Source organism: Apis laboriosa, unplaced genomic scaffold (genome assembly GCF_014066325.1).
Source record: "Apis laboriosa isolate Shangri-la unplaced genomic scaffold, ASM1406632v1 scaffold64_cov150, whole genome shotgun sequence".
Lineage (NCBI taxonomy): Eukaryota > Metazoa > Arthropoda > Insecta > Hymenoptera > Apidae > Apis > Apis laboriosa.
The window spans coordinates 1,661,576-1,733,664 of NW_025224011.1; the positions used below are offsets into that span (position 1 = coordinate 1,661,576).

Here is a 72,089-nt window from a genome sequence, read left to right on the forward strand (position 1 = left end):
TCTGTTATATCAGAGCATTAGTTGTTAATGAATGAGAATCAACATGCTGTAATGCTTTCTCCTTTCCGAATGCATTTGGATAAACTCGATAAACTGATTGCCGATATTTTATTTTCTTAGACTAACCTTTCTTCTCATTTCTATCTATTTTATTTTAGCTTATTCACAGCTTCCTATATAAAAGATAGCAAATACACTGAATTCTTCAATTTATTGACAGAGGAAAAAATATTAAATATTTCTGATAACTTTATTTAAATAATACAACTATCGTAGAATTATGGTACTAATATTACTATTTTGGGTTTTTGCAATCTCAATTTCTAAAAATTTCAATTCCCCCTTACCTTTAATTTTCTATTGGAAAACACTTATGGATTTACGTATAACAAAACAATTCATTTTAATTATCAAAATTTCGAATTCGAGATGCATGATTTGTATGCATCCGACGATCGAATCTCGACTTAACAATAATATTCGAGTAGGTATACAGTCGTCGAATCGTATCCTTATCGTTTTTATCCAACGAACAGAGAGGCACGGAAGAAATGGACGGATGTGGCCGACGATAATTCACTTCTCACGGTTAGAAGACACGTTGCACGTGGCAAGGGAGTTTAAAGACCCGGTGGAAAAGCCGGCAGTTTATGCAGGGAAACAAGCGTGGGTGAGTCATTCGAGTAAATGATGGCAAGGTGTAACGCTTGCCTGCTCACCCGCGCACGAAACGATAGCCGAAACGATTGTTCTATAGATTGTGCGCGGGGAATATTTAATTTTGCCTTTTGTTTTGAATGGATTTCGGGCACACCTGTAGCGAAGATTAAAAGCGAAGATGTAAATAAACTGAGTTCATATCCATCTTATTGTTGAAGAAAAAATCAATGAAAATATAGATAAGAGATTCGAAAGGAAACTACTGTTAGTTGTTATTATTTTTTGTCGTAGAATATTGTATTAGGATTAGAAAATAATATGAATCTGTAAATCTAATTTTCGTATAAAATGAACAAACTAAGGAACATTCATGCAATAAGCTATAAATACGTAGAAAAGAAAGTGAAGATGAAATTATATTAGTAAATTTATCCTGAATTTTTATACGATATTTATATTAATAAACTGTCATTAGCTATATATCGAGAAAAAAACTCGCTGGGAAGAATCTTACCAATTAATTTTTCAAAAATATATATTTAAAAGAAGAAAATTAGTATTCGTTTCTCCAAATCTCGGACTATTCATCGCATATCTTCTAACTTGTCCAGAAATAACCATACTTACTCATGCGTGCCGATAATACGAAATACAATAGCGCACAATAGTTTCTAATTACGTATTACCCAAGGGCCCTGTTCGAACTTCATTCAGCCCTAAGTACACGGTACGTGCGCCGAGTGGTTGTGTGTGCGCGACAGGATCTTGCGCAGAACGTGCGTAATGGACTTCCTGCGTGAATCGAACCTGAACAGACCAAGCCTCCACAGTATTCTGACATTGGACACGGGTTTTTCACTTTCCTGGAAATGGGCTCCTCTCTCACGAGAAACAATCGACTTTTTTTTTTCGTCGAATCAATTTCGCATCATGCTTTATTATCCATTTTTCTTATTGTTATTTCGTTATATAAAATAATAAATGATTATCGATTTTCCAAGTTCGAATTTCTTTTCGGCAAGAAAAATTTAATAAAATCTCGATCTGTTTTACTCGATACTGTTGATACTCGATTACAGATTCGTGATTTGCTTAATCCATCGTCTGTAGTAAGAGACTTTTGTGTACACTCCTGACACTATGGCGCAATTTTGACCGAAAGAGACGATACCGTAAAGGGTGTTTTTACTTGCCAACGGACCTCCGGAATCCCCGTAACAAGAATCCTTTCCACTCGCTCCGTAACAAAGATGGTAATCCTTCTTAACGAGCATTCTATATTCTGGAGTTTCCTCTATGCATGCCTCGTATGGTGTGTGGCGAATGCAGATTCCCATCAAAACATCGCTAATTTTCGCCTGAGTGAAAAAGAAAGTTTTGAAAGATTAATAATTTATCTAAAAATTCAAATAAGAGTGTAATAAAAATATTCATATATTTCAAAAAAGAAATTCGCGATATTTGAAAATTCGATCGTCTTTTCTGAAAATTTCAAATTGAAAAAGAAGTTTGAAATTCGTAATTGCGAGTTTGAAGAGCAAGTATCAATTAATAAATCTAAACTCGTGTACATAGCGTGACGATTGGGGAACAAGACAGACACTCACGTTACTTTGGACACTGGTATAACCCCAACCGCAAACACACAGTTGCTGAGGTGGTTTGCTGAATTCGGTGGGCAATCGAACAGCTCGAACAGTGCTCGAGAATCGAAAGCGAGGTCGTACCTCGAACAACGCTATATCGTGATACAGTATACTCGAGAACCAATATTGGAACATGGTATTGTTATACATGTATATCTTTGTTAATTTATGCAACGATCCCCCTTGGTAAAGCTTGTTCGAGCCAGCTCTCACGAAATAATTTGTTTCTCTATCTGGAAGTCTAAATAGCCACTCGATTGTTTAATACAAATTAAACGAAATTTTGTGAAAAAAATAATTCATATTCTTATTGAGAATATTAATCGAGAGAGTATTAAGATTTTTCTGCAAGTTTTGTTAAAAATTAATACGTACTTTTCTTTTTCAAATCATCGTTATTCGTTGTTTATTAAATACTTACAGACAATGAAGAGCAGTGATACCCCAATTTTTGGACAAAATACTAGCTCCGCATATAAATCCATCAGAATTGTGCAAAGAAAGCTGCAATTGTCTTTATCTTTAAAATCATTCAAACGATTTATTTGAAAAACGATTGATAGATTCCACTAACCATGAATGGTCGTTGTTTCATACTAATAGGATGTCCACCAATGATTTTTATTGTCGCTTTGCAAGAAACATTTTTACATACATCTATTGTAATAAAAATATCTGAAAATATGAACAAAAATTGTTAATTAAATCCAGGAAAATATTACTTACAGGAATGAAAAAAAAAAATGAAAAACGACTTACATGTTAGGTAAAAAATAATAGATTTTGCACGCATTTTTACTGACAGCTTGAACGAGTGTGTTTAACAAATCTGTACGACATTCTGTATAACAGAATGCTTTGTATCTTCAGAAGCTATAAATGTCACGTGGCAATGAATTTTGCAAAGATAATCGTTGAAAATTATTTATTATTATTTTCAAGAACAAAGATTTGATAAATTAGAAGATTCTAGAAAATAGTTACAAGAATATATTGATTTATGTGCGATGATATTTTACTAAAAATATTGGTTATTGATCAAAATATTATTATATCTTTTAAAAGTAAAATAAACTCGTTTTTCCAACGAGAAAAATAATATAAAAGATTAAAAATATAATAGGTGATAAGATGAAAATTTTTTATTTCCTCCTTTTTTTAATTGAAAATCTATTTATTCTTTTTATATTATATGATAAATAATTAATAAGGATAAATATAAATTCGTCGTGTTGGAGATCGGGAAGAGGCATTTATTTCGCAAGATACATATTTCAATACAGTAATATCATAACTAATTTATTTTTTGAACCCATACTAATACCATAATATTCAAGATTAAAATTAAATTCTCAAACAATTTCAAAATTTATTGTCGAATCAATCATTTTCATCCGAAAAAGATAAAGAGGAATTTTCATCATATGCGAAAAGAAAATGATCACGCGATGGAAAATCGATAATTTGATCGTATTGAGAGAGAAACATGGATCTACGTTCACGATTCCATCCGTTGTAGATTTCTAAGGAAGAATATTCATTCGGGATTTGTCGAAGAGCGTACAACGAAGAAGCGAAGCTTATAGTTTCGATGAATATCACGATCAGTAGAAGATTATTGGCCATAGAAACCAGCATACTGTCGTTGTCCACGTTTCGATATCTGCTTAAATGATTCATCGATTCCACCAGGCTATTCATAGAGTTGTCCGCATCTTTTATCATTTCTGCAAAATTGAAGTTTGTGTCACGTCATAAAATTGAAATATCATTTCTCTTATCAATTTTTTATTAATGTAAAATAAGAATCTTCTTCTTTTATGTAGAATAATTAAAAAAAATATTCATAATTTTTGAATAAAAATCTATATTCTCATAGTTGAGAATTGTATCCATAAAGATTTTCTAAAAAAAAGTTTCTTCGTTTCAACAATATTAATTTCGACGAAATATTTAATACAATTAAATATAAATAATTTTGATCGATTAGGGATCGAAAATTAGGAAGTAACCTGTTCTAGAACGTGTTGCAAACTCTTGCATATTTTCAGAATCCTCTTCGCTATTCCACTCGATTTGCGACGTGCTCTTGTCCACCGAGTTCGGTTCGTGTCCATTGAAGTTCTCACCGCTGTAAAGCTCCAGTAGTTTGGTCATCCAGTCCATCAGATGTGTTAAAACATTCACATGGCTCTGCCAAGTTTCCTTCAAAGTCTCTTTCATCCCTTGGGCGAAGAATTTTTCGAAATCAATGGCGGATCGATGAAATTTGTTGATCGTTCTGAACGTTCTGAGAAGCGCCCCCTTTTTGTACAACTTTAAAGCTCTCGAGATCTCCCTGTGCCTGATTAACAATTCATTTCAAAATTTATGCAATTTATATTAAATTTCTTTATTATATTGTTCGAGTACTTTTGAAAATTAAAACTTAACAAACACAAGTTGCAATCTTGAAATGATTCTCAAAATTAACTCTAATAATCCTTTCCTTAAAAGAATCCTTTTAATTATAAAATTTCTAAATTTTATAATTAAAAAAAAAAACCTCTTAATCGATTTTTTATTAACCGTTTTAAAAATCAAATAACCAAAATTCGAATTGAATTTAAAATCATACTAACTTTATCGCAGCTTCATCATCCTTGCCCACAAATTTCGAAAGTTTCCTCAACTTCTCTTTACCATCCTCGAAAATATTGATACATTGTAACAATTCGTCGACGAATCTTTGCCCCCAAATGCTCTTCGACAAAACATCCCCAAGATCGTTGACAGCGCGATGGAAAGGGGTCCCTTTGGATATCCTCTTGTCCAAGATCCTCTCGAACACGTAGCTCACCTTCCTTTTGATCTTCTTTGGCGTTCTTCGAACAATTTTGCAGGAAATCTCCTCCTCCTCTCCGTTCTCATCCTCCACGACCGTGCAATTGCTCAAACGTTGAATAGCCATCGTCCACGATTTCGCGTCTACGTTGTACGCCTCGCTCGTCGATCGCAATCTCGCGTTGTTCCGACACTCGTCGAAACGTCGAAATTCATCAACGCAATCGTCGTAATTAATTCTATCGTTGTTCGTAATCACGAGGCAAAGTAAAACGTGCCACGGTTTTTGTTGGCCGCGATACCTGAGAATATCGTTCCTCAGCAAAGTGTCGTTTACTTTTGACTTTATATTTTGAAAGGCCTGTCTTGGCGCATTGTTCATCATATTTAAAGCCGTTCGAATCACGTTCGAAGACCATTTCTGGTTTCTCTTCGTGTTCATTTCTGAAAAGCATTGAGCCAGTTTGGCGATGAATTCCAGCACGTCGTCCACCGAGCCAAGGAATTTGAAACCGTCCGAAGTTGTTTTATTTGTCAGATGCTACGATATTGATAAACATTTTTTTTTGTCAATTCAAAATCTATAAATCTTTGAATTTTCTAAAGGATATTGCATAGTATAAGAGAAATGAGAAATAAAAAATGTATAAAATTAAAATTAAAAATTCTATCTCGTTAATTCAACAATTAGAACTAAAAATATTTTTATAATTTTACTAATGATTCGATTTGAATTAAGAAATTTTTTTATCTACGAATCTGTCCATCATGTTTAATTATAAAAATTTTTTAAAATTCTACAGACCTCGTTTCCTCCCGAACTCGAGTTTCCATTTCTATTAAATATATCGGTCAATGATGTAATTTCATTAATCATATTTCCCAAGTCTAACATCGTATACACGCTTTGCAGCAACACCTCGGAATACCAATCATCGGACAATGGATCATCTCTCGATTTATTTTCGTACAATTGAACGTTATCGATCAATCCAAAATCGTTAACGAATTCAATTACGCTCTTCCTTATATTCTTGCATATTTCCCGGATCGTTGACAACACATCGGCTTCTTTCGACGATCTTAATATAATTGGTTTACTTATAGGCTTCCCTATTTTCGAGAAAAAATCTCGAATTCCCGTTTCCAAACGATGCACTTGTCTAGGATTGACCAACACGAATTGAAAATCGTCGCGTACAATGGGATTTTTTCGATCGACGTGTTCAGAGATAGTGAAATGTATAAGGAAATCTATCGTAAATACAAATATTATTACACAAACAAATATTATTGAGAAGATTCGTATCGCGTTCATTTTTAAAGATACTTACTTGAGAATAGAAGAAATGAAACTAGTTTGGGAATCATCATGTTTGGAAATAATGTAAATACCTGTTTCTAAAACTTTGATTCTTTTTTTCTCTGTTTTATACTCTGATGTGTACGTGTAATTTTCTCAAGACATTGTTGCGTTTGTTTCTGATAACTGGATGTGAAATATTGTTTAGCCACGTCCAAGTATGTATAGAGTATATCACTAGATTCGATCGAACGTGTGTCACACGACTTCCCATAAATGTCGTCCTCATGATATCCTGAACGAAATATTGCAAAATGAACAAAATGGTATAAAGATAAATAACAGGAAACGAGATTTCCATTTGTTAAAAATAGGATCGAGGATACGTTGAGGAAAAATTCAATGTCTATTTTTAAACTTCCTTTTGTTTTCTCTCTTACTGTTCAACACGTTCGTTATATTTTTTTATATTCTTATATCTCGAATGGAATAATTTATACTAATAACAAAACAAACTACATAAATATTTTAAAAGAAATACATATTTATATTCAACATCGAAGATTAGATTAAAAATACTAGAAGAAATATACGAAAGATGTGTCCATCAAAAATCAAAATCAAAAATTGAAAAGATCATCGACTTTCTCCGAAGTAGACACGCCATAATGCCAATGACACTCGACGAATTTATTAAAATCATCTCAGTCGCTCGAATTATTCCTTGGCAAAATACCTAACATGATGTCAACTAACGTGATGTCATCGCAATGACAATTCTCATCCCTAAACATTGATTCATCCGTGCTATTCAAGAATCACGAGGTCATCACGAAGCGTGAATGCCAGTTCGAATATTAAAATTACCAAATCCTCAGTTCCAAACGAAACAACAGTTCGAGCGAATCCATTTCGATTCTCCACGACGATCATCATAAATAATCAGTGTCATAAATTATAACTCGCACCATCCATGGTGGAACAAACTCTTTCAAAGAGAAGGTTATGGATGCTTGGTCTGGTAGCATGCGCCATCTGTCGGCTGGAACGGAAATACCGGTGAATGGAGGATGTCGAAACGTGTTACTCGCAACACAGTATTGACTGTTTCGAGCTGACCAACCGGCGTTAACTCGGTTTACCAAAATTTCTTGCTATACTGGTCGAGCATTGCATAGTTTCAACAATGAACGGTTCGTAGATCGCGTTGGAAGTGACGAGAGAAAACGAGAGAAAGTTTTATTCGATCCGTAAACGGCGAATGAGGATGTTGTGAATTTCACCCAATTGATCGTGAGAGGAAACACACCTTGAAGGATGGATGAGGAGGCGATGTGGAAAGATTTCTATCATAAAATTGTGGTGGAGAAGGAGGAAAAACAGAAGGAGCAGCAAGAAAACACGGAACATGAGATAAGGTAGAGAGAGAGAGAGAGAGAGGCATCTTTCGAAACGTGGAAACTCGATTGGAAACTCTAATTTTTTTCGTTGTCGTGTGTGCGAAGATTTAACACGTTGTTCGACACGTTACTAACCGATTTAACATCAGTTATGTGTAATTACATAATTGTATACGTATAATTAAGTGTGGACAATTGTACACAAACATTTACATTTATAAACGTATCTATATAACAATAGAGTAAAATTAATTTAATTCTTCGTGCAATGAATTCTTATTTATTAACCTTTTATTATTTATTTTTCTCGTTGAAAATACAGAATTTAATAATTCTTTTATAATTTTTTAAAAAAGAGTTTCTTCGACGTAACAGTTTTTAACAAAGAAATTTCAAAGAAGAATTTTAGAATACATCTCGTATTCGAATGCAAATAAACCTTGAAACGAAGTTTGTATTAAACGAATCTCATGACTCACGACGATTACCAATGCTAAATGTAAGAGATGCAAAAATGTAGCAGATGTCACAAACGATAAAATTTTTATTCTTCGTCATTATTTGTTCCACGAATGGATTCTTATCATTTCTTAGAAAATTTGTATATAAATATTATTATCAACATTTCTAACGTTGGAGAATCACGTGCTCGCCCGTGTCGCCTTGATTCTTGTCGCCAAACAAACACTGGTTGTATAGATTGTAGGAATGACGGGCTGAAACCGCTTCAACTGACTGCATGCACGCAAGCTATTAATAAAACCAGACTAACGATTGAGTCCCAGAACATCTGTGGAGGAATTAACTCTCCTCCAGGTCGCGCGAATACGTAACATGCCATCGAGATCCGTGGCTCAAGGTCGATATTTTGAGATTTATTGCAAATGTAGTTTAAGATAATTGCAATAACAGTGTGTTTAAAATACAATGGTTTGAAGGCAGGGTATAGAAATGTAATGTATCAAAGTTATACTGGAGGTTTGAAAAAATAAACTTGTTGAATTGTAGGGATTGGAAAATTTTATGGAAAATTTTGGAAATGTCGTATACACACAAATATGATTATTATCAAAGTTTGACTTTAAGATATTTTGATCTTGATCGATAAAAGTGAATTGCTTACGTTAATTTTAATTTTGGAGTTAATATTAATTGTGTAAATTGTTTAACTCTCGTAGAATATTAGGTTCGTTTAAAAATTTTTAATTGCAAATTAGAAAATGTTTTTTTGTATTGATATTTATTTGATATTTCTTGTATCAATTATTTTTAACTACAAATAATATTCGAATAATAATAATTTGCAGAGGTTCCGTCATCGACCACGCAGCAATCGACACTTATAAAAGAATTAATTAGTACGCGTACATGTTCCTCGCTGCTCCTCCTCCGTTTAAGGAGGTCGCGTAGAATGCAATAATCTCGTTAGTTTACATATCAACTGTTCTTCTTACAACGTTTGTATGCACGCGATGAATCCTTTTTTGCATTTCCCTTTTGTCCAAATTATTTTTCTTCACGTAACATCAACTATCAACTGTTATGGCTGATGTATTTATAGATGCCGCCTCATAGAAACAAAGATACTTTCTTATATTTTTATCATTCACATGATAAATTCTATAGCGATTCATCAACTGTGTTAATTGATATATTGGAAAAATACATACGTGATTACGTTAAAAAAAAAATAATAATAAATTTCATCCTGAACAAAATACGGTTCATAAAGTAATTGCATTTATATGTTTAAAGAATTACCTGTATAAATCTTACGTAAAAATTGTAAACAACGTGTTAAGCAAAATACGATTAATCTAATTTCGTGTAACAATGAAAAATGAATTTTGATTTTCCAAATTACGGGGGGAAGAAATAATAATTATGTTCTACGAGGCAATTAATCACGATTACACTAATAATCTAAGAATCAACAGTAGAATTCACGATATATTTTTCCATGGGTCGGCGATATCTCAACGTCGATGAGGACATCATCACACGAGGACGGGAATTCCTCGTTTGCGTATAAAAAAAAAAAAACCAGTTAAGAATTAAATCATCATCGCGTAGGTGAACGTCCAACGAGATTGAAGATCAACATTTGAAATTATGCTTATAAATAAATAAAGAATAATTGCAGAATCATCGAAAAACATTTTTATTTTTGCAGATTAATTTATTTTGCAGATAAATTTTTAATCTACATGTTTAACATGTATTCTTGTGAATCGTTCTAAAATCATTCAAAAATCTACGAGAGATTGATAACAGATCATCATTTCATCATTCGAATTTTATAAATAATTATTTTTAAGAATATTTTGTCTTTTTTTGACAGAGTATAATGTTCGTATATTTAACGTAAATTATAAGGCGTGAAATTACGCGAAATGAAATAAATGATTGTGAGTTGAAGCAAGATTAATTGAATCGATTCGAATTTTGAAACGATGAAGAGATTGGCGAAGGTCGTTTGTGGCTTGTATCGTTCGTGTTTCTTGTTTCTTGTTTCTTGTTTCTTGTTTCTTGTTTCGCAAGACAAGCTTTGTGTTATATTTCAATGTATATATGTTTATTTATTTATATTAAATTTAACTTTGTAACTTTCTTAACTTTTATTTAAAATTTGATCTTCAAATTTCCTTTTCATCCTTTTCAAATTAAAAATATTCCGATGATATTATTTACTCTCTCTTGATATTATTTAATTTTTGCTATCTATAACCAATCTATAATTGTGGTAATATTCCTGAACGTTAATTTACTTGTAATACAGTGTATCGAATTAATAGTTTTTTTCCGGACTTGATATATTGAAAATAAAAAACAGCAATTTTCTATGATATAATGCGGAATCTTTTAGATGATGTCGAATTATAATAAAAATCTAAGAATTATTATTTTCTCCTGTCAATATTTAAAAATATTTTATTACACATCGATTTTTTTTTACCATATATTCGTATAATGGAAAATTTTTACAAAAATTTATGTAACAAAAAATAAACATTTTTATAAATATATATATATATATATAAGTTACATAAACAAATTCTAGATGATTTTCTCTCTCTTTTTTTAGTAGAAAAAATTTTTTTAACGATCCAGGATATTTTTCGACTAAAAAGTTTATTAAATTAAAATTATTATTGGATAAAAAAAATATCACCGTGCTTATTACGGAAATAAATAATTCACAAGTTATAAATAATCGATCCTCAATACTCACTCGTGTTAATCGACGATTGTACAATTAGAGAAATAAGAGCAAGAAGAATGGAAGAAGAACATGTTTCGAGAGCCGATCTTTGGTTGGACGAAGAATGTGAATCGGTGAATCACATCTTTGGAGTTAAAAATAAATGGGTATAGAAGGAAATAAAAAATATTGAAAATTACGCAAGAGCATGTATGTTTTTTATATATCTACACGAAAGCTGGAAATAAATGAAAAATGGCGTGATGTTTTATATTGTCTTCTAATTTAAAAAATTTTATTTCTCTTAAGTTTAAATTTTCTTGATCGTCTTTCAATTCAAAGAATATATTTTAACTCGTAAGATGAAAAATATTTTTTATATTTTTCTTTACAATGAAGAAAAAGAGATATATATATATATATATGTTATTACATTTAATGATTAATCATTGAAAACTGGAACAAAGGAATATCTTAGAATTAAAAATAAAATGCTCGAGAATCTAAAGATTTTTCCGTATATTCACTATACTTGTTCTTGTTCAGAAATAAATTTAAGTAAATCGTCATTTATATAAAAATTTTCTATATATTACAAATTGCACAAAAACATAAAGTTTATAAATACAAAGCAATAATCGAATAAGGAAATATTGAATAATTTAATTAATAAAACGAAGAATTGAGAGAAGAAGAAACAATCGTGTTCAATTTAAAGAATGAAATTATCATTAATGATGTAATATACAAGAATTTTCATTACTAGAAACCGTTGTATCGTAACGAAATAGAGAGCAACGACAATAATTAAGATAATTAAAACTTACATTGTTTTATTTTCCGCTCATTAACTATATCGTCAAATAATTTATCATATAATTATTAATTATATTCACAGATAGATACTACACAACCAAAATAAAAATAAAATAAACTGTACTATAATATAAACTCTAATCATTTTTAATTTCATCGATAATTCAATGATAACATTCAATATGTAAAATAAAATTTTACATCGAAAGAAAAAAATAAATTAAATAAATCTTATCGTTATCGAAAACGCAATAAAAATAATTTTATCGCAAATTCATTGGTAAACATATTTATCAAATTATGGATACTTTGTGTTAATCTTCAACTTACAATCAGAATATCTATGAATAATATAATATAAATCTTGATATCCGAATTATATACATATGTATATAATAAATTGTGGGAAAATTTCATTAAGCGTTCGAGGTCTACCTTACATATATCCTGTTACCACTTACTTCCTTTTCCTCTAGATCTTTTGTGAGTCCTTCAGCAGTTCGGTGTCAGACATGCTTCGACTGACATCGTCGTCTGTCTCTTGCATATAGTAGATTGTGTCGATTATTGACAGACACGAAAGTGAAGTGAATTTGTCTACATTGTCGTGAAAATCTTTCAATCGTTAAATATGGTGATTGTTGATAAAATAATATCATGGTGGTGACTATATTGGGATTATAGAATTGTTAAAATAATTATTTATTTAATATTTGCCAGCAAAATTGTAGAATTTTCCTGCAATTTGAATTTCGGTTTTCTTCTTTTGTATACATTTGAAAAAACAATTCAATTTTTTTCTATCTCTTAAACGAAAAGATTTAGATTAAATTTTTAGTGTTTAAATTATCTTAAATTCTTTTAATTTAGAAACAAATAAAAAGTTTCTCTAAAATGAATAATTGTTGTAAGAAATAAAGAAGAAAAGGTAAATGTTCAATTTACAAGAAATAAAAACGAAACTAAAATTGCACACACGGAATGATTAAGTTGTTTTGGCTAATTATTTATCTCTCAATTATTATTCTTTGATAATTTCTCAACCCAATAATTTATACAAAAAAAAGCATATCAATTATAATTATCAAACGAACAAATCTTGTTAATCGCAATTAGTGTTTCGTGCAATCGTGTTTTCGTCCTTCTCTATGTTTCGTGAAACGACGTATGAAACGAAGAATCTCTGTTTTTTATTCCAAAGGAAGGAGAGCCGAGAAATGGCACACTTCGAAAAGCTGGACGAGCAGCATCCTTATTATGCGATCGCCGCTGCCCGAATGTGGCAAAAACCGGAAACGAAACCGGTGACGACAGCGAGATTTTATTGGAAATTTGCTGCTTTCAACTTTATTTCTGAAAGGTGAATCCGCGTTCCTCGTTGCTTAAATCTCATCAAAATCTGGTGCACCACGCGACAGAGCTGGGCGCTTTCTATTTCTAATCCCTAAACTACTTTGGACGATACACTTTTGAACTATCAAACCTAGTTTTACTACAGCTAGAACTTTAGGCTAAGTAATTCGAAACAATTCCGTCAATTATTTTCGTCACTTCAATTTTCTCTTTTCTATCATTTCGAAATTGAATAATTTTTTAAATTCAAATCATCGTTATCAAACTTATCAAAGTTAAACTTAAGGGAATAGATTCGATGCTTAGCTCTAAAGCATGGCTCTACCAATATATACCTAATTATTGCGATAGAATTTCGCTAGTAATTGCTTTCTCATTCACCCGATGCTCTCCTCAATTTTCACTATTTTCTTGTTGTACGATTCATCTATGGTGATCGTGATTTTTCAATAAAATGAATATTTTGTCATCATACAATTAATAGAATAGTAATAGAATTTATTAATTGACGATAAGAAAAGAAATTATCGTCGATTTCGAAAAAGAGTTACAATTAATTTTTAATAAAATATACAACGTTACGAAAGACGTTGAAAAAGACACGTCATAGGCCGTGTAAATGAGCTATTATATAATTCACTGTTTAGCACACAATTTTCAGCACGCTTTAACGAAATCGATCGGAGTCAGGGGAAATACAATCTGCGTGGCTCTGCAATAACGTCAAATTAACATGCTAATGGAATCCTCTGCTCGAGGAAGCATTCGCTTTCATCGTTCACGCTTCTTGCAACTTTTTATGATTCTATTTAATGCAATTAATCAATTCGCATAACACACGCTACGACATTCGAAAGGAAACACGACGTGCAAACGCCGACGAAAATAATGATGGGACGAGTTAGCATTGTTAATATTTTTTTCAAATATAATTTCTCTTATCGTTTAATTCTTATCCGCAGGATACAAGAGTCAGATGGAGGTTTCTTCGAGAATCTTGGAACGTTGTTGGCGGAGAGAGTTCGAGCACAGGTGCAAGCGGAAGGGCCGCTTCCAAAGAAGAAGGACGAGGTCCAGGAAGAGGATGAGGAGGAGGAGGACGAAGTGAGCGAGGAAGGCAGTATGGAGGAGCCTGTCGAGGCACTGTTGGAGACTGACAGTGACAGGGATGAGAATGAGCATGCTACGATTTTCTTGGCCGAATCTATGGGATGGAACGTAAGTTTTGCGCAATTCTTATTTTTAAAATCTAGATATTGAATGTATAACTTTAATCACTGGCACATTTTTATCAGATTTTCAGGAAAATCTGTATTAAAATTCTTTTTATACTATTTTTATTTAAAAAAGGCTTTAATATTTTATTTTATATCGATTAAGAAAGTTTTTGATTAGTAATCGATATAATAAAATTGAAGAAGCATTTCTTTCTCTCTTGATTCCAATTAATGGATTATTAAAATGCTTGATGTTTCTTCTTTGAAAATTTTCTTTCTCTCTTTCTGATTTCAATTAATGGATTATTAAAATGCTTGATGTTTCTTCTTTGAAAAATTTTTTTGAAAACCTCTTATTTATTTCTTCTTTATGAAACATTCGTAACCACAACACGTAAAATATCTATCTTCTTCTTTTACTGAATTTTTTTTTCTTTTTTTCATATCCACGTGATGAACGTTAAGAGTCTATGGCCTCTAAAATTTCGAGAGTTTCTTTTTCTGGACTCGTAGAATTTCGAGCATCATCGAATAACCACGAATGGATCTTTACGCGTCATCGAATCGCTTAAAATACATTGATAAATCTATCCACGTCAAAATGATAAAGGGTGATCTGTTCAATATTTGCACGAATACTTGTTTTACGTAACGCTCTGTAAAAAGATTATGGAAAACAGATGGGGGAAAGAAACGTGGGAAACTATCTTGAAAGAATGATCAAACACACTGAAACATTGTAAAGAGTATTCCAATTTAAACATGTCCATATTATTATAATGTTTGATAAAGAACTATCTGTTGAGAAATGAATTTCATTTTCACAGAGGCGGGGGATAGAACTTTTGCGCAAATTTCTCTTTGAAGAATCTTTTTTAGATTTAATTGAATTTCTTCCCTCGCGATTCTTTCTTTTAATTTTGATCCTCCTTTGATATTTCGATCAATATTTCGAATTACACATCACACACATTCTATAACCATACTCGAACCATCCTCGTTCCATTTTTTATTTATTCCAATATATTTGATCGAATCACGCCAGTATATCCTATACAGCGTTACAGTGGCAACAAGACGGATATTGATTCCGTCCAAAGGTTCCAGTTCAAGTTTAGTTACGTGCCCTGGCACACGCGTTTTCCAGCAACGAAAACGTGGTAACGTTTTTAGGGTAAAAATTAACACAACGCACTCTCGATCACCGTGTTGAGAATAATGCGAACGAGGATATATAATTGGCCGTTCTCCCTTCAACTCGAGGAGAAATATGTAAGTAGAACAATTAATCGAACAATATTCCTATGGACAATGTTTAAGATTTTCTTTTTTCTATTTTTGTAAAGTAAATGCATTGGATAGGATTTTTATTTTAGAATATATTTATTATATTTAGAATATTTCTCTAGAAATGATATTATAGACATCTTTCATTCATGAAAGAATGATAGATTGTCTTTGATTAAAGATTTATAAAGAAACTTTTCACTTGTTTCTTAATTAATCTTTCAAACTTGATTAGTGGAAATCATATTATTTCTTAATATATTTCAAAAGATTTATATATTTCAAGATTATATATTTATATATTTATATATAATATATTATACTTATTATATATAATATATTATACTTATTATATATAATATATTATACTATATAATATATTTATACTTATATATTTCAAAGATTTCGGAAAATATTTTACTCAGATAATTCCTCAAACAGATATTCTCTCTAAATTCTCTCGCATTTCCTTATCCAATTTTTCCAACTTTTTCTTAATCCTCCATCCAACACATTCTACGATACACGCCTGTTCTATAAAAAAAAACCATTGTCACCGAAAATTCACTCCAAATCATTTCATCTCCCTACGAAATCACGCAAAACAAAGTAGAAAAGTTGATTCACCACGAATGCATGGTTCAATTATGTCACCGATACAGAGCAACAGCGGCACAAGTCGCGGGGTTTTTGTCCTCTAAGCTCAATAAGCAGTTAAGTCCAATTTGAAACGCGACTCTGGTTTCGTAGCGTAGCCAGCGTGTGACGCTAGTTGAATCGTCGACATCGACGACGACGACGACGACTCCGATCTGTCGGTCCATCTATTCCTGGCAGTGCGCTACACGCCTTCGTCAGCTTCCTATCTATCTATCCATCCGTCCGTCCACCTACCATCCTCGTCCTGCCCGCGATACTTCCTCCTCGATTAATAATTCGATCCCAGAGATCCTTTAGCTTCCTCGAAATTTTAAAAATTCGATAAAATACTCCTCGATTCTTTCTCTTCTCTCTTGGCGCGAGGGAACAAGCGTGTGAAGTGGAAACTTTGAATCAGTGATCAGTGCGTTTGAATAGAAATAGTTTGAAAAATGAATTTCCCCTCCCTCTTCCATTTTTTTTTATTCTCTGTTGAATCAGAATTTTAATTCGGACGGAAATTTGAAACGAGGCGAGACAACGTTTACGTTTTAATTACGTTCGATTTGAGGAGTATCGAGAGAGTGGAGAGTCGCAAGATGGTGCTTGCCAGGTAAACGGAAACGGAGGGATTCGAGGTACGTAAGGTTGATGGAGTATAGTGGAGGTGTGGTGATCGTGGTTTCCGCTCGAGAGGATAAACTGGTATTGTGCAGGTAATTGGTTCAAGGGGGGGGGGGTCTTATTTGTTGACGATTAAAAGGCGTAAAAGCTGAAGTCGGGAAGTCGGCGCAGTCGTAAAAATAAATCGAACGTAAGACGGATAACTCGGTTGGGCAATCGTATTCTATGTATTCGAGAATTGGCGAACTGTCAGCGGCATAATTTTGTTCTGCAAGAAAAAAAAATTCTCGTGGGGAAAAGTGGATCGCAAATATATGAACGTCGAGAGGTAAAGATACGAGAAGTGTTCGAAATTTGAGAAAAGTTGTTTTCAAAAGTGAATAAAGTGGCTTTGAATTTTTTTTTAGCAAGTTTAGATAAACATCATAAATCTTTGCGTTATAATTAGAAGATTATTTTCGGTAAATCTCGAGAAAAGACGGGATAATATTTGTATTTGTTGTGACTCATAATTTGAGTACTGAAAATTTCTGGATCGGTATAGCAGTGGGAGATTAAGCAAAAAATCCAATGATTGTGAAACAAATCCTCTCTCAAGATCATAAATTTCACAGATTGTGTGTCAAACTGAACTTAACATAGCTTCTTTCACTCGAACAAATATATTTTATTGATGTATAAATATACAATAGATTTCTCAAAATATCCCAAAGTCAAAATTCATTTCAAATTATCACTTTCTTAAAATTTATTATCAGTACAAAAAATATCTAAAATTATTTCTTCTAGAAAAAAATCCCATCATTTCGTGAGATTAATCTCTTAAAAAATTCACTATCCCGAATCAATTATCACCTATCTATTTCTCAAAATACTCACTCTGCTCCAACATTTCTTGAAAATGTTTAAAAAATCCTCTCCACATTCGTTTTCCAAATTGATTAACCGGTTCCCTTCCTGATAGAATAAATCCGCGAAGGAATGGGGCGAATTCAGAGACTATAAAAATAGAGAAGGGAAAAATCGGAGCTGGCCACGAAGGACGAGAATATCGTTGTACGTGTATCTACGCGGTCAATGAGCTAATTGCCGTGGTATATCAATTTTCATTGGGCGCAATTGCACAAGTATACATAGCGGTTGCACTTGTATCGGCTCAAACAGGATACGGCATAGTTTCCCTTTGTGCAGATTCATTGTCTTGTTTTCGCGTTTTCCATTGGTCCCCTCGTTAACGGAGCGGCCAATGCGTGGCTGGATCCCCGATATTTAAATTGGCCGTGCCGTGTGCGGGGTGGAGAAATGGAAGAAGAAAGAAATGTGAGACCGTGCACGAATGTCGCCCGCGTACCTTTGTTCCGCTCGGGATTTAAATGAGGTTGAAAGGTTACCGGACGGGAAATGACGTTTCCTTTTCGTTTGCCACGATTCCATTATTTTCTGAATTTTTTTTTACATCGAATAAAAAATTTACTTCGTTGTTGGTATGAAGTGTCTGAATATTCCAGGAAAGGTTCGAATAGGTTTGGAGTTCGAAAGGGGGGTTGGAAGATCGACGAGAATTCGAATGATTGATAAACTTTGGAGAAATATTAATTCTGAAACAAAAAATTTTTTAAATTAGTTTCGAATGTAGAGAATTTAAAATATTCGAGACCCAGAGGTTTATATTCTGAAACGAATGCACACAATTAATTTATTTTGAAATCTAAAATTATCGATAAGGTATGCACTTGTTTCAAAAAAAAAGAGAAAAAAAATCGACCGTGATAGTCGGTAATCTTCTAAAACAAATATTTTCCTCTTCTGAGGCTCTATCGAGCCAATAGGGCCAATGTTAACCGAACCACGAAACGTACAAATAAATGAAATCTCATTGTCAGAGTCAATTGCTCTTGGCAACCATTAATGCACGACGATGTTAAAGGCTATGTCCCAGTTTCCCTATTTTCCCCTTCATCGAAACTAATTTTCTTTACTTCTTGGATCGTGTCCGATCAATTTGAACGGAATGAAACTTCATTTCTTTTGAACAATTTTGAGAACAATTTTTTCTTACAGTTAGAAAACAACTATTTCGGTCGAACATCGTCGCGTTCTCGACGTTCTTTTTGAGAGGTCGAGATTGGAGGAACGCGCTAAAAAAAGAGCAACCTTAGAGATTTGTCTGGTGCACGATGAAAAGGACGAATGCTTTACGTCTGTTGATTACGCAATGGAAAATTTGGAAAAAATGGAATATAAATGGCGTATCGGAGTTAACTTCGAACTCGTTATATTTTTCATATCTGTTAAAAATTTAATACAGAATCAGTTTGGAACTTTTAATATCGAATCGTTGAAATACATTTATAGAAATAAATTAGTCTGCGAATTGTTAAATATGAAGTAATTCTGAAAATATAGGATAGCTTATTTAGATTAAGGATAAAATTAAATGTCTTGTCCCAATTTGTTGGAAAAAAATCTCGTAAAAAGTTTCCTGAAAATTTACAAGAGTTTGAGAATATTTGTGAATCGATATCATTTCTAGTTTTTTCGATCTATTTTTCTAATTCCAAACTATTTTTCTGACACGAAAGTATAACATAATTACTCAATTAACGAAACGAATTTAAATATTCGAATTAGGTCAGTGTCGTGAGAATATTTCAACACTCGAAGTAACGAAATAAATTTTTGCCTGAACTGTATATCGCAGATAACGCTAACAGTTTAATCTCAAACTCTATTTCAAAACCAGACATAGATGCATACACTTAATCTTCAAAGGCCCAACATTATTTTTTTTCACTTCGTATCTTCTCTGGTATTTATTAATATTTGCAAAATCTCTAAAGGCGAAAAGTCGTGTTGATATTCGAATTATCTATGCTTTCATGTTAAACTGTTCTCAATTTCATCAAATATATATATATCGACAAATAAAACACTCAAAATGCACAAGTTTTTCAATATTTTGACAAATTTTTTCAAAATTTCATATAAATTTTCCTACTTAAATCCACGACTTTTAATTCCTCTAAATATCTTTTAATAAATTATTCAAAGATCAAATTGATCGGCTTCACATGATAAAAAATTCTCAAAGTTTTATCATCAAAGTATAATTTCTCAGAAATGGAATGATTAGCCTCAATAAAACTGATCATTAATCATCTAAGTGAATACATCTAAAAGGACATATTTATTACAATATTGCCTCTTACATTTATAACGTTGCATTTTATATCCCTTGGTTTATCTAGATGCTCTTTTTCGATTATGCACAGTCAAATAAATATGCGGAGCTCTGATAACAAAGGTCGCGGCCATCGAAGTTCATCATTGGCTGACAATACTACAGTACACGATTCTTCGCTTTTAGACCAGTTCGATACTCGTCGCGTGTGCAACACCTCGAAACATAGCTCAATTCCTATTCGACCGTTTGATCAAACATTCTCAAACTCCATATGAACATATTCCATATCAATTTCAATATATCAAAAATTCTTCCATTTCTCCGTATAATATTATATCAAACCTCCCCTCTTAATCAGAAATTTAACTAAAAAAAAAAAAAAAATATCCTCATAATTCATTTTCGATCGAAAAAATTCAATTAAAAATAATTTTTCAACCGCTTTTTATAATCGCTTCTCAATCAATTCCCAAGACGTTCGAAACAATCGTCGCTTTTATTATAATTCGAAGATGAAAGTGTTTCTAGATCGTCGCTGACAGTTTCTTTCGAAATCGGTGTTTCGAAATCGTTTAGGTGGAAACGTTGATCATCGTTGTCGTCGCGATGAATGAAAAATTTTCATCGAACGGATGGCGAGGAGAAGGATGGAACAAATCTGTATTTGTGGACGTTGAATGTGCCGCGAAAGTGTAACATGCGATCGACACAACGTGTCGTCCACAGTTTGTTTCTCTGTAGTGATATGACGGAAAAAATGAAGTTGAACGAAACGAGAGTGTAGTGAAATGAAAATGGTGAGCACCAATCCATCCTTAGGGGTGGTCACTCTGAACAGAGAAAGGAACACTTTTCGCGGTGTGCCCAAGGCTGAAATCGAGCGCAGAACGAACACGCTTCTCCAGGCTATGACGGTGAGTCGATTTGGAAAATATGACGTTGAAAATGATTGAAAATCTGTGTAAATCAACGTATGATATTCAACGCAATCCTTTTTCTTTTTCGAATCATTGTGAGTTCGTTTGATTGTTATATCTATAGTGATTATTAATTCAATTTCGTCTTCTTTTCCATAAACATTGTTTATCTTAAATAAAATTTTTAAAGTAAATAATTTTGTAAATTTTAGTGCGCAAGATATAATTGATAATAAAAAAAATCGAAGTGTTTTAAACTCTGCGAATAGAGATCATAAAAAAGTGATGATTTAATTCTGCAAAGAGAAATATTAAACTTTGTAATTACTGAACACAAGAACAAAATGTTTCCACGTTCTGAACTTTATATTTATATAAAAAATTGTCGAGATAATGTAACGTTAAACTTATTCGCAATTCATTGTTCGAAATCTGAATTATTTGAAAGCAAGCGAGTAAACAAAATTATCCGAACAATATCTGTTCTGTTCACCAGCCAATCGTTTGATTAAGACATGCCTTAATGTATCCGACAAAAGAACTTTGAACCGTGTGTATCGTGGCGATTCTACAAACGTTACTTGCAGCTAAAATCTGCTCGCATACGTTTTATCAGAGTGTCTTGCGACTAGCAGATGCTTTATGTATGACGTAAACCTATTGCTCTTTGTTTATGAATAATTTAATTACCAATATTAGAGAGAGAAGGAAATGGAAGATTGTTTAAAAATGTCCAAGATTTATTTAAATAATAAAGAAATAATTTTTTTTTAGAATTTAATGAATGTTTCATTAATGAGAAGTTTGATAAAATATATACACCTTATCTCTTTTTATTTTTATTCGATTATATCATCGTTTGAATCATTTACATACATAAAACATAACGAAATTTAATCATTTAATTGAATGAAAGAAGAAACTTATATTTCTTTATTTTCAAATTTTTGTGATATATTTAAAGAAAATTCGATAAAAATGTGTCTTCCTTTATGGCCAATTCAGATTATTTATAGTTATAAAAAAATAAGTTAATTTACTACCCATAGATCGAAGAACTCTATGCTGCCCTAGTTTTTATGACCCAGCATCAAATAGGCTACGACGTATCCAACGAGTGCAAACTGGAGACTCTCTTGAACCATCTTCAAAATGCGTTCAAAGTCGACAATGATGTGCACGAGAGAGTTCTGGACGAGACTAGAAACATGGAGGTGAGACTAGAAAATATCCAAAAAGAGTTTTCGACGTTTCTATTTAAATTAAAATTAATGCAACGCGATTTAAATAGCCACCGGAAATGCACTTGTGCGTCGAAGTGATCGAAGCCAAAGAACTCGTGTCCAAAGACGCCAATGGCAAAAGCGACCCTTTCTGCGCCCTTTACTTAGAATCAGCTCCCACGAGGAGGTACAACACTGCCGTAAAAACGTCCACCCTCAGCCCTGTTTGGGAGGAACACTTCGAACTGTGAGTTGAAACCATCCAAATTAAAAATATATAAATATATATATATATTTATATATATAATAAATATTTATATATTTACTATTTATTTTTTAATATATTTATATATATTTAAATAATTATATATATATATATATATATATATATAATATAATTATTTATTAATATATAAATATTTATATAAATTAAAAAATACCAAAATTTTTATCATAATTTTTAAATTATTTATCATTTTTTCAACATTTATTGATTATTTATAAAATTTAAATTTATATACTTATATTTATACTAATTTTATACATTTTATAATTATTTAAATGAATAATAAACTACTATTATAAATAAATTTTATTAATCATTGAAAAATTTGAATCAATTATTTTTATCGATAGATAAAAATAATTTCAATTATTTTTCTAGTCCCCTGGAGGATCCAGAGAATGATGTACTATTTCTAGAAGTGTGGTAAGTTGAAAATGAAGATGTATTACTTGATGATGATGATGATGCCAATTTTTAGATAAGGTGAAATATATGTATATATTATTTAATTTAAGGGATTTTGACGCTGCTGAAACAGTTCCTGAAAAAATGAGTAAAGTGAAAGACGTAAAGGGTGTTAGGGGGTTGGTGAAATTAGCGAAGGAGATTGCGGTCACAGCCACGACTGGCAGCCACGATAACGAATTCATCGGTCGCTGTAGAATACCTCTTAAAGTAAATGGATAAAGACGATCTATTACATTTTTATCTAGCTTTCCTTCATCCTTATATCCTAAATTTTAACAGTTGTAAAGACTATACAAACTTTTAAACATTCTCTGAATAAATTCTTTCTATTAAACCACGAATATTTAATCAATAAACTTTATATTTCTTTTTCTAAGACTTTCCTATGAGAAAAGTTTCAAAAATTAAAAGTTATTAAGAAAATTTAAAAAAAGAAGAGATTTCAATCAATATTCCCATTAATTTTAATTTTCATTTTACAGGATATACCGACGACAGGCCACACAATGTGGTATTCCCTCGAGAAGAAGAACAAACCAAAGAGACGGGGTGTGGTGAAACTGAGGTTGGCCTTCAGTGCGGAGCACAATGCATTGGTGGCCGCCCAAGAGCACAGACACCTGATCAGAGTGCTATTGTTGTACGAATTAGAGACGGAGAAAATAGAGAAATACTGTTGGAGTGGGCGATGGTCGGCACCCGCGGAAGTTCTTCTTCTTCAGCACAGCGCGCAACGCGGTTTGCTGGCTAGAAACGTGACGCTTGCTCAATGGATAGAATACGCGAGGATTCATCAGGAGCATCCCCTCAACTTCACCGTGTTCAATAAATTGGTGGTCGATCTGTTGAGGCCTATGGAGAACGGTCTCTTCTCCCCAGATGAAACCAGATTGTTTTGGGACGCTACGAAAAAATTGTTGTACTCTTGTCTTAACAGTATTCGCAAGATCAGGAGATTCACGGTTGGCGATAAGAATGCTATGGCACAATTGTCCGCCATTTTGGGGTAATTATCGTTGAAGCGTGTGAATTTTGAATTTCGAATTCCTGTCTTGATTAATTGGAATTAAGAAAGAAATATTTAGAAAGTGTTTTAAAATTTTTTCAAAAAGTTTTATATGCTTTGATTGAATTTGATTTATTTGTAACAAGGATGGTAACAACTTCAATTCTTTTCGATATTTTAAAATATGAGAAAGAATTTCGAAAATGCTCGAAAAGAATTTGAATGGAAATTTTTATATGCTATATAGAATACTTTCATCCCTTTCATCCCTTAAAGTTCCCGAGGACGTGAATCTGTTTCCTGGAAAGATGTACCCTTGGTTCCCACACTCTGATGAGAAATTAAGTATCGTTCAAGCTTTGGATTACACGGTTGAACAGGGTGGTATTGAATGGTAGATATCTTTTAAATATGAACGAAACTTCTTAAATTAATTAAACAGAGAGAAATAAATATTACGTTATTTTAGGTTCGATCACATATTGAATAATAATTATCCAGAAAGCGAATCGGACGAAGATTCGTTAAAGTATCATATCAAAGTGATTCAACTGGTCAGAGCAGATTTACAAAATGCTATCGATAATTACGATAAATTGTTTATCAAGTAAGTTTAACGAATCTTTTTAATTTTTTAAAAAATTATCCAACACTGCTCAAAATTAATTTTAATTTTATAATTTCAGACGAATCAATTTCCCCTACGCTAGATGTTTGTACGTGATGTACGAAAAGAGGGTCAGCGGCTTGTGCAGGATTATCGTACAAGATGTTTGTAGTAGAATGAAGAGGATCGAACTTGAAAACACTGATGTCGAATTGAATTTGGGAACGACATTGTTCGAATTGTATCTCACGTTGCAGAGATTCGCTATGTAAGTGTATTAACATATATTAATCATTAAAGAAAGGAATGAAGCAATCGAATAGAATAAAATGAAATAATGGCACGAATAAATGTAACAGACTTCCTGTCAAAAAATATCGAAACGCATAGATTTTTGAAAATTCTCACAGAAAGAAATTGATTACTCTTAGGCTTGGACAAGTGCTGTGCGCTGAAGGGCAGTTAGAAAGAATGGAAGTGCAAAATTATCACGATTGGTTCAGGGCTGGCGTGGCACACTGGCTCGACATAGCTGTGTACAAAGCTTTGAAACGAATTGATAGAGCCGTGGAATTCGACACCCTCCAAGCAGTTGATAACACCGTCCAATACAGCTCGAGTGCTGTGGACACGTTAACGATATTCTATCAAATCAAAGTTTTCTGGACGCAGCTTGCGTGGCCGGACATGGAGGGCTCCTACACTTTCGTAGCTAAAATTATTGATGTAAGTTCTGAATATATTTTTAACAATCGTGAAAACAATAAATAAATTTAAAACCAATTTGAATCTGAAAAAAGAAAAAGATTATACAATAACGTTTTCTTCTTCCACCTTAGTTCTTACAATTTTTCTTGTGAAGTATTTCTATGATAATTAAAGTTTATATATCTCTGACTGCTTGCCAGTCCAAACAACTTTGCAGAGTTTGTTGCAAAATTCTCAGTATTCATTGTTAATATTCTGTTTAAATTTTTCAGGACATCTGCAAATGTTCAATAGCGTATGCAGACAAGATGGCGAAGAAGGCAGAACTGACCACGGAATTGGAACAATTGTCGGAGGGCAGTGTATACGAGAAGAAATTTTACGTGTCGACAGCGTGGTGTTTCGCGATAAACAATATTGATTACATCAAAACATCGATCGGCCCATTGGCCCACGATCTAGGATTCCAGAGTATCGTGGACGCGTTCGCAGAGAAGAAAACCCAACAAGAGGCGGACAGGTGTCAACAGACGCTTCAATTGATCATTGACAACGCGACCGATACTGTTAAGAATAAAATTATAGAATTATTACAGGTTGTCGCCAATAAAATGTCACCTGCCATGAACAGGTAATTGTCCCACGATATTTTTATTCAATCATCCTCTTATTCGTTCATAAATAAATAAAATAGTTAGTAACGGTATTCTAAATTAATTTTCATAGATGAAAATTATAAAACTTATATATTTGAAATTAAAATTAAAAATTTTTGATTGAAGGTTTCTCATGGAGGGTGCAGAGTTGATAGACACCACCAGCAATTCCATGGATCGACTTTTACAATATTTAGACACGAATCTAACAACGTTGCACGACAATCTCAACGAAGACAATTTCGAGAGAATCTTGTTCGTTATTTGGGACATATTGTCAGAAAGTTTGTACCAATTAGTGCATAATAATTTGGAGGTACGTTATAGAAACGTATAATATTCTTTCACTCTCTGTTCGAGTAGTTCTTTTCCAATTTTTCCAAACAATTTCAATTGTCACAGAAAAGGAGACCACCATCGTTCTATTCGAACCTTCATCGCACACTGCACACCCTTATTCGATATTTTAATATCGGAGCTGACGAGGCAGCAAACGTTAAGGTGTTGGAGAAGATCGAGCATCTTTTGGAGCTTCATGGCCTCGAGACAGCCGAGTTGATACATCGTTACCACCAAGAGCGAATAAAAGAGCAAAATGACTTGGAAGAATCCGAATACGGGCAGATCACCGTGAAGGCGCAATTCGTGGATAACTCGTTGAATATTCAAATCTTGAACGCGAGGAAACTGCGACCTGTTGACAGTAATGGTAAGAAAAGGAAGATCGTGGAAATTTTTGTGTACGAAAAATATTTGGGTACGGAATTGTAACTTATTTAGAGGTATCTTATTGCTAGAAATGAAATTTTAGGTTATAGATAGTTCTTTTTTTATTTCGATCTTTGTTGCGAGTGATTCAGATGAAACGAAGGATGTGCAATTACTTTTTTTTGACGATTTACGAATAATTAGAAAATTTCTCAATTTTTTTTCCATTTCATATCAAGTTGATGTAACGAATAATCGCATTATCCGACGAGAGAATCACTCGGATTATTGTATTTTTTTAATGATTAGAAAGAGAATCGAAATTGCACACAACGCCAATTGCATAATTAAAGCGAAAGTTTCATTTCGTAGCTTGTTAATTTGTTGTTTCGTTTGCTTGTCGAAGGGTATTAGGGGTTGGTCTCGCGATAAGAAGAATGATATTTTATTTCGATTTTGTAGGCGATTTGGTAGGCAAGGTGTCTACTCTCAAACGCAAGCTTCATACAAAATCTAAACAAAGACAGAAAGAATGGAAGACAAGTATGTAAATGTGGATGTAAAACAAAACAAAAAAAAAAAAAAAGACGCTCTTCCTCATCACTCTTTCAATTAGAACATGTCTCATCCGGTTGCTTGCCCTCGTGACAATTAAAATTATCAAATTTGCATGCGAATTTAGCCGACCAAATTGTCGAATTATTTTTGTTTTCTGTTATTGTGTATTATTCGTAGTTAGAGAATGTAAGAATATCTTAGAACGTCAAACAATTTTCCTCACTTATGATGGAATGATGCAAATCTCTATAAGGTTCCAAATTATAACATGAAAATTGATTTTCAATTTTTCCAAAAAAGGGATAAATTTCTTCGAAGTTAAATTATTTTTCAATAATTTCTTCTTTTGTGAAATGATATTCTTTTAATACTCGATAAAATTAAAAATATAAAGAAAACATTCGATAAAATTTTCGATAGAATATTAAATTTAAAATCTGTAAGGTACTTACGATCCCTCTTGAATCTTCACAGAATTCGTGAATTAATAAATTCAATATCGTTGTAAAATATGATTTTTTAAATGCAATTATTATGGAATGTTACATTGGAAAATGTGGAACCTCATAGATAAAGAATCAAAAAAGATAGTCACCTTCATCGTGCATGAACCCACATTGGGGTGTTATTGGTACTCGAAGAGATCGCAATGGAAATATTTTTCCTTCTATTTTTCCAGGTAGTTGCGATTCGTACGTGAAAGTGAGACTTCTTCCGGAGGAAAAATTCACCGACGTGAAATTACCTAAAACTCATGTGCAAAAGGAGAATTTGTACCCCCTGTACGATGAAATTTTCAACATGTAAGTAATAATCCAATCTTTCTTCAATTATCCAGAATATAGATAAAAACTTATACGAAATGTAAAAGAAAATATCTACAATTATATCTAAATTGTATAACTTTATATTATTTTTTTTAGTCCTCTGACCAGCGAGCAAAGAGCTACAGAAAACGCGATCGTAGCGTTCGAACTGAAAGACAAGGACTTTCTAAGATCGAGATTCATGGCGGAAGCTTTCCTTCCGTTCAGTGAAATTCCTGAAACGGGACCAGATCGAGGGATCGAGTCTCTCGAACAAATTCATTTGAAACTTTCGCGTCCTATAAGGAAAAGTAAGTTTTATATTTTTATTTGTGTATTTCTATACTATTTCTTTTAATTTTTTTTTTTTTTTTATTCATTGTAACGATTTTATGCGCAGGTACAGAGGTAATCCAAGCGTTAGAACACAGAAAGGGGGACAATCAAGCGACAGAGTTCTTATCGAAACTCAGCTCTAAGGCTGAACGAAAATGATCGTTATCATTCGTGAAAAAAGCGACTGAAATTGTTCGTTACGTTATGCAATACAATTCGTGAGCAACGAATCATTATGAATTTTCAAAATAATCAAATAATTAAAATGAATCCTTCGCGCGATTTTCAATACGATACGTAATTAGTTTTCGTAAGTCATTAAATTGTTGTTTAATTAATTAATCATCAGCGCTCACTAAAATATCATCAAAGCTATACTAAAATATTATTTGGGTAAAGTTACTCAAAAATGTTTTTACATTAATAATTTATAAATTATACGATACGTAATACGTAATCTTTTTGTTAATACTTGAAAAATCGAAATGCTGTTCAATTTCCCACGTTAAATAAACAAGCTTGCCTAACGAAAATAATGCAAGAAAAGCATCGTCGAATAATAGACTATTTTTATAAAGTTTTTACAAATTACTTTCAAGACTAAATCCTATTTCTAAACTGTGTACGCTTCGAGTATCTAATATCAAGTATATTTTTTTTGAATGAAAGGCAAAACATCGCATTTCAAAACTAGAAAAAACTTTAAGGCTGAGTAAGTACTATTTACAAACAATATGCGAATTTAATTATTATATATCGATACACATACACACATCGTTGCAATAAATGCTGAAGAAAGAAATGAATTGAAGGATTCATATAAAAACTAGCCTAATAATTATTAAAAAAAAAAAAGAGAGAGAGAGAAAGAAATATATTTAAAAAACATTAATCAATTATTTAAGGTAGATCTATAATTAAACAAAAATTGTTTTTATAATGAATCCTTCATATTTTAAATAAAAAGCTTCTAATAAGAAAAATCAAAATAAATTTTGTAATATATGTGTATATAGAAACTCAGCTATGCATATGAGATGTATACGTTTTTTGTATGTGAAAGAGTATATTTTATCTAGTGTTATTGCATTATTGTTGAATCATTTAATTCTAAATAAAATCGTCGAGAAATCTGTTATCGAAGATCCTGAAGACTACTTTATCTATTGAATATTTTTTCACGATATTAATATATCATAAAATTTTGCAAAATATTGGATAAAATAATTTAAAAGAAAAAAAATATAAAAAAAATATTTCATTTATAAAGAATAATCAATAGACTGCGAATTTTTATGCAACATATTCTTCATAGAGAAGAATATTACAATATTGAAGAATACAATAATTTGTTATCGTTGGATTGCATAAAAATCCCATAATCTAATAATCATCTAATTTCAAATATTTGTAAATATTTGTACTTGAAGAAATTCAAGATTATAAAATGAATGATGAATAAATTATTAAAAGATATTAATAGAAGCGTTGTCTTATTTTATCGAAAATTCCATTTAAATGCAAAAAATTGAAACGCAAAAAAAGAAATTTATGCGTAGTTCTTGGTATCTCTTTTCGAAGAAAAATCTTTCAAAAATAACATAATTATAATAAAATAAATTTAATATAATAATTTTAGTCAAATATGATTTGAAAAATAATACCAAAATTTAAAAAATTTAATAAATGAACGATAAATTGAAAAAATTAACTAAATCTGAATAAATTAAAAAAAATTAATAAATAAATTAAAAATATTAATAAATAAAAAAATAAATGTATAAATCAGTAAAAAATAAATAAATATTAATAAAAAAATAAAATGAATAAATATGCAATATATAATAACAGTATTGAATGTTAATTATTTATATTTTAAAAATAAATTATTAAAAATTATAAAAAACACTTAAACTGATAGAATTTATTTGAAATATTACAGATACGATTTATTCGCAACGAAGCTTCGCCGGAGAATAAACTCTTTCTTCCCTTTTATTCTGTATTTATAAAAGGTCGGAGAAACGAAGTTCTACGAACGTATACGTTTCTTACCGATGTTTCAAAATTGATTTTTCGAATATAATAAATCAAAAATTTATCATTTCTTGGACTTATATTATTAATTTATATATTTAACAATTTATTATGATAATAAATATTGCAATTGATATATATTTTTATACACTAAAATTAGATTTATTGTTTTATGGTATTAATTTTCGAGTTACTACCGTGTTAAAATGTTTTAATTGTATTTACATTCAAAGAATTTTTATAATTTTTTTTAGAATTTTAAAAAATTTTTTAATTTATATTCTTAACGCATGTACTTAATAATTTATTATAATAGTAAACTATAATAATTTGTTGCAATATTGCAAATAGTAAATATAACAATTGATATATATTTTTATAAATTAAAATTAGATTTACTATTTTATATTATTTCATAATTCTCTATTTATATTTGTGTAAAATATTTTACGCGAAAAACATTCAAAAAATAGCCACAAATGAACTTATAACGATATATTTTAACGATTTTTAGATTTTTAAATTTTAATTCATATATGTAATTTTTTTTTACAAAATAATAAAAATTTAATAATTAATACACAATTTTTGCCCATAACTTTTATATTATATTTCGAGATATTATAAAAATAAAATAATAATTTTAATAATTTTATACTTAATAATGTCTAATAATTTTGATTTATTTCTTATACATATATTTAAAAAATATATTTAAAAATCACAGAACATGCAACTTATTGTTCGTAGATAATATACTGGAGCAATAATATTTTTTCTATGCAATTTCCAATTTCCCATCTGTTAATAATAACGAAGTATATCGATAAATGGCAAATAACACCCATGAAATTATCATAATTGTGAATTAACATATTTTAAACATTCGTGAATAAAAAATGTATATTTTAAATTCGAAGTTCACACAAATTGTAAACTACAAAATTAAACGCAACATTTAAAAAGTTCAACAAATAAAATGGTACTAACTTACGACTACTTTTCCCCATCTGGTAACTGCAGTTCAGGCTCATAGATGTCGATACTGGTAAAGTTAGCTATCTGTATATTTTTTGAATAAATATTTTAAAATATGAAATACTTAAATATCATAATTTCCCAATATTTTATTAATACCATTATTTTTAATTTGTTTTAAATTTTATTACATATTTTGTATCTAATAGAAAATAGTACAAATTTTAATTTAACATATAATTTTTTTTGATTAGTGAAATTTGTTAAATGAATAATTACAATATATTTTTATTTATTTAAAATCCACAACATATTACGAATTTTTACGAAAATATAAAACGATATTATCTATTTTAAATGATATAAGAATACGATAATCGATAATTTTAAATTTCTATTCTTAATTTTGACTTCTAACGATTTATTAAAATAATAAACGTATATATAATGTGTATAATTTTCAATTTTTTTGTAACTTGTTCACTATTTTCATTTATTCATTTACTATTTTCATATACAACTCAATGTGAAATATCTTTACATTATCTACATACCAATATTAATATATATAAATTGATATATTATCGCAAATGAATTAAGTTTCAAATGATAGTTTAAATCATGATCACACTATTATTTCATTTTTTTCTTTAAACAAACATTGAATGTTTTATCTTACCACTTCACGATCACGTTACCGGTATTGTTGGCGGAAATAGGTTACTGAATCATCATCGAGAACTGAAAGAGGGAGTTGAAATATCAAAAACGAACTTTGTTCGAGATTATACCTTTTTTTTTAAATTAATCTTCATGTTATCTCGTATAGATACAATTTTTCTTTAAAACACAATAGCAATATATATAATGAATCACAAGACCGTTTGTGTATCAAAATAACAAATATTAAATAATTTAAATAAATAGTTATTTTATCCAGAATTTTCAATCAATCCTTTTACAACTTATCATACGTTCACAATATCGTTTCTCTAACAATTCTCTAATAATCTGTTGTTATTTTCCCCTCCCCTTCCCCTCCCCCAAAAAGAAGCACGTTTAAAATTTCATATTGCATGGCATACACAACACGGATTATTTAATAGATTCCGTTTCGCAACATGTTATCTCGTTATCATGGCCCTTTGAGCCCCGATGATTCAATGGCGTGCAGAAAATCATCTATTCAATGCTTCTACAAGTGCACGCGATCTAATTTCACAATTTCATATTATATAGCTCCATATTAATCTTTCCCTTCCCTCCTCGATAAATCATAGGAGAGAAGAACGAGAGAAGAAAAGTCTAAAGGCTTGTCTCTAAATTATATTGTAAATACATGCAACAATTAATACCATATTCGGTACGTACACGTCGATACGATAATTTACAAGGATCGAGGACACGATAATAATGGAAGCAAAATAAGGTCTCTCTTTCTCTCCCTCTCTCTTTGGCGTATTAATTAAAATACGCAAACAAAGGTTTCTCTTAACGATCTTAACGGTCGATGGCATAGACACCGCGTGTTGTTACCGCGACGCCGTAATTGGGTATAATGAAATCTATGGGATCGTTTTAGACAAAGATCGAAGAAAAAAAAGAAAAAAGCTGTTTAAAATTCAAATGAATGCGGCCAGCCAATGCGAATAGCGCAATAATCGAGCCGCTCGCTTCGCGATCGAGTTTTCGGAAGTTTTATGCGCGAAGCAACGATGGCTTTTCGGCTTTTAATCCCCTTACAATTGATTTCATATTACTCTGATTGAGTTTGCCCCATTCCATGGTTACGTTGCGAAAGGAGAGCCCCCTTCAAAAGTTGCGAAATTGAATGTCATTCGATTTTATGATCGGGCAAATTGTGCGTAAAACGCGATTTTTCTATGAAAAAAAAAAAAAAAAAGAAAAAAAAGGTTCGCGTAATTAAGTGGGCATATACATGGGACATAAATTGAACAGTGAACGTTGAAAATGACACGAAATGAAATTGAATAGCGTTTCGTAAACGGGAGAATAAAAGATTTCTCCACTCTAGTATTAACTCTAGTATTAATTTTTGCATATATCAACGATAAGATAGTTACGAAAAAAGAAAGACTTTTTTCGAATTTCGTTACAAATTTCGCCTAGGATTTGATATTCGAGTGAGATATTTTAAACGGTGGAGACGTTGATTGAAAAATTTAAAAGGATACTGTATAAATTATGTTCACAAGTTAATTTAATAAACTGTTAGACATCGAGCAACCTACAATTCAAGTTACAGCTTGAAGCTAAATAAATAAAATAGAAATAAAATCAGGAGCAAGGATATATGAAATAAAAGGGAGAGCGCGTTGTTGTGCAAGGGACGAGCCGCTTTATATATTTCGTTATTAATAAATCAAGACGAGGCTCCTCGCCACGTTAACTTTCCGCCCCCGTGCATGACTCCACGATGCACCGGATTTACTTTCTTCTCTCGATGTTTATTAAAATTTTCGGTACACCGCCGGAGACGGAGGGCCTTTTTGTCATGCATAACCTCGCTCGTTGCTCAAAGGGAAGCTTCTAAAAACGAAGATCGTGTACCCGTGCAAAAAAAAGGAGGGAGGGAGGGAGGAGCAGGAGGAGGAGGAGGAGGAGGAGGAAGAGAAAAAGAAGCGAGGGAAAAGGAAGAGAAAGAAAAAGAAGAAAAAAAAAAAAGAAGGAAGAAGAGAGAACGGATTGCCACTTTAGAAGCCGCCTATAACGGGATGAGAAGTTTCGATCGAAGGAGAGAGTGTCCTTAAACGAAACTTTTCGGTTGCCCGAGATAACGTGGGATTATTACCGCGGAACTCTTTCGACGCAGAGAAGGATCGAGAAGGAACAACTCCGTTCAACGAATCCATATCCGTCGAGTGTTTTCTCTAGAAATCAACCACTTGAAATTCCTCGAAAATATTTACACACACAATTATGCAACCATTGTAAACGATTTTCAAGGAACGTGTGTTTTGTCAGGTGTTCGATAGAGATGGTTATTACCGCCTTTTATCCGATCGTTAGTCATCGATTTCTTTTCTCTCCGTGATTGACAGTCGACGATGATCGTCGATAACGACGGATTCAATTAATTCGGCCAACTTTTCACGCGATTATTCTCTTCGCGAATTTTTACGTTTACACAAATCTTGATTGTAGCTAGCAGACCTTATCGCGTGCGTCCGTTCTAAGAATAACTTTCGTTCCGTTTCTCGATAAGGATTTATCGCCTCTGATTACCTTCCTAAGGCCGTTTTTGTTTCTTTTCTTTTCTTTTTTTTTTTTTTTTTTTTCAACCTCGTTCAGATCAGAAGAAGAAACTTATGAAGAGATAAATCGAGAGACTTTTAGCGGGAAAATGACGAATATTGAAACGCAATAGATTTATCGAGTTTTCTCAGCTACGACTATTTTTCCATCCGGCGTATAAGATACGCGCGGATAAGTAATACCGTGTACGACTACCTTCGGATCTGATACGCGAAACAATAATAAAGTATGTCAAGTACGTCACGGCGCAATCTTCCGTGATAAATAATCGGACGGGGATGAATCGTCGGATAAAATTTTGCGTGGCATGGATGCAAATCGCGTCTCGAGAAATAAGAAAACTTTCTCGAGGCGGAATATCTTGCACGGTTGAATCTCTCGGTTATTTACACGCGTTTTGATTACGGCAATGTGTGCGCACGCAAACATTGTGCAGCGGGTATATAAATAGATGGGAGACAATTAAGGAGAACGAGATCCAGATAAACTCGCAATCATAGTGACGAAGAAAGGCGATAGGTATAATAAAACGGACGCATCCAGACATCTATTTCTACTACAATTAGCTTAGGGACAGTTTAACGATGTTAAACAGAACTTTTCTAGATTACCCACCCTTTTGATGGATTACTTAGCTTACATCATTTTTTACGCGTGTCGACTCACTTCCGTGGAAATAAACGAATAAATACGCGATACGCGTGTGCAATCCACCACAGATCCAAAACCCATTAGAAATGCTCCGTGACTCGACAACCTATACGACACATCGTACAAATACTACTTCCTATCGCGACGATAGAATACAAACGATGAATTTTAAAATAGAATTAATTAATATCATATGTTCACCTTTTCTCAACCTTTCAACCCTTCTTGCCAAACGATCACGTCCAATTCCCTATCCCTCTGTATAAATAAAAATATCAAATAAATAATATAAAATTCGAGAGGAAGGAAAAAAAAATTTACACCTGGAACGTGATCAAACGGTGATCAAACCGTGATCAAAGGAGACGAAAGAACGGATGCCTACGAAACGGCTAACCTACAAATACAGTTCAGGAAGTCGGTCCATCAACGCGCGTCAGAAAACACGGAGGGCGGAGTGGCGGTCGCGAATCAAGTTAAATTGCCTCGCGCGGCCAATTTTTTTTCAACCGTATCCCGGAAAGAATCTAACCCGGTCGCCTCTTCCTAGCCAATTGGCGCGTACCTCGCCATTTTATCGGCAACCTGGAACGTGTTTGTGACACGTTTCACGGAACCGTCGCGCACACCTACAACTACACCTCTCGCTAGACGTCCGTGTTTGCCCGTGTTTGCGCACACGTACGAGAGGGAGGACAGAGAACGTGTGCGTGCGTGCGTGCGTGCGTGCGTGTGTATCGTAGCCGTGCCGTGTACACGAGCGCATAATAGCGACACGGCGGCGGCGTTCGTACAGACAATACGTAATTACCGGGAATGTCGATCGATACGAGGCGGCTATGTAAACTGACCAATGATGACTGTTGACCGATAACAATCGTTTCGAAACGTGCAATCTAAAGCGACTTTAAAGCAGCGGGGCACAGGCTGGCTATTTACGACGATGGCGGCGAATGGTTTTGCGCCGCATCCTTCTCTCCCCGTTCTTTCTTTTTTTTTTTTTTTTCGTTCTCCCTCCCCTCTCCTCGTCCCTTCCTTATTTATTCTCTCCTCCTCTGTCTCTCCTTTTTTCTCTTTCTTCCTTTTTTTTTTTCTTGCCCCTATTTGCGCTCGTCCTCGTAATTTCATCGTAAAATCGTAAAATTTCGAGCCGTGTAATCGGGCACGCAACACGTACGCGTACGTGTTTGCTCTGGAAAAAGAGATTCGACGGGAAAAATGAACAGTTGTTTGGCCAATTTACCGTTGTTTCAACCGCGACGTTGTGTGTGAATAAAAAAGAATAAAAACGAAGCGAGCACGCAGGGGGTGGTATTTATCGACACCCTGCAGCAGGGTATTCTTGAAAACAATTGTTAAAAAAACGATTGGCTCGTGTAGATTGAATGTAGGGAACGTTGCGCGTACGTGGATTTTTTGATTAATCATCATACGATGATACATAGGAGGATGAAACGATAAATAAATATATAAATGTATTACTTAAGACACAATATAATTAATTGTTTAATCGTATTCATAGAAGATTTGTAATCTCGATTAACCACTCGCTATTATATATTATATTCGTAATATTCATCTGTATCTCCAAGTAATTATGCAAATTCCTGTTGCATCATACCTACATATGTATATACATGTTACAAACTCCTATATTTTACCCCTATTGTACAATTTTGCTTTCATAATTCAACCGGGGTCTTACGATCCACTGGGCGTCTATATGAATTATGCAAAATCCTAGCATACTCTGTGAGCACGGTACAGTATCTACACATCACAGAAAAATTATACTTCTATGTACGAAAATGTAACTTCAACTTTGCGATTAAAATCTCCGGACAAGGATATTTAATCATCGATAATATAACGTTAAAACTAATGAAATTCTCTTCTCTCTCTCTCTCTCTCTCTCTCTCTCTCTCTCTTTTTCTCCGTTTCTCTTTCTCTCTCTCCCCGTGAAATTAATATTTGAGCGCGACTTTATATCCAGTATTAATTTTATCTAATATCAATATTAATATAATACGCATTCGTGTGTACATCAAACAGAGGTAAAATTAAATTTCCATCGATACCTATCAATTGATGATTGTCGATTAATATTTACGCTCAGAGATACATTACGAATACGATTAACCACTAATATTAATAACTACCGATTTCATCGACAGATTAAATCAAATCCAAATTTTTCGCGACGAAAATTTCCACCTCCCGAGTATTAATCCCTAACCTCGTCCAATATTTTCAGACAATGAGATTTTCTTAAAATAAGTAAAAAAACGAGTAAAATTCTGAAAACAATATAATATTCGCATTGCAAAATATTCTTCTTCTATGCTCGGATTTATCGGCCCGTCTTCCGATTAAGAATCCGTGGTTCGATCAATGAAATGAAAAGTTTTTAATCGCAAGTTTTTAATCGATCCCCGTCACCCTCCCCCTCTTCCTTTCACCGCTCCTTCAACCATATATTGAATCTAATCCCGCCAATAATGAAACACGCTGCGAACAACGGCGGGCCTCGACACGCGTGTTGATACGCGTTCAATGAAAAACTTTTAATCCGACGCTCTTAGAGAGCAGTTTCGCTGCCGAAATGAAAGGAATTGGCCGGCTACAAAGAAAGAAAGAAAGATGCGAAAGCGAAGCCTATTGGGCTGCGCCGGTTATTATTTTCATTGAGAGTGGAGTGTCGGGCGCTCGCTCGCTCGCGCGAGAATCGAGAACCGGATTTTAATCCGGCGTGACAGTGACGAGACGCTGACACGAAGATCCGCACGAACAATCCCGCGGTCCCACACCCCTTGGTTGAACAGCCTTTGGAATTAGCATAAGCGCCACTAGCTGATCGCCACCGTAAATGAACGGATATATAATATTATGCATAGAGGCTTTCTCAGGCCCGATACAATGCTGTAATAATACTTTTGGTTGATCGATATATATGTGGCGTTTCTTTTCTTTTTTTCTTTTTTTTTTTTTTTCTCGTCCTTCCTTTGTTTCCTTTACACAGTTGCTCGTTCGTTCATGGAACACTTGCATCGTCGTAGTTGGTGGAAAGTTGTGATCGATCGAGGATAAAATTGTTTAGAGTTTGCTCTTTTGTTCTTTCTCCTTCTTTCTCTTTCTTCTTTTTCTCTCCCTTTCTTTTCTTTTTTTTTTTTTTCATAAAGGGTGAAAAAAACGGAACAGAGAGACGAGCACGGGAAAAGCGAGCGCAGAAACGGACGGAGGAGAGCTTTTTCCAAAGAGATCTCCAAAGGTTGGCCGCAATTTGCGGTTTAATAGCCTCAAAGGATTAATAATTAGCCGGCGTACGATTACAACGTAAATCGTTATTTTATCGAAGCTAATCCTGTCGTTCCGTTCTCCTTTTTTCCTCCCCCCATTTTTTCAACCCATATATCGAATCTACTTCGTTTTCGCTCCAATTCTCTCAATAGACCTTTTACTTTGCGCCAATATACTTTGACAATATATATATACACCGTGTGAACGAAAATAGGAATAAAAAAAAAAAGGATGAATATTATAGCGGAATATTTCTATCGCGTTCAAGAGGATATTATTCTAAAGATATTATTCGATTATAAATATTCTACGTTATATTTCGACAGAAGCAATCGATTAAATAAAAGTTTTCGCATTTAAAAAAGTTTAAAAGGTTTCACAAAGCGTATCTTTTTATAAATCGAAGTGAATCGAAAATAAAAATCCTACGTAAGATTTAAAGCTAAGGGGTTGGGGAGAACAAGAAATTATCAACGAACTCTACTATTCCCAAATAATTCACGAAGGGTTAAACATCATTCGCCTCACTATATCATTCTCCGTTCAATCTTCCACCGTCAAAACGGTTCCTCTCAAGATTACTCTGAACACGGCTGCTCGATGAAGCAACGAAACGAGAAAAGAAACATCCCCGATCCCGTGGGACATCCGTCACCCCTCCCAAAAAAAAAAAAAAAAAAAGAAAGGCGAGGCCCATCATCCTCGACAAAATTCGATCCCGTGGCCAACAATAAGACACCACGTCCGGAGAAGAAAATCCGTGGATCGGATGGCGGTGGAACTATTATAGCCTGATAAAAAGGGAACGCGAACGTCCGATCCACGGCCAATTACCATCAATACGAGGGTGACCACCTGACCAGTCACTCTGATCCAGATGGTGCCAGAACGAGGCTTAAGCCCTTGCCCGTTTGCCACGGCACGCAGAAACGCCCAGCCAACACCCCCACCCTCTCCACGGTTGCGATCGTAATTTCGACTTAACACCGATTTATCGCGCGGCCACGAGCCGGCGACACACAAGTCTCTCTCTCTCTCTCTCTCTCTCTCTCCCTTTTTTTTTATTCCTCCGGTTTAATAGTGTCGAAGGTGCGCCGGTCACGTTCGTTACGTCAATGGCCGGCCGTTCCTCGGTCGAGCTCGTCCCTTTCTTCACAGCCATCCGTTTCACCCTTTTCTTCGTCTTCCTCGAATCGTCAAAGCCGGTGAGACGGTGGACTCGTGACAAGTATCGGCGGCACGGGATCGGCGCGAGCTCCTTTTTTTCCCGCGTCCTCCGCAAACACGACGACCGGTCTCGCTCGCGAAGGGCAAATCCGCTTCTTCCATCGTCCTCTCGACTTCCTCTTTTTCTTCTTCTTCTTCTTCTTCTTTTTTTTTTTTTTTTTTTTCGTGGAACGAGAAGAGGTCGTCGCAGGAAGTCGTCGATATCTCGTGGAGCGGAGGCTGGGAACGAGGTTAGACGCCGCGGACGGTGATGCTGGATGGAATGGAACGGTCCCGCGAACCGTTTACAAGGGAACGAAAAGTATTCCGCCCGGGGTGCCTCGCTTTGTAACGAAACGGGAATTTGCATGCTTTTGTGGACGAGAAAGCTGTCGGAAATGGCAGCTCGGAGGAGTTTAAGTGACCTATTGTAGGGAAATTTGGGAGCCGTTGGATCTGTTAGCAGCAGCATAGGTGGATTTGCACCTAGTTTCGACCTAGCTCAGGTCGCAAAAATTTTCGACATCGTTCGATTTTTAATCGTAATTTCTACGTAAAATTTTAACCCTCGACAACGATCGAGTAATGAGAAGGGGATTTGAGAATCTTTCGATACGAGTAACATAATATATTTTAAATCTTTTTTGGAGATATACGTTTTTTGTTTTTATTGTATATAGAAAAAAAATATAATATTTGACAAGAGGAAAGGATCCAGTATATCTTTCATTTCGAAATTAAATTTAATCTTCCATGGAGTGTTCCATTGTGAATAGTTTTTAAAGGAATATTTCACACGTAACGGTTCGATATTTCTCCACTGGGAGCACGGTTCCGCTAATCAATGGAAACGTTACTTGGCCGCACGTGACGTTACGACACGAAGATTTGATTACGTACGCCGTTGCGTACGATCAATGGAACAGGCCGTAAATGAAAGCAATGAGTAACGCTTTGACGTGAAAGTTACTCGACCTTTGAGGTCCAGTCCTCACTCCGTGTGGCAAAGTCGAATCTTGTTCTCTGCCTTCAAGTATTCCGGGTAATATCTTTCTCTCGAATGATATCGTTCCAGTATCGAAGAATTAATTGTTCATCGATCCATTCCATTTCTTTTAAATTTGCATAATAACGCATTCTACGATATTTTACAAAAGAAATTTCAACATATCGTCAATACGTCGAGAATCATCTAATATCGATAGATTTAAATATAATTTTCTATCTTAGCATTATTAGTAATCTTAGGATTAATAATTAAATATGAATCAACCGGATTAAAGAATTATCGAAGATTAAATTAATCCTTATATATCGATACAAAAGCGTAAAATTAAAAATTTCTTATATAAAAACGATTGGATCATCGTTATTTGAAATATTTGCTATCGAAAGATTAGAATTTTGTTACAAGGGAATCGAAAACTCAACAATTCGTTGAAAAAAACTTTAACAATTTGATATAAACATTCATTTGTTACGATTTACTAATTTATTACTAATTATTTGCCAGTATATCTATAACGTTCTCAACTACAACTAACTAATCACTTATACTTGAGCATCTACACGATGGAGACGGATGTCGAATGATTATGATATTTCGACTTATATATCCTTTCGCGTTTGATCCTCGAGAAGGTGATAATTGGCACACAGAGGGGCCACATTAATGCGCATAAAATGGGAACAGAGAACGGTGAGCAGCATTACCTCCATCACCGCAAGTAAATAGCAAGAAAGTCCTTTGATCGTACGTACAAAACAGCACGCCTTTGCCATAACGGCGCGCAAACTTCTGTTGCGACGAGCATCAAGCGAAATTAAATCGTCCCTGCGCGACGTGTCTGCCTCTTTGAGCCGAACGTGAACGCAAACTTTCCTCGTTTTTGAATAGAGGAAAAAGCACGTGAAACGGAGAAATATATATATATCCTCGAATGAGGCTTTCTCCTCGTTCATTCGATTACGTACGTATGGATCCGTTACGAGCAAAAAAATATTCACACGTCTGTATGTACGATTGAACACACTACTAACCTACTATTTTACGAGACATTTCCTATCTGACCCAAATGATAAGAAACGGGGAGGAAGGCGCGATTCACCTAAGTGTTTCGTTTCGATCCGAATGCTAGACTCGTTTCACGATCTGTTTCTATATAGGATGTCTCATTTGAATATATACACGCAAGCCTCGAAATACGTTTTTACAGAATCTTATTTTGTACAGGTATACGTAGTATACTTTTATCAGATTCTATTCATTTATTTAATTAGTGCCAAATTTTTGTAAAAATAAATGATGATCGAATCCTAATAAATTAATATACAAGTGATATAATAAATAAAAGTATATAAATGCTTCGTAATTTATTGACTCTGAGAATTCAGAATGGCTTTTGGTTTTTTAAACGAAACTGTGTATTCATTTGACTACTCGTAGAAGGATTCATTGAATTCTAAATATGATTTTTCATGATCGTTAGAAATCATTTATAAGGTACTATATAAATCATCGTTTCTTAAATTTAACAACCAATTCTAAAATTAATTCTAGAAAGAAGAATCTTTAATCCTTTCGTTTTTTTTTTTAAATATAGAATAACGTATATGTTTTATTTCTCGAATAATAAGAATGATAAAAGATAACAACAACAAGAAAATAAAATCTTTCCGTGAGAATAAAAACGTCGAAAAATATTTACGCAAACATATTGTAGATACGAAATTACATCGTGCTTTTTAAACAAATAGAATTTCACCGCCATTATTATTCTTTTCATTCGAGTGTTATTTCAAAAAATCGCGAATAAAGTTTTGAAAACGGGGGAAGGGAACAAATAGCGCATGCCGCGAAAATATTGTTTTCATCACATCGACGGAGAGATATGAATGTATACGAGAGTTGGAAACGGAGAATCATCGATTATTTCACTTGTGAATACCGCGGCGAGGAAAGTTTTTAATCCCGTGGCCGGTACACTCCGTTTGATAAAGTGCGATCGTTAAATTCGAGCCTCAGAAAAGTTGCCTCTCCCGTGGCAAAACGCGATGTAAGCGTCGTTAAAGAATAGTTGACGTTCCACTTAAAATTAATAGTACGTATCGTTAAAACCGGTATGCGAAGAAACGGAGCACGATTCGAAATTTTACGACACGACTCGAACACCTCTTTATCGCGGGACGATACTGTTTTGGGCCTTGCAAGAAACGAAACGTTTTCAAAATGATCCCCACGGAAGAATATCGCGATTGGAATTCTCTATTTCTTCTAACTGTGGTAGAACTTCTAAAGAAATAAAAGTAGAATTAAATTTAAATATTGGAATACTTAAGACTCGAGATATTAACACGTTGGATTTCGAAAAATCCTAGAAAAGTATAACAATTCTGTTTGAGAATTGTTCAAAATAATCTAAATTTTCCTTTGCCACATTTCATTCAGAAAAATCAGAAAAATTTTCAACGATACTCGAAACTTCGATTTCATATTCCGATAGAATTCCAATTTCAAAAAAATTCAAAATTCGACAAGAATATCGAACAGAAGAAGAAATTGTCCACTCCTCGATACGCTCGACGAATCTAGCAATCCGAGCGAAACGCACCTGGATCGTTTCGATCATAAAAGAGGCGAAGCGCGAATCCTAATCGAGCGAGTCGATCGATACCTTCCGCCCCACGCGAGCCGTGTTCGAGGAACAGAGAGGGGCGCAGGTGAAGGGAAACTAGTTTCTGATCCGCTACAGCGCCGCCGTTCCAGAACAAGATTCCCGGTCTGGTGGTCGGCGGAATGAACAACGACTTCCGGTGTCGCCTCCTCTTCGCCTATAAAGAGGGAACCCGAGGCGGGCGACCGCGGAGCACAAGAGGCAAGGTGCACGCCGATAAGGAGCTACCGGCGAACAAACCATCCAGCGGTTGGAAAAACAAGTTAATCGTAACTCGCTTAGGGAGTTGGTCCGTGGCAACGAGGAATTGTCCCTCCCTCCGAAACGAAATTAAACCTCGTCTGGATCTAAATCCGAGAAAAGATAGATAAAGAGAGGAAGAGAGAGAGAGAGAGAGAGAGAGAGAGTTTCGGCGATCTCTGTGGGGGTGGGCGTTCGCAAAGCCCACGGTCGAAGTGGCGGCCGCGGTGAAGGTATTTCAAGTCGAGCGGCAGATAACTGTAACGAGGAGGAGCTCGTTAAGAACTCACTGGTATTCCACTTGCGGGGAATAAGCCGAGTTCTGTTTCGAAATTATGCTTCCCGACCGATGAATATCATCGAGCGGCTACTTCGCGACCTGTTGAAACGAAAAGATATCTTCATTGCGATTCCATTGATCGTTCGTTTCGATATCTGTTAAAAAAAGAAAAAAGGGAAGGTTGTAAGAAGAGAGTAATAATCTTCTTATCTGCAAACGAGATAAGGAATCTTCGGACGCTCGTCGCGTCGGATTATCTCTTAAAATCCTACGCAACTTCGATATAACTATTCGTTATCACTCGTTGAGAGGATGCCAATGCGCGTTCTTAGAAATCTTGAAAAACCTTGACCTTTCAACGATACGATACTCCACAGATTTCGTAATTCGCTTCGTATTAATTATTAATAGAAATTATTAAATCCGTAATACTCGCCGTTGCGATGATAGAAGCCTTCGTTCATCTGACAATTTCGGCCGAATACGTGGATGGAACGTAGTTAACGCGAGTCTATGATGCGCTTTTAATTGCATACGAGTGCGAATCGTGATCAAAGCTGGTTGGCCGGGCTACAGGGTCGTACCGCTTAACGTTAACGAGAGAGGCCGGCCTGTTTAAACCCTTTGAAGGAAAAGTCAAACAGCAACGACCGCAGAAAGTTCCTCCTGCTGCGGGGGATTGCAAGACTTTCCTTCGCGCGCGTTTAAATGCGAGAAGAAAGTCCGTTTCCCGGGACTTGCTCGTTCCTATGCAAAACTGAATTGCCATTGTTGTCCGGCCAAGCGCCGCGAGTGCAAACTCGATTTAATCCTTGGCCAGGAATTTGAAATATACTTTTACGACGAGGCGTGCCCGTATTTAACGAGGGCTTAATGTCACTATCGGCAAACCAACAAGGACAAGCGAGCCAACCATCGTGGTGGAAATTTCAAGGCCGACTTCCTCCCTTCAACCCGCACCCTTTCCGCGACACTCTTCTATTTACACAAGACACCGCGCGCCCCATCCCCCCGCAAGCCGATTTCTCCCCGGGAATCTTCAACAGTCGGCACAATTAAGTTGCAGTAATGGACCGAGAAGTAGTTTCTTTATTCCGTTATAAACGTTTCTCGCCGGTTTAACCCCCGTCGTTTTTGCGCTCAAGTAAGTGGATTCAAATTTCTTTCGATATTATGCGGCGTTAGGGGTGGAGCCGCACAAGAGGAGGATTAATTTTCAATTTACATCTATCATTTTAATTTTCCATATTTTGAAATTATAATATATTTATAATATACATCCACACGCGTTGATTTAACAGAGCAACAAGTTAAGGTACGAGCATTAGAATGAAAAAAAATAAATTTTTCTCCCAGCCTGATTGCGTCGTAACGCGAGGCGATATCGCGCGGGTAACAACAGACAGTCGCGTTCAGCATGGCCTTTTACGAGTATTTTCTTAACATTATGCAAAACGATTCCCAGCGGAATTACCGAAGGCACTCGGATAATTCACGGGAGAGCGCCTCGGGGGTGCCGACTGGATTCCGTGGTGCACGAATGGAAAGTCGTTTCGGGGAAAAATTCGCGTCACTCGGGGCGAGCGGGGCTACGGGATACTAGACCGATGTATATATATATAGGAAGGGCGGCCTGAAAAAAGCATTATGCGAAACCCCTGGTGGAATTGCCGAGGAAATACAGGGGGGGAAGAAACAAGAAACGGAGACGGAGGATGCCGGCAGAGGGTTGATGGACGCGGAGGATCGTAAGTACATGCGGCTATAGGTCGTAATAAACGAACACGGGAGTCGATACGAAGGGAACTTTCTTTCGTCGTTCGTGTTTTTTTTCGATCTCTCTCTCTCTCTCTTTCTCTCTCCGTATCCTGTTATGTCTGCAGGAAATTGCGTAAAAGTTACGTAACGTTACACCGGTGAAAAGATTTCGTCGGGGATTTTAAGTTTGGGATGGACGTGGATAGTTGGTGTAATGTTATAAGACCGGACGTTTTTTTGTTATTGAATAAACAGAATATTTATCGGCGTTTGTATTTTATGATTGTTTATCGTAGCTTGTATTTTATTCGGGAAGGTAAACCGAGCCGGGCGAACAACCATTAAAAACAGAGATATTTTGTCCTCACCGTTTCGAATAAATATACCACGGAGTTTTTTTAAGTAATATTTATCGAGGTAAATGCGTCAAATATGATGTACATATATTGAGAAATTTCGTATTTTTGCAATTAATAAGAATAATAAATGAGATGAGTCGTTTAATTGTTATTTGTTGATTGTAAAAGGAATTGTGCAGATAAGTTTTACAAGATATTATTATGATATTGATTAAACGAATCTGGAAGAAAATTCGACGAGATGATAATATTTGAAATCAAGAAGTTTTTGCATAATAATTAATCAATTAATAATATTAGCATACTGACAAATAATAACTTGATTATGATTGAGATAACTGATTATGTACAATTATACATTTTTATATCCAATAAAATAATCAATTAATTTATAAAAAATTTCGATAAAAATATTAATTCAATTATGCAAAAAGATTCTGAGATTCAAACATATGTATATGTATTCTAATATGTATTCTAATGTTTTATAATTTTGTAAATATATATTTATAATATATGTACACTTATCAGTGTAGCAAATCTTTACAAATATAACTATATAATATCTTTTATCATGATATGTTTCAATCCATAAATAAATATAAACTACATCGATTTAAATAAGTCGAATATGCGATAGTTAAATGGAACCCGAGAGAATGTTCGGGTGGAATTTCGGTGAGTAAAGATATCAAAGAAGATAGTCTAACAAGTATTGATAATAGAATTCTGTTACGTTTCGTTTCCTACCAACCTTTCTCCTTGATATTCTAATGCCTCCCTCGACTTCCTCCCTCACATATTCAGTCTTCAACTCAATGTACTTTCCCATATATATCCATTTATAGATTAAAATGAGTCATCCTTATACATGCAAAACTATAAATCTTCTGTCAACTATATTATGCTCTTCTGAACTGAAATCATGTCACAATTGAGAAAAATATAATAAAACAATGTTTCGTATTTTTGACAATCGAATTGATCGTGCATTTGTACGAATGTTTGTTTTAGAGGTTAGAATTTTATATGATAACTAATTCAATAAAAAAATACATAATGATACGAAAGAAAATAATTTTAATCACGTTATTTATTACGCAGCATGATTCTATTGCTATTTAATTTTGTTTTTAATTGCATATAATATTAATAAAAAAGCAATATGATGATAAAATGTACTTACTGGTCCATTGTACGTAATACAAGTATTAAACAATTTATGAACAAAATAAATATTTATAATACTGATGTATTACACTTATTCTCTTTCTCGTCTCTTTATCAAATACATTCTTTAATTACAATTCACATTTAATCGATTAAAATACACAACAAAATATGAAATAAACTTTAACACAATCCATTCGTATTCAATTGACGGATGCAAGAGCAATCCTAAACTGCCTCCTAGCGGCGCTAGAGCAAACTAATATGCATTCTTCTAGGGCGCTATTTGTCATCTTTTTAGTTACATAATTATGGCGGCAAGTGTACAGAGAGTGTATCGAAGTGTTCAAATTCGCGAGAATATATACGAATTTTGGCACGCGAGAATGAAAAATGTGTTTTTATTAAAGATTGTGCTAAATAAGTAACAAGTTTACGACGATGAAAGTACAAATTAACGACGAATCATCTTTTAAATCTATCTCATTGTTGGACGGTTATAATCTTGTCAGTTTGACAATCAAAATGGCGAAACGTTCAAAGTTTTCGCGCGATGATTTGTCGAAACTTTCGGGTAACGGAGAAGTTGTAGCATAGTGACGATCGAACGACTACAAGAACGAACAAGAATAACGTTTTACGGAAACTTACACGGAAGTGATCAGGACGTTTGCACGATTACGTTCGACGAAATGTTCGATTCGGAAACTTCGCGAGAGGGAAAATTGAATGCCCATCGCTACCCTTGTACAATTCCCTGATAAAGGAGTGAGAGTGACGAAGAAAGGGAGTAAAAGAGAAAGAACAGAGAAGGGAGTGAGAGCATAGGGACACGCATTTCCGCGGGACGCAGTGGGAAGGGGTGGGGGGGACAGTGCCGTGACGGGGGTTAAACCTAAGGTACGATACACACGAGGCAAAGTCGCGCCGCGCCGCGCAGTCTCGACTCCGATTGGCCGACGAGAAATCCGCGCCAACGAGCAGAGACCAGTTGAGCGCGAGACTCCGAGCCGAACGGTTGTACGCACGGACGCAGCCCGGCACCCGAATCTACGATATCGTACGACGCATTTCGTAAATTAATTTCGTCTTTTCGAGATATTTATCATTGTTCCGTTGCTGCCTCTTTACCGAAAGGGTTAAACGTATTATTCATCCATATTTCGGACTTGTGACAAGTGACACGTCGCATCAGTGGTGATTATCGACGTAATTGCCAATCATCATTCCAGTGTGGACTTCTCCTCTTGTGGATTTCTCAGTTCGCGTTTTCTTCAAAGGAGTTCGAGTGGCAGGGAGCATCGTGTCGTCTTACGGTGAGTCGTACTATTCTCTTTTTTTATTTACACGTTCCTGCGTATCTCCCCCGAAACCGCGATCGTATCTTTATGCGGGTATAGCGAAGTATCTTGAGGGTCTCGTCGTACTTTGCGGGTTTCTCGTGTGTTCGATCGCGACACGAAATGCGTCGCAATATTTTTTTTTGAACGTTCGTGCGTCGAACAGGAAATAATACGAAGACCTTTAACAGTTCGGACAGCTGTTACCACGAAAGAAAAAAAACTGGTCCGCGTCATGCCGGTACGTTGGAATACCGTGAACATCGTGTTTGGCACGTGACTCATCGCGAGCTATTTCCTAGTAACCAAAATTTCAGGAATCGTTCCATGTTTGTTTATTTTTCTTTTTTCCAAGTGAGATATTAGAGGCGTATTAAATCGTAATCTTGTATATACATAAAGGTGATCGAAAATGGCCGCGATAAGCGTTAGGCAGATGCGAATTTGGCGGGCGTTTGAAGTATACCGGTGTAGTGTCTGGTGTTTCTGTCGAAGTTTATCTGTCGGAATTTGACGGGCGTCGGTCTTCGAAAGCGTCTGGCGATTTAAAGTAGCGTCTTGAATGGGAAGAAAGTTAGAGAGAGATAGTAAACGTCTGGAATGTTTCTTTGCTCGCCTCAAAGCGAGTAACGTCCAGATAAATCGAGTGGCTCCAAAACGTTTTACCTTTGACGACGACCGATGCGTCTTTATCGTGAAAACGAATTACCGAAAATGCATCTCCCGCGTGAGTGCACGGGGCCGTTTCACGATTCGAACGATTTGTATTATCGATTATTTCTTGGTATTTCTAGCGTTAAAAACACGACGTTTCGTTGAGACTCGTCCGGCTATTACGTTATAGAATTAAGTGTGCGCGGTAACGTCTGTAATTATACCGCGGAGCAGAACAATTTCTTCGCACTGGCCTATCGTTGACGTTTAATTTCGCTCGTGTAATCCCGCCGTTACGGCATGTTAACTTTCTAGCGTGAAGGTGAAGTCCAATCAATAACTGCAGAACAAATTGTCGGCTTCTGTGAAATACCTGATTTTCACACAAATGTCTAATAATTTTATCCACGTATAATTCTTTTTTTTTTTTGTTTCTAATAATTTCTTCTTTTCCTCTTTTTGACAGAAAAATGAAAATTTTCTAGACACACTTTAACGTTTTCGCGTTTCTAATTTATATTATTAGTGAATTATCAAGTGACAAGTTTGTGAATTATATATTGGAATAAAAAGATTAGTCGGATTTTTCTAAAAATTGTGAATTTATTTACAGAATTTTTCTTTATTAAACTTGTCACTTGTAATCTAATGATCGTTAGTTGCGCAAAAGAATTCTAATGATATTAATTTTTATAATTATAGCGATTATTCTTTCGCAACGTATAATTGACGTGTGTCTGAAGGTAATTCATTTTTCTTCGAGATTAATTCTAGAGCGGAAACGTTTGTTCAATATTCATCCGTCATAAGCGTTCGTAAAATTGACAATTCTCATCAGATTTTCATTTTATAATATGCGAATAAAATATTTTTGTCAATCGTATAAAATCGTTTATTATTTTCAACGAAAAATTATCAACAACTCGAAGCGATTTTTATCTATGTTACATTCAAACGATTAACAAGTTTGTTTTCGAGGCGTAATTATATATCATTCTATATTTTTTTATACCAACAAGATATAAAATATCGCAGGATATGTTACAACACTGAATTATTACAACCAGGCAAATAAATTTCCTATTAAAAATAACGATTATCATTCCTATGAATATGTCAGGTTGTTTGAATAATTCTCAGGTAGTAGTAGTTTGTTTAATAGTTGTATCATGAATATTACAAATAGGCCTACGGGATCAGATATCTTTCGTATTATATTTATATTTATTGCCATTTTAAATGCAGATATTTTAAAAATTCAAAACGTTAGAAAAGGCAATAATTATTAATTATTCCAATCAATTTTTCAACTATGTCACGAGAAATTATCATAATGCCAAGTTAAAATTATCATGATGGATACGGATGTATTCGAGAATAAAACTCTCGACAATTATTTTTTGTTAGTGAACACTTTGAGAGTAAAAGTTACTACTATCGAGCAATCACTGTCAATGCAACGTTTACTTTCGAAAGCAACTCTTGAGAGTTTTACCATCAAATGTATTTACACACTTATGACGTCGCACTGATGGTTTAACATTTTTGTATTTTCTTTATTGAAATCGCATTATCGCATTCCATTATTGTTAGAAACATGTTACATCATAACGCAATTTTATTCAAGCCTCCGATCAATCATTATTTCTCTTTATAACAAAAATAGTTACAATATTTTTCTTCTACCCTTTATTATAATATTTAATTATTCGTTCGATAATTGACAAAAAGTACAATAATTGAATCCACTTTACAAAAAGTGTAAAAGAAAAGTATTAGTAACCAAAGAATATAATTCGAAAGAGAAATTCACATCTGGAAGAAAATCTTTTTTCCTCCAAAAGAGATCGTTTCATCGTCGCGTTATTCCACCGGAAAAACTCGCGACAATTAAGGAAGCCGGAGGATTCAAACATTTGCATAACGTCAGATTTACGAGTGTCGTTTCCCTCTCCGCGAAATTATCATATTTATACGTTACTTAACGCGGCCCCCGAATGTATTTCACGTCGAAAAGTTGCTCCAGCCGGTGGTCGCCGGTGATAACTCCACATCGTCCTCCCTCACGATTAGTGAAAACTTCCCAATGTCTCGCCTCGAAAACGTAATATAAACGAAAAACAACAGGTCGCGTTTTCCTTCTTCGATGTAAGAGAATAGACGATGACGAACTTTGAAAATGAACGAGACTCACAATTAAAAGCATATATATATAAGCAGAGTGAAAAGTTGGGAAAATCGCGTTGGAAACTAGGCTTCCGTTTCGAGAGTATAGGCGAAGACACTGACGTGATCGATCCACTTTGTCAGCGTGAAAGAGCTCTGGGGGTGGAACTCGAGACACGGAGGGGTTGGTCGAGTCCCTTTTTAAAAAAGGAACCAAGCAAAGGGACCATATACACGGTAGTTTCGACCTCGTTGAAAATCTCTCCCTCTCTTTACCTCCTCCTATCTCCAACTCGTTTCAATAGATCTCCGTGTGGTATATACACGTTCGGCTAGGTGTTTACTCGCGATCGTAAGAAGACTTTCCCCTCTCTCTCTCTCTCGTCGAAAGAATGAAACGCGGAATGGGATTAAGGGGTGGGTCGGTGAAAAAAAGGTGGATGACGTTTAGCGGCTGGTGTGGGGCGTGGCGAACTTTTTTTTCTCGGGGGAAGCGCCAACTTCTCTCTTACGTACGAGCTTTATTGCATAACGAAAGCGAAGTTGTCGAAACGGGGTCGCGAGAAAAAAAAAAAAAAATGTTACACTCGGCTCGCCGCCTCCTCGTGTATCGGGCTTCGCATTTTTACCGGCGAACCGTTAAGCTTACTTTATCTGGTTTATCGAACCCTATTAGGACTAACAGGAATATCCGTTCCACGATAACGAAAACGCTTCGTTTATCGGCCTAGGTAAACTGCACGCGGTCTGATCCGTGCCGACCGATAAGCGTCGGACATCGATCACCGTGGATCGTCGATCGGGTATATATCGTTTCAATTGTTTCCCTTGATCGTAATCGGTTGGAAAAGTATTATATCCAGCGAAGGCGTGAATTTCTTTCGATGAAATTTTCGAAAGTATTTCGAAGAGTTTGAAAGTATTTCTCGCGAATGGAACATTGTATTCGTTCAAAGTGAGTCTGTCCGATTGTAATTTTTTTTTTTTTTTACTCTCCATGTAATTAATATAGTAAAAAATTCTCGAAAATATTTTTCATTCGAGTGAACACGGAGAGTGAAAGTTTTACTGTCAAGAGTTTTACTTTCGGATAGATGTTTTTTTCTTTGTAAAAATTCCTTTGGATTCGAAAGGTGCGAAACTGCGTGTACGAATACCTTGTAAATTGATCATATTTGCGTATACTTTTCTCGTTGCGTATACTATAAAGTTTTTTTTCTTTTTCGTTTTTTTTTCAGTCTTCAGTTCATTAAACGAGGTGACTCATGACGTCGGCCTCGTTATGCTTCGTCATAATTTTCTCGAGTACTCCTTCAAGATTACGACGCTTGATAAATCCATAACGGCTTAGGAATTTTCGTGGCTGCTCGTCGTGGGCCTCGTTTGTCAACTATTTCCTTACGCTTTGTTACCTGCTAAGTGGCCGAGGAAATCGGAACTGGCGCCGTGGTTAAATTTCAGGTTTCAACCGCGATATCTAAAATCTTCGAGATTTCGTATACCGATTCCTCCTCTTCCTTCATCCCTCTCCCCTCCAAGTCTTTTGAACTAGCGTTGTACGATGATAGAGTAATTATACAGTTCCTCCGTTGAAAATATATGGATAAGGGAGCTGCTGGCATTATGCAGCATCTTAGAAAATTTTATTTCTTGTAAAAACATCGTTTAAAATCTCGATCGACCGCCGGATATTTTTACGAAATTCTCCCCCTTCGTTCGTTCGTTTACAAATATAAAATATTGTTAATCTATTCCCAACCCATCTTTTCCAATATTCCCACAATTCTTCTCTATACTTCCTTCCCCATATATTCTATTCCATTTCGCAACAAAAACAAATATCCTCGAAATTATCCCACGTAAGAATATTTTCTCGCGATTCCATTCCATTTTCCACCAATTTCACCAATATTCTTTTCCCTCTCTTCACTTCTCTTACCTAGATATTTAATCGATATTTCAACCGACCTATATAATCATTCTTCCCCCCCCTGATTCTTTCACATTATTCCCGTTCCACGCTTCGTGAACCCGCCCCATTTGCCTAACGTCCTCCAGGATGGAAAGGCCAGGGACAATAGCAAAATCGAATCGAAACTTGCCGCTTAATTGCTCCCGACAGTATTCGGCCCGCGCTCCTAATCTTGTTTCGAGTTTCTGAAAACACGAGCGTAACCCCCCTCCCGCCTGTCCCCGTCTCCAGCAACATTTTATGCAACCGTCTCCCGGCACAATGGACGTCTCAATTCCCGGCCGATCCACCAAGTTTCGCCCCGGCATACGGGGACCACGCGGGCGACACATTCGTGGGGCTCTTTCGACGGAACGAAATCCATTTGTCTCGCATCGGTCCCGGGTACCAGCTTAAAAAGCCTTTCCATCCCGCCTCTTTGGCCCGTCTCGGCCCGTTGGCCGAGGATGAAAATTACTCGTAACAAGATTTATTTCATTTAAATGAGGATGTACGCTAGAGGAGCACGGCTAGAGTATGTATATAATTCCATCTCGCTTCGTCTTGTGCTCCTTCTTCTTCTTTTTCTTTTCTTCCATATCCATCATTTTTTTTTCCCTTTCTTTTCATCTTCTCCGATTCTTCTTTTCTCCTCCTTTTTTTCTCTCTTTCTTTTTTTTCTTTTTCTTTTTTTTTTTTTTCACACGGTTAAATAACGGGCAGAATCCGGTAGCTCGAGGCGTGAAACGAATCGTCCTTTAGCGTGCTATTTCCCCGACTGCTGTTGGGGAGTCAGGTCGACGATCGATCGATCCGCCTCTCTCCACCCTCCCTTCCCCTCCGGTCGATCGGAATATGCCTGTCGATAACAGGCAGATTTCACCCCTGTCTCACCCTGCCGCGTATCCGCGAGTCTTAAAGCGTGTAACGTGTATCCATAGGGGTGGTAAAAGTGGAGGACCAAAGCTAATTTAGTTTCAAAGCGTTTCGAGAGTTGCGCAGGAGAAAAAGAGAAAGAGAGAGAGAGTATATGTATATATTTTTTTATATTATAATCTAAGAATGACGTTTATATTCGTGATGGTATTTCAATTATCAATAATCACGCTTAACTCGATCTGTTTCGCGTCTTTTCTAAACGGTTCGAGAAAATTTGTCCCAGATCTCTCTCTCTCTCTCTCTCTCTTTCTCTCTCTCGCGTTAGCCGACTTACTCCGACACCGAGTTCGTGCCTCTATAAATCAGCGTCAACCGGCCGCGTTCCTCGGCGAAACCTCGGAATCATTCTCTAATAAGCCGGCTGGAATAACCCGGTTGATGAGGGACTTGGGATGGAAATGGTGATTTCTCGGCTCGGAATTCGTAAAAGAACTTATTAGATAGTCATTTCCACGAAAGAAGTGGTTCGTTTCCTATCATTATCGTGTCTTCGATCGAAACGTTGGGTTGCATCGCGTGATAGGGGAGGTTTGTGGTGAATAGGAATCGAGTCGTGGTAATGGGAAGTACGTCGATATACGGCGAGAATTATTGGACAGCCTCGTCTTTTATTCGCGTTTCGAGTTTTCATTTTGGTTGCCTGTAGCGTGTATCATGCGTTTTTCTTTTTCTTTTTCTTTCTTTCTTTCTTTTTTGCGTTCAATACGTTCATAGGAATCATTCGTTCGCGTTTGTTCCGCATTTTTTTTATTTTCACCTATGTGTTTCCTCTCCCCCGTGAATTTTCTGTCCGTATTCTTTGGTTTGTGTTCGATTTCATTTATAAAATTTCTTTCTATTCGCGAAAGTTGTGATATATACGTCGCGCAAAAAAATAATATGCAAAAATACTTTTAAACATTCGAGATAAGTTCGTTATTATTTATTTATTTATTTAATTAAAATAGATTCTTTTTTTCCCCTCCCGATATTTAAAGAGATAATACTATAAAGAATTTATCCCCGTTTGGATGCATAACACATAAATATTCACTATCGGTGCTCAACTTGTGAAAATAGAATTTCCTCGCCTCGTTTCGAAACTTCGTGACAAATATAATATCGATCGACCGAGTGAAGAAACCTTCTCTCAATATTCAGTTATGACCGGCTCTCCAACCAATTCGAACCTTCGAAGATCCGACGTGATACACACAGGGACGCAGTTACAATGGAGTGACCGTAAATCCGGCTCCTCGTAAAAAGAATACGTGAAGAAGGGTAGAGGGGGATGGAAAACGAGGCATCGCGACGCTTGTCCTCCATCGCTTGGCTCTTAAGGTTAGGCGAAAAGTTCGCCTATAATAAGTTCGCGATCGTATAAAACCTATACCCGTCGGATGTGTAACGGCTATTCCTTAGGAATCGTCCCCTGAATATTTCATACCCTCGAGGCGTTCCCCGTGAGGAGCGGCAATTTGTGCGTTCCCTCGGATTCGTGGCCGGTAATCTGCATAAATCGGCTTGTTACTCTTTCTCTTTCTCTCTTTTTCTTAAAAAAAAAAAGAAAGAAAGAAAGAAAGGATAACTCGCCTCGTAGAAAGTTTCGAGGAAACGGCGGAAGAGTTACGAGTGGCCGTCTTCTTCCAAGTTTTCTTCCGATAGGTTCGATCGGTCGAGGGGTCGAAAGGGGTTTGTATCGCGAATATCGAAGGAGTTGTTGGCCCTTGATACGATCTTCGTATCAAATTATCTATTTTCTTTTTTTTATTAGGATCTGGATTAGATTATTGCTTATCCATAAGAATAATTTTCGCTTCGTTTAAAACGGGTATAATATATAAAGCGGTTAAATTGAATCGAATGGAGAAAGTAGAGATGTTCGATTAAAAGTGAAATTTGTTAATTTCTCGAATGAGTATAATTTAATTTTTTTCCTTTCGCGCAATTCTTCGATCGAGGAGTCGTTCAGAGGAGGTAGGTTAATGCTCTCCCCCCGTTTCGAAAAGAATTTGAAAACGTTAACCGTATACAAAACTGGATACCCAACTGAACGACTTCGGGATTCTCGGGGTAGGTCTTATATTCGTATGAAAATCAAGCGTTGAATTAACCGCGCCATCTCAACAGGAGATACCATTAGAAGGCAAACAAGCGGCGGACATTACACCGCGATGGCGCATAAAAGGTTGAGGCAAATTGCCTCGTCGAAAGTGGAGCGGCCCGGAGATTTCGATATTCGAACGGCACGTGGACGAATTAAGTCGAGAGTTTTATCTTTCAGAGAAACTTTTATTATTCCATTCGCGAAAAATATCCGAGGCAGCTTTTCAAAGAACGATTTTCTCTTTTTTTTCTACAGAATTCACCCGATTATTTTAATCCAATCAATTCGTGGAATCGTTCTTTTCAACGCTATTATTTTAAGAATAAAATTTTCCAAAACAGCCCGTTTACGCGGTGAAAAATTGCGAGGAAATAACGAGAGAAGAAGAACTTTTAAGACAACCTGTTACGATTCTTCTCGATCGTTAAAACGTTCACGAAGGAACGAATAAAGAAACCAGGAGACCATTTCGAAATCTTTTTTCCCCTCTCTTGTTTGCCACGTATGTAAATGTACCTCGAGCTTCCTGCCCCACGATCCACCAGCCCCTATTCTCTCTCTCTCTCTACATCTCCATCTCCCGAACGATCTCCCTCCGCTCGAAAAACTCTTCCTTCCGGCAGCTTTTCTGTCTCGAACCTCTCGGCTGCATTTTAGATGCGATAAAGAGCACGGGATGAAGGATCGGATCGGCATAAATTCGTCGGTGTCGAGCTAGGGGGATAGATCCATGTACTTGGTTGGCAAAATTCGAACCTGTCCCGTGACGTCGATTGTCAGCTCGGTTGTCAGCCATACTTTTACAGGGGTAACGTCACGTCGACGATGGAGGGGAGGGGGGAGGGGGATCGAAGAAACAGAATCTTGTTTTCCCTTTTTGTCTTCTTTTTCGCGTCCCACGTGACGACGACTAGTCGACATCTGTCGCGTGTCACACGGAGGGACACGTGTCAACGCGCTTGTAAACGTTCGTCAACCGAATTTGATCTCTGCCCTGTACCTCGCGGCTCTGCCTGATCTGATCCACTGTGCTCGCCTCGTTCGTGAAAAATACACGGGAAATGGGTTGATTTTCTACTTGTTGTTGTTATTGTTGTTTCGTTGGTTCAGGTGGTGGGTGTATTAAAATAGAAAGGATTTGGAATCGATTGAAAATTGGAATATATATATATATATATATGGTTTAAAGCGATAATTTTTTCTTTTGGTGATATAAGAGAAGCATAGAATTGTTAGTTAGTTGATTGTTTCTTTAAATGATAAGGGAAATTTTTCAATAGCGCCCAAATCTTTCTTCTCCCCTCCAAATTCGTTTCAATAGGTTTTAAAATTCACTATTTTATCTCATTTAATCCGTAAATCGTATGAGATACGAAGAGAGAAGGTTAAGAACGTATCTTCAATTAGACGTAACAGAAAACATTCGTCAATTCGTTTGAAAGAAGCAATTGAATTGAACAATTTCTTCGTTCATCTAAAATTTTAAGAAACAATCAGAAGTATATATTTCCAGCATGAGACGGTGCAAAAAAGTGATATAAAATTCGTTCTACCTTCATTCTTATTAAATTTAAACAAATCAAATAATCGGATATAATATTAGAACGGTTAAAAATAAAATTAGATGAAGGGGAAAAATACCAGGCAGTTTGAACGATGTAAAACTAATTTAATTTTACATTTTTTTCGGAAAGGATCGATCCACGAACGTTCAAAGGGATAATTAATTACGATATGAATCGCGCGTTTCGAATGTGTTTTGCAATTAATTAGAACTCGTGCGTGCACGCGTGAGACGGCATTTTAATCAACCTCGTCGCTTTTTGTTCGGCCGTGTAAGATGGCGAGCGACTTTTTTACTTAACGGAAACCTCCTGAACCGGAAGAGGTTTTGAAAAGGAAGTATTATTCGAGGGAAGGTTAAGAGAACTTTGTTCACGGAATTAACGATATCATTCGGATCGAGTCGGGTTGATTTTCAAATCTTTTCCCAGTGTCGAAGAAGACACTGTTTGAACCGCGTCCAAAGATCAGCGATAGATCGAGATAAGAGGGATTTTTATGGGTAACGGAGTTACGAAATTCGGAGGTTGTCGCGAGAGAGATAAGATGGTAATGTCTCTTTGTGTCCTTCGAGTCGTTGAAACGTTCCTTTCACGCTATATTTTTGCGCCGATGAGTGAGAAACACGGGATAGCATTTTATCCCGCACGATTCCTTTAGAAATACGTCGTCCTTTTACCATGTAAAAGTGTTGCCGCGAATTTTTACTCTTCCATTCTCGATTAAACGAATCGATCGATTAAATTTTTCCCCCTCCCAATTGTTCCCTGCATGTTCTAACAATCGACGAAGTTCATATTCTCGTTCCCAATCCTCCTTCGAGATGAGAGAAAACGTGGAAAAAATTTTCAAATACAATCGCCTATCGCTCTAAATAAACTAGAATTCGAAGCAAAAGTTCGATCTTGAAAAAAAATGAAACTCTTCGGAATCTCGAACGATCATACAAGCGTTCGCTTGAGCCAAATCGTCGACGAATATCACAGAACTCCTTCTCAATTCCTCCTCAAAGTTTCATCGTTTCGAATCGTTAAATTTTTCATTGAAATTCAGATTCAGATATTCAGATATTCGTCGTTTCGTGATTTCGATCGATCTTTCGTCGGGTTAACGCACATTGGTCGAATTATAACGATGGATGCATTCACGTCCTGTCACACGGTACGCCGATTTCTGTCAGAAACTTCCCTCTCTCTCTTTGTGCGTTTAGTGACACGGAGAGAAAATATCGTCAGCGAACTTCAAACGCGTGCATTCGCACGCCGCGTTTCTCGCATTACTTGCACCATAAAATCTCGAAAGGGGAGCCAGAGGTGAAACAGAGAGAGAGAGAGAGAGAGGCTCACCCTGCGCGTTTTACGGGCGCCGATTTGAATTTTAAATCTTCCGCCAGGCTTTTGCGTACTTCGCTAATTTTCAGCGGTATCATCGCGCCCGGCCAGAGACTGTCTCTCACGGAAAAATAATTTATTCTCTCCCCTCTTCCTCCCTCTGGATCGGGCGCCATTCAATTGCCGGTAGTATCCGATTCGTTGCGAACGGAGGGGAAAAAAAAAATAAATAAATAAAAAAAATAAAAAAAAATGTTTCGATTAGGATCTGTTCGTTCCGCGAACGAAATCGTGATGGATTTTCGTGGTGGTGGTGAACGAGAAAAATATGCGATAATTCGATTTCGATCCGATGTTTGCACGCGTGCGTGTGAGAAGCGGGGGCGAGAAAATATGTCGAGATGAAAGATTAAAATCCCGCGTGTGTGAAACGTGTTAAATTGTAAATTTTGTTAATTCCTTTGTACGATATTTTTCGTTGTGTCGAGCACTGCAGGATTTGTTAAATTAATCGTTGAATTGTTCAAAGAGGTTTATCGTTTCCCATTGCTGTTACCATTGCCACGTACCAAATATTTCGCGTTTGAAATAATTTTATTCCGCGGGATAAATACGATAAATCGTATTTTCAAATTTCATGTATGGCTCAGTTTTTTGGCAGAGATTTACTCGTGAGTTTTATGCATGAAAAGTATTGATAATCATTATGAATGTTTATCGTTTCGAAATTCGGTGATTCCGCGGTAAAAAAAAGAGAAATTAATTCGAGCGAAACAGAATCGAATCAATCGATTCTGCCGTCCGTTTAATCAAACATTCCTAATTATAAAATTTCTAGTTCGATTCTCGCGCGTATATTGAATTTCAACCGATCTCGAAACTTGCACTCGGAACTTTGATCGTTTAGCTAAGGTCCTTCGCTTGACCCTCGAAATTTGGCGAGAAGTTAATTCACGCGAATTCACTTCAGTTATCAACTCGAAAGTTGATTTCGAAATTTTCGAAAATCCCCTACTCTCAAAACGGAAGGGAGATGAACGAAACGATTAAAAAACTTTCTCCGAATCGATCGATCGATATTCCTTCCCGAATCATAAATTCCCCAATACGAGAATTCCCCGTTTTACCGAAAAGAAAAGAGAAAGAAAAAAAGTGGGAAAGGGGGAAAAAGCAGAAAAATTCCATCTAGCAATAGTTAGAAACTGCACATACCCTCTATCGATTTTTCATCACGAGGGAAACGAGGAAACCAGTCTCCTCCTTCGGTCCACCGCATTCCATTTATAGATTCAAATGGAAACACCCTATGAATCCCGAACGCATCTACTCGACTCGCGTGGTCGACGTGATCATCGGGCGCAGCGGGTCGGTCCCTCCATAAATTTCGTCCAACGTTATTATTAATAAAGGAGGCTCGCTTGTAAAAAAGCGCCACGATGTTTTCTTAAATTTCCCTCTTCCTCCCCTCTCCCCCGCGTTTTTTTTTATCGACAAAGACAACAAGTCACAGTTTCTATCTGGGAAACGATCCATCCTTTTGTAAAAAAAAAAAAAAAAAAAGAAAAAGAAACGATCGGCCGAGAAAAATCGTTGGAATTCGCGGCTCGATAGTTGAAGGAGGACGCGAAACGCGGAATCGTAAAGAGGGAAAAATCGAAGGGCGTGTAACGAGCGATGGGTGGTAAAAAGCACGCTCGTTAATCGTGATTGACAAGGACGAGCAACGAGCGTTACGCGAACGTTTAATTGCTCGAAATGACGTACGGTGAAACGATGCGTGTAACATTGTTCTAGGGGGTTGTATTCATAAAGTATGATCCCTCTCTCTGTACTCTGTGGATCGTTGGAACAGGACGCGCGTTATTTCCGAATCGACAAATGCTTTTTATCCGAAAACCGGTTGTAATCCCTTGATTTAACTAGGTTATTGGGGTGTAATAGCTTGAGGTTGGAGTATTCGTTCGAATATTGGTGGATTATGTTAGATTATGTTTAAAAAAAAAAAAAAAAAAAGGAAAAGGGAAATCTGTTCAATATGGAACAGGTATAATTTGGAAAAAATGGAGATAAACGATTTTGGGTTAATAATTGGAATATCTGTTTTTGAAGGGGGGAATGAAAAATATGGAAAATTTTATTTCGATAGAATTATCCGTAAAGTAGCTTATCTTGTTTAATAAAGGTGGATTAAAAATGAAGAGAAATTAAATTTTGAAAATTTTGAAAATTATAACCCGATTCGCAATTTTCTTTTTTTATTATCTTTGATATCACGATTCTCGTTTCAATTTAAATATCATCTCTATATTTTTCAAATGTAAGATGTAATTTATTTTTTAAGAGATCTTTTTTAATTTTTATCGTACGAATTCCTTTTAATTCGTTCACGAATTATATAATTATTCGTCGTGAAATGAATAGAAAAATAACATGCTCACGTAGGAACTGACGACTTATTGTATAATTCCATACAGTAAATCTTGTTCAAACACGTTGAACGATCAAGAGATCGTATCCAAGATAATATTCGTCCGACTATACGAATTTTTCCATCTTCCAAAGGGTTCAGATTCCAAAAGTTTCGTGCATACACAATATTCGAAGGACATAAAACTCTTTTGAAGAATGGCGAAAGAACGAAAGAGAAATACATTTCAGCGAGAATATATCGTGAAACGTAGTCGACACGGAATGACCTGTCTGGTATTCTATGAAACTATAAGAAAGGAAGTTTCCTTGCTGTCACTCCCGATCTCGTCGTTTCAATCTCGTCGAAAGGGGTACGTCTCCTTTCACGTGACTTTCTTCCCCCGTGAACGCGACGATAAAAGAGTGGAACGGCAGAAATTCCCTTGCATTCTCTCCAAAGTCGAGCTTATTTCGTCGTCCAAACTCCTATCTCTTCTTCTTCTTCTTCTTCTTCTTCTTCTTCTTCTTGTTGGTCCCGTACTTGTAAATGCACTGTACCCGGATCTCGCGAGAAAACGCGGCTAAACTCAACGAGATTTCTACTTTCTGCCATTTCTCATATTGATTACGTTAATAAAACAGGGAAAACAAAGTATGCCGAGGGAAATTTCCTCGTGAAAGTATGGGACGGCCTTGGTGAAAAATGATTTCGAGCCACCTTATTTTGACCCCCACTTGTAGCTTGATTAAACTAGGAATATAGTAGATGGGAATGGGTACTGGTGGAAGTTACTGAAACGAGGAATTATAAGTCGGAGGAAATTGCTTTTGATCCACCGTCCTTTGAATTATTCTTGTTAACTTTTTCTTCTTCTTCTTCTTCTTCTTCTCCATAGGAATTAAAAAAAATCTGTGAAATATATATCGTGAAATTTTACATTTTCCGTTCCCCATAGTTTAAAAAATTAACCTGGGAGTTAAATTTCATCTACTATATTTCTTTTCAAGATACGTTTTCCCCTCCTCGGTAACAAAAACTCGCAATATATTTCGCATACATTTCTGACCAATTACTAAGATACGTACAATGTATTTAAAATTATTCAAAATTCAAATCGTTCGTCATAAGAGACGCCGCGTTGTCATACATCTTCCCGATAGAGCCAACATTCCCGAAACCGTTGTCTCTTGGAAAAATCGCATTTTAACGGATCGCAGGGGACCATTCCTCTATCTTTTATCTAACGTTTCCTTCCCGGGACGCGTTGGCACAGCTCGGTCGTTAAAGTTCGCGACACCCTGTATAAATCTGGGGAACAACGCGCGGCGATATTTTTCTACGCGAGGCGTAGCGCAGCGCCAGCCTTGATTCATGAATTCGCTCCGATCATAAACTCCGAGGTAATGGCGAATAGGATACAAGGTAATAAACGGTCTTCTATCTTGAGGAAGGGTCGAACAAGTCCTTATACCCACCTTTCTCCTGTTCGCGAAGACGTTCTCTCTCTCTCTCCCTCTCCCTCTCCCTCTCTCCCTCCCTCTCTCCCTCTCTCTCTGTCCGCGAACGTTTATCTATCTCTCGACGAGTGGCCGGTGCGTGTGAAGTTAAATTGGCCCGTGGAAACACGACAAAAGCACCTTTTGGCGTAAGGCCATATCGGGCGAACGAGAAACATCGAATATTGTTAACGACTTTGTCAGCTCCCGAGGAGGAGGCTTCGCCCGATAACATTTTCATTTTAATACGTTCCCCGCGTAAATCATCCGCCGGGGACTTGGATGAAATATGGAAATTCGGTACACGCCTATTCACCCGCCTTTCCACCTCTTCTTCTTCTTCCTCTTTCTTTGCGCTTTCCTCGAAAATGGGATCGATTATATAGGAAATAGGTTCGAATATCGACTAAGTGGATTTGAAAAGCTTGTATATATGTGTGTACGCATACACATAGTTATCTTTAATCTCTGAGTTATTAAACGGAAAGTTTTCTGAAAAAAAATGGGGAAAAGTGGATGGAAAATTGGATGGAGACGAAATCTTCTTTCCCTCCGCCTTTTCTTCAAAGTTAATGTAAAGGAATTGTATATATAGATAGGGTAAACTTGTCGGTGAAAGGAATATATATCCCGTTAACACGATTATTTCTTCCGCACTCGGAAATAATGGCTTGTCAACAAGTTTTTAGAAAGAAAAGAAAAGTTGACGCGTATTTATAACTATAGAAATTTTTTAACGCGAGAAAATATCCTGTCATGCACCTGTCTGTCTAAGAGGTGGAATATTTTTTTAAACTGGTGCACGAATTGTGCCAATAGTGAATGTTTGAATTAATTATTATATAAATTATATCGTTCAAGATTCCTCTCAGCCACGAAGAAAAAAGGTACGATTTTTATATTTTACGCGAATATTTTTCGACACCTCTCTCCGTAATCGAGTTTTGTGCGACCGGGTTTCTCGTTTCTCCCGGGTTTCGTTGATATTCTTCTTCCTTTTTTTCTTCGGTTTTGTTCGTACGCCCCGATTCGCGCTTCTCCACGGCTCTCACCGGGTCCGGCCTCCATTTAAATTCATTAGTCCATTCACGATTCCTTCTTTGTTCTTGTTTTCGCCCGTTGCTCGACCCTTGTCACCTATTCGATGGAGTAGACTACACGGTACCTCGGATCGGGACCCGAGTTCGAGCCCCGTGGATTTCATTGCGAGCCGGCTGGAAATTCTTCGACGATCGTGGCTTACCAGAGACGACGACCCTTTTTCCCCCTCCTCCTTTTTCATCCACACAGATTAAGATCGAAACAACGGGAAACAATTATTGATTTTTCGATCTCTCGAAGAACGATGGATTTTTACTTTTACGTTTTTATCACGCACGGATTAATTTCTTGGAAAAGGGGATAAATATTCGAGGCAATTTTTAAAAGTGCAAATTACAATTTTAGTAACTTTTTCTTAATAATTTTTCTCTACTTGTTGTTACTAGTAAGTAAGAGAGAAGCAGAGGAAAATATCAAAAATGTACGTAAAATTATATATTCATGCAAGAAACGAGGTTTTAAACGTTATTCAGACATTTTCTCGTACATTTTGTATAAAAGCAATCTCTTAGAAAGGGAAACAAGTTTTCTTGCATCTACTCGATCACATTACTTAATTTTATACAATTAATATTCCATTTCGAGTAATTTTTATAACTTGATCCATCGCGGAAACGCGTAATACCGATTCTAAAAAGAAAACTTAATCAATCCTTTTATATTATTAACTCTCTGATAAGCTCAATATTCTAACTCTTCGCGGTTTTCAACCATCCGAATCAAATCCTTTCGTTCAGCTTTCGTATCTAATTCCCTGTCTCCGAAATAATCGAGGCTTTTATTACGAGTGGCAATAAAATATCTCAGAGAAAACACGTTGCGAATATAGGTTGGAGAACGTTCCGTTCAGATTTATTCCGATCGAAACCGAAGGAGACCACGGTTACGTGGTCCTATCGTTTCCTTTAAATTTAGTCACTTAACCACCAGTGACAGGGGAGGGGGGCGTCGAAACGGAGCGAAGAAGCATTAATAACCGCGCGACGACGGTTAGAGCGACACTCTTTGGACGGAGGAATGCTCGTCGATGATCGTCGCCGCGTTTAATTTATAGAGAAAAAGGCCGGTGACCGGGGAGGAGAGGGGGGACTATCCCAGGGTCCATCCCTGGGAGCTGAATTATTCATGCTTCTGCCATTGAACCGATGATAAGGAGGGCTTGAATAGGGAGCCACGGTGCCTCGTAAATTTCAATTTACAAAACTGTTAACCGGCCGACCGTGTGTTCGGTTTTTACCTGGCTTCGACTGCTTTTCGCCCGTTTCCAAGCTTGCACGCATGGAATATATATATATATATAGGGGGTGCGACGAAAAATCGCGCGATTCTTTTGGGAGGAAAGGAGAGTAAAAAGAGGGTGAACGCGAAGGTTATGCAAATATTGTGGGAAACAAATCGATATTAAGGGGGCCCTGCGTCGCCATACTGTTCCAATACTTTGTTGTTCTCTTGTTTTCTTCTTGTGATGGGATCGGGTGAAATGTTATTTTAAATCGGGATGTAAATTTCGCGCATCGGAATTGGGGTATTATCGGGCCAACTTTGGCAATTGATGCAATTCTTTTTTTTTTCCTCGAATCGATCGTATACTTCGATGATAAAAAATGTTATTTCTACCATGAAAATATTTTAATAATTTTACATTATTTATATTTCTCCGCCTCTTGACAAATTAAAAATCGTTAAATAATAACGATGAGCCGAAGAGATCGAGATGTCTTGCAAAAATATTCAAATTAAGACATAAATTTTTCACAGTACACACAATCTCAAACGAAACACGCACGTTCCAAAATACAAATTGCACAAATTCTTTCAACATTATAATTTCGCCGAATTACCAACTTCCAATTCGAGACACGATACCCATCGTCCTAAATTCGAAACGAGAGAAAAGGGGGCCCCCCCTTGATGTTGTCCGAAACATTTGCATTGAAAAAATACTCGCACGAATTCTTTCAACATTATAATTTCGCGAAAATACGGACTTGCGATTCAAGCCGCACCATTCACTCGTCCCAAATTCGAAAGGAGAAAAAAAGCCTGGCCCGTTCCGCGATTCACCAATGCACTTTCCACTTGTCCGACAACCGGTTGCGCCGCGATTTTCGCCTTGCGCTCTTACCGGTCGCATCGATCTCCCTCGCTCTTACACACTGACGTATATATATATATATATATATATATGCACGTTCCGTTCCACCTGTCCGTTTCACCGCATTTCCGCCGCGTTGTATCCATAAAACGAACCCTAACTCCCATGGGGTCGTGCTAATGCCCGCGGAGAGGATGAGGAATGCCTATGCGTGCACGGTGAACCGGCGCATATCCCCGTGGCCACGGGTTCGATGTCGTCTCTCCGTCGATGTGTAAACACGCGTCCACGCGCTCTCTCCCGTGCCACGCACGCGTGTGTTTGTGCGTGGATACGGTTTGGAGGGGTGTGCGCTCGGCCCTATGGGGGGTAGTTGGCATACCTCAAGCGGTGGCTTTCCTTCCCACGTTCCGAGGGGTGAAAATGTGCCCCCGGCGGGCAGGAAGGGTAGGTAATTGTTTTGCTCCACCTATCCCTGTCCTCGTTCCGCGCACCATCCGACCCTTCGTCTCCCCTCCGCGCCCCTTTTCAGGTACGGAAAAGGCGATGGCATTAAGTCGTTTCCCGCAAACGAGCGTTTTTCTTTCTATTTTTTTTTTTCTTTTTTTTTTTCCTCTTTTCTATATCTCGCCTTTCTTTTTATTTCACTTTTTATTTCACCTTTTTTTTTTGCAGTTCGATCTCTCCCTCTCTTTCGCGATCTCTCTTCCCTTTCTCCACTTTTGCGGGCGGGACGACTTAGCTGTCGCTCGACGAGCGAAATGAAAAAACACGCGCATGCTCGCTTTGCTTACGAGAGTGCTTTTTTCCCCCCATTCGCGTAGCTGCCTTTGAAATTTTTTAGCGTTGTGTGTTGATTCTTCTTTTCCTCTTCTTTTTTTTCTTCCTTTATTTTTCTTTGTACCCTTTTTTTCTGTTTTTCTCTTTTTTTTTTCTAATTGAAAACACACCACTTTGGGACTAAAAGCGGGCACTTTCGCGTGAGATGGCCTTTTCGAGCTTGTTCCCTCTCCCCCTCCCCCTCCTATGTATGTTGCGCGCGCGCGCGTGTGTCTTGAGAAGTGACTTCTCTGACTACACTTTGCCTTCCCTTCAAATAATTCGCGTCTTTATTATATCGTTTAACGCGAGTAACGAATGGATAAGAGTTTTTTGCGTTAATTGCCGCTTTTAAAATTTTTAACAGCGATGAGTGAAGAAGGGATAAAGGATAATAATTTAGAGAATGAGGTAATTCGAAGATATTAATTTTTGGAAAGTACAGAGAATTAAAAAAAAAAAAAGAAAAAAATAATGCTCGTAAAACAGATGTCGTTCCTGTAATTTTCAGTTTATGACTCTAAGGAATTTTGTCACGATAATAACTCCGGGAAATACGTCTTTCATTTCGCGCCGAGCATGCCAGAGGAACCAGTATTATGAAGGACATTCAGCTTGTTCTCTTTTAGCACATTTTAATAACACGATTTCGAAGGAACGTGGATTATTGTTGTTTAAATAGATTTCGATTTCGATAAATTTAAAGAGAAATTGGATATTTCAGATTTCTTTCAAATTTTCTAAATTAAACAAACTTAACGTATTCCCACGAGTATTATTTTCGAAAAGGGAAAACGATAAATTTCCACTTCACCCCAAGATAAACGTCCGATTTTTCAGAATGCCCAATTTTCCAAATCTCCGTTCGATCGATCCCCATTACTTCCGTGAAAGAAAAATTCTCGTGTCAGATGTCATGCGATATCTTCGACTCGAATTTATCTTTCGGCTCAAATTTATCCGATTCAACATTTTCACGGACGGATCGAAAAAATGGAAGAGAAATTTCTCCCTTCCACTTGGCCGAAAAATTTCCAAATTACTCGATCGAGAAACGGAATGAAATGTCGGAGGGGGGAAAAATTGGGGGATCGTCAAATTTATCTCCTCGACGCGAGTCGCTAACAAGGAGCGACGCGATCCTCGATGGCCGCGACGACCTTCCATTTGACACCGGGAGAGGAGGGGTCAGCTTGTTCAGCGTTACACGGTCGGCATACGGTATTTTCGGCGTGTCTCGTGGCCGAGAGATCCGCGGCTGCTTTCGGTATGTACGGCGGGTAGAGCCCGAGGGAGAGATCGAAAAGGATGTCGGACGTAAAATGCTCCCATCCAGGATTCATCCGGCACACAGACGTTCCAAACCCTCTCTAAAATCGCAGCGTCACAGTCGCGATATTTATCATAATTCACGGTAGTCGACATACTTTCCTCGAGAAGCCTCGAGAATTTCACCGTCCTCTCTCACCCCCTTCCTCCTGCGTGCTCCATCCCATCCCCTGTCCTGTCCCTCCATCTCCCCTCCTCCCTCTGTCCCTATCTTTCCTCAGTTGCTCGGCTGGCCGCCTCTATCCGCCTGATCCAACCTCTCTCCTTGACTCCCTGCCCGGAATAAAGAATAAAGCTGCGAGGAGACCCGTGGCCGATCGCTATCTATCGCGAAAGAGCGCATCTCCCTACCCGTTGGTGCTCGTGATTCCTATGTATGTACCACGCCGGTGTATATACAGGCTGTATATTGCGATTCCACTGTCCGTGAACGATGGTATTCAGAAGAAACGGGAGAAGTTTCTTCTTCGTTCTCTCTCTCGGTTGGGACGAGATAATAATTGCAACGAACCGCCTCTTTCTTCTTTCTCTCAACGAAATGTATTAGGTTTTTCATGCTCGAAACGTACGTATTGATTATAAACGTGATGGTCAACGCGTTTCTGGAGGGGACTTTAATCAGACGGTGTTCGTAGTTTGTCGTGTCATTCGAGCGGGATAAATGGTCACATACAATTTTGACGGAATGAACTGCTGAAACATATAAGAGGGAGCTCTCTTATCTTTGGCCGCGAGTGTCAAGCCCCTGGAACCTTAAATTCTTTTATCCTCAAATTGATCACACGGAGGAGTGACTCGCAAACTCGGGAATATGTTGACTCTCATTATCGCGTTGGAGCAAACTTACATACACACACACACACACTCCGTGCAACATACACTTCATCTTCTCTTTTGCAAGCGTTATATAGATTAGAGACCGATTATTGGAAAATTATTAACGATTTTCCCATCCGTATCACATTTCTCTTCAACTTTACACTGTCAATTAATTTATTTCTCTCTTTAATGATTCGTCATATTCGCCTCTCATCCGATATTTTTTGACAAATTTTCCTTCCACCTCGTTTGGATTAAACCTCTCGACCGATCAACACACTCTAATAATCCGCACGATTCAGAATACAATCCGATGGTCCATCTCGTTAACCAGACGTTTAACCATCGATAATCTCGTCCTCTTTTATTTTCGATTCGAAGAATTCGAATCAGGCACGCACATTTAAACGCTCGATAAGCGGCGATAATTGATTAACAGTGGAACGGAAACGTGCGCATTTCCTGCGCCACCTCTTAGAGAGGAGGGGGTGATAGTCAGGGTGATGGCGTGTACGAGCAACGAATTAACAGGGTTTGCTAATGCACAGGCATCGTTATCGGTGAATCGAGATTTGAAGCGTCGGGGAGCACGTCGAGAGGGGGAGGAAGGGGGAGGATCGTGATCGATCGTGCTTAAGCGCGACGAACAAATTTGTTCTTTAAGCGCGCTGAATCATGCATCATGATAGACGAGACGAGAAATTTTGTGTGCCGAACCCGGAACAACCCGTGAACAACACCGTGCATCGTGTGTGCACGTGCATTTTACCCGCCTCCGGTCCAAGATAGGCCGATCTTCATCCTTTATCCCCGGCCAGCCGCTTGCCAGCATTATTTCCGTGTCGAACTTCCATGGGAAGAGGGAGGGAGAAGGAGAGGAAGGGGGGGGGCTTTTCAGGGTTAACGATGAGTGGCTCCGCGATGCGCACTCCTCGATGTGTCTGGGGAACTTAACGTTCACGGTGAAATATGTTTTTCGCTGTCGAATGGGATCTCAGACGCGGAGGAATCGTTGCGGAGGAAATTGGGTTGGAAATTTAAGATCCTTCTCGGTTTACCTATGTACGTACGTACGTACGTACGTACGTGTATATGCGAATTTTGGATTAAAATTTAACCTCGTCGTGGAATCCAAGTTTTGGATTCTTGGATCTCGGGGAAATAACTTTATCAGGGGTTGGTATGTCGGAAGGTGTTGACGAGCGGATCTTGAATTCTTTTCTTTTTTCTTTTTAGGATTTTTAAGGAAGGATTTTAATTTTAGGATGTTAGAAGATTTCGAAAAGTTGGGATGTATGTTAAGAAATAATGGATAGGAGAAGTTGAAGTTGAGAATGAAATTGACAATCGAAGGGTGCAGTGATAAAGGGGGTTCGTTTTAATTTTTTCCATCTCAGGAATTAACCTGGGAAATTTCGTGATAGCATTTCGAACTCCAATTCGAGCGTGTATATCAAGAATAACTCTTGATATTGTGCATTACACTGTACAATCAGCTTAATACGAAGTATCGCTAATCCAACCACTAATTAATCAAGTTTGCGAGTACACTCGAGAATAGTATGAAGCATCAAGCGAGACGATTTTCAAAGGAAACTCGGTCGGTTGAAGCCGCAGAGTACAATAACTCTCTATCTCCGATCCACGATTCTGCATCCATCTGTCAACTTTCTTATCTCACGCGATTCTTACAATACGTTAACCATCTGCTTGTTCGCCGAACGATTCTTTGATTCCAGAGTTGAAATATATAGAATATCATCCAAATTAAATGCTTTTGAAATATAAAGTTATAGATAATCGTTATTCAAATAGTTTTTTTTTCAAAAAAATTAAAACTAAACAATAAACAATTGTATAATATTATTCCATTCTTTTTTTCAAAAATCATAAAACTAGATAAAATTTTCAAATCGTTTTCTACAAACGTTGTTTTATAGAAAATATTGATTCCGATAATCAATACCAAGAATTGATCTATCCTATTCTATTAAATAGCAGATAAAACAAAGTTATCGCGCAACGAAAGGAGAAACGTTATCTAATAATTACAAAGCGAACCGGTCACAGCTGGTGGAAAGAAACATCGAATCGATCATTTGAATCATGATATCATTATTAATCTCTCTCTTAAAGAAATGTTTGAAGTAATTCGTGTTCCGTTTCAATTTAAAGACGCGGCACTTAATTTGGATGATACGCATACGCACGTACACGGACATACCACACACACACACACACACACACACACACACACACACACACACACACACACACACACACACAAAAAGACGTAGAAAATTGCTTAACCGAGCGCCGCCATTAATCACGCGGATGGTTCTCGTGGAATTAAAAAATAAACGAGGTATATTGCTGGCCCACGTGAACGCGGAAAGGCGTAAATAACACATTCGGAGTGGGAACAACGCCGGTTTCCGCAATATTTCATTCGACGCCGTGTTTCACAGCCTCGAACGATGCGTTCGAGGGACACCTATACTTAGAGGTGGACGGCTCTCGCGTACGCTTGATCACGATGACGTTGTTGCGGTGGTTGTGCACGGGTCAACTCCGCTATCTGAACTCGCGAGGCCAATTTCCAGAACTGTTATTCGTGAAATGATAACGAGC

General features: G+C 36.3%; 3 protein-coding genes across 14 annotated transcripts; 1 reads left to right on the forward strand and 2 right to left on the reverse strand.

Moving 5' to 3' along the window:
- Positions 1 to 1,733: 1,733 nt before the first annotated feature.
- Positions 1,734 to 3,099, reverse strand: LOC122718608 (trypsin 3A1-like). The gene is made up of 5 exons (XM_043943797.1): positions 3,066 to 3,099; positions 2,881 to 2,963; positions 2,728 to 2,810; positions 2,268 to 2,547; positions 1,734 to 2,018 (listed from the first exon to the last, which is right to left on the reverse strand). The coding sequence occupies exons 1-5, from the start codon at positions 3,097 to 3,099 to the stop codon at positions 1,734 to 1,736; spliced, it is 765 nt and encodes a 254-aa protein (XP_043799732.1).
- Positions 3,100 to 3,572: 473 nt separating this feature from the next.
- Positions 3,573 to 6,601, reverse strand: LOC122718599. The gene is made up of 5 exons (XM_043943780.1): positions 6,464 to 6,601; positions 5,935 to 6,383; positions 4,928 to 5,670; positions 4,319 to 4,650; positions 3,573 to 4,033 (listed from the first exon to the last, which is right to left on the reverse strand). The coding sequence occupies exons 1-5, from the start codon at positions 6,501 to 6,503 to the stop codon at positions 3,687 to 3,689; spliced, it is 1,911 nt and encodes a 636-aa protein (XP_043799715.1). The 5' UTR covers positions 6,504 to 6,601; the 3' UTR covers positions 3,573 to 3,686.
- Positions 6,602 to 7,366: 765 nt separating this feature from the next.
- Positions 7,367 to 29,294, forward strand: LOC122718598 (protein unc-13 homolog 4B). Of its 12 annotated transcripts, none has more exons than XM_043943767.1 (19): positions 7,367 to 7,850; positions 13,052 to 13,210; positions 14,166 to 14,421; positions 22,121 to 22,285; positions 22,363 to 22,541; positions 22,959 to 23,003; positions 23,096 to 23,255; positions 23,531 to 24,054; positions 24,302 to 24,448; positions 24,524 to 24,661; positions 24,741 to 24,929; positions 25,093 to 25,387; positions 25,642 to 26,000; positions 26,152 to 26,341; positions 26,428 to 26,734; positions 27,196 to 27,276; positions 27,971 to 28,094; positions 28,215 to 28,408; positions 28,498 to 29,294. In XM_043943767.1, the coding sequence occupies exons 1-19, from the start codon at positions 7,750 to 7,752 to the stop codon at positions 28,590 to 28,592; spliced, it is 3,708 nt and encodes a 1,235-aa protein (XP_043799702.1). In that variant the 5' UTR covers positions 7,367 to 7,749; the 3' UTR covers positions 28,593 to 29,294. The 12 variants fall into 12 exon arrangements, with proteins under 12 accessions (XP_043799702.1, XP_043799703.1, XP_043799705.1 ...); XM_043943769.1 differs by lacking the exon at positions 7,367 to 7,850 and adding an exon at positions 12,757 to 12,778; XM_043943768.1 differs by lacking the exon at positions 27,196 to 27,276 and having other exon boundaries at positions 7,368 to 7,850.
- Positions 29,295 to 72,089: the final 42,795 nt, after the last annotated feature.

Coding starts and splice junctions, on each gene's coding strand:
- LOC122718608 (XM_043943797.1), bottom strand. CDS start 3,099: ATGCGTGCAAAATCTATTATTTTTTACCTAACAT. Junction 2,811..2,880: donor TGAAACAACGACCATTCATG/GTTAGTGGAATC, acceptor AGACAATTGCAG/CTTTCTTTGCACAATTCTGA. Junction 2,548..2,727: donor ATCACTGCTCTTCATTGTCT/GTAAGTATTTAA, acceptor GTGGCTATTTAG/ACTTCCAGATAGAGAAACAA.
- LOC122718599 (XM_043943780.1), bottom strand. CDS start 6,503: ATGATGATTCCCAAACTAGTTTCATTTCTTCTATTCTCAA. Junction 5,671..5,934: donor CGAGTTCGGGAGGAAACGAG/GTCTGTAGAATT, acceptor TCAATATCGTAG/CATCTGACAAATAAAACAAC. Junction 4,034..4,318: donor TGCAACACGTTCTAGAACAG/GTTACTTCCTAA, acceptor TCAATTTTGCAG/AAATGATAAAAGATGCGGAC.
- LOC122718598 (XM_043943767.1), top strand. CDS start 7,750: ATGGATGAGGAGGCGATGTGGAAAGATTTCTATCATAAAATTGTGGTG. Junction 13,211..14,165: donor TTCAACTTTATTTCTGAAAG/GTGAATCCGCGT, acceptor TCTTATCCGCAG/GATACAAGAGTCAGATGGAG. Junction 26,342..26,427: donor TAGTGCATAATAATTTGGAG/GTACGTTATAGA, acceptor CAATTGTCACAG/AAAAGGAGACCACCATCGTT.